Here is a 72,089-nt window from a genome sequence, read left to right on the forward strand (position 1 = left end):
GGGGGGGGGTTCTTTTTTTTATTTTTTAATATATTTTATTGATTTTTTTACAGAGAAGAAGAGAGAAGGATAGAGAGTTACAAACATCGATGAGCGAGAAACATCGATCAGCTGCCTCTTGCACACCCCCTACTGGGGATGTGCCCACAACCAAGGTACATGCCCTTGACCAGAATCGAACCTGGGACCCTTGAGTCCGAAGGCCGACGCTCTATCCACTGAGCCAAACTGGTTTTGGCCCGGGGGGGGGGGGGGGGTTCTTGATTAAAAATTTGGTCTATATTGTAATCGCTTTTGGTTTTTTTAATAAAAGGAAATTCACTTCTTAGATCATCGTTGAATTTGCATCCTCTTTTCTTACTCATTATGTTAAAAATCTAAAAAAAAATAATTTAAAATTATATTATAAATTATTATATACATATTGCTTAAAAACACAGTAAGTAGGTACATAATTACCTACTAGATTTTATTGAACATATTTTATTGTTAGTTTATAAATTAAATTAATTTGATTGTTATAAAGTAATTATATTTTAAAAATTATTTTAATCCTATATTTCTTTCTAAATAATAACAATACTAACTTGTATTATTTTTCCTCTGAATTTGCCATAACATAAGTTGTGTCACTTTCAAGGCCGGCGCTAGACTTTTTGCCGCCACTATAAAATATAAATAATATGAGTACTGTCTGCTAAATTCAAGAAAATTTATGTATTTATGAAATAAATAAATAAATTACTTACCTAAATTATCTGAATAGCTGATTTGTAATGACATCACTTGTTTAACTAGCTTACTAGCACGCAGTACGATGTGTATCATCTGAGAGACAGTTACAAAATGTTTTCGTCGTTGCCAATCCCAAAAAATGCCATTGTTCATTAAGTCCAAACAATGGTGGTCGAATTCTAACAACTGATCAACAATGTGAACTTTGATAAGCAGTTCTCGATAATCAGTTCTCAACAATTATTTGTTATTATTAAAGTTTAACATTATAAAATTAACAAAAATAATATAAAACTCATATCCTGGCTAAATAGCCACATGGCCGCCGAAAACAGTATATTCCCTTTCTGTTCTCCCGCCGTTCCCTAGCTTGTCGTGCCTTCTTTCCAAAAATCGGGACTTTTTTAAAACGCCACAGGACGCAGGACAAATTGTTAAAAATCGGGACTGTCCCGCCAAAAGCGGGACATCTGATCACCTTACCTTAGGGCTCCAGGACTGCGAGAGGGCGCAGGCCAGGCTGAGGGACCCCCCCACCCTGAGTGCATGAATTTCATGCACCAGGCCTCTAGTAATTCAATAAATAAAAAAAAAACATGGCTACTAAAGAATTTTCAAATATTGAGAAATAGTAAAAAAAAAAAAAAAAGGAAAATAAGCTAATGTACAATGTTACTATAGTGAGTTGAAAAAGGCACTCTAAATGCTAGTGTGAACATGAAATGACAAAGTTTCTGGAAAAAATGTAATTATTAGGTCAATAAAATTTCAAGTTCTAAATATCTAAAATATCCTAAGTCAGTCCTGCAGTCAGTGCTGGGTTGCCATGGTGACCCAGCACTGACTGCTGAGGGGGCTGCAAATCAGGCCCAGAGAGAGGCCTGATGAGAGAAGCAGGGTCTGATCCGTAGCCTGTGTGGCAGCTCTTGCTCAGCACTTGCCTCTCTCTTTCTCTCCTGGCCGGGCCAGCAGCCGCGCCTCCATTTCTCTACAGGCCTCCACTGGGACTGCTGATCAGCACTGCCTTTCTGATCAGGCCCCGTTGATAGGCCCAGAGACACTGACTGGCATAGAAAGCGACCAATAAGAACCAAATCTGGGTCAACTGTGAGGAGCCAATAGCTGCCTAGGAGGCAGAGCTTTTGACGCTGACTGGCATAGAAAGAAACCAATCAGAACCAAATTGGCTGGCAGAGGAGGGCAGTTGGGGGCAAGATCAGGCTGGCATGGGAGGACAGTTAGGGGTGATCAGGCAGGCAGAGGCAGTTAGGGGCGATCAGGCTGGCAGGAAAGGGCAGTTGGGGGCGAGATCAAGCCTGCAGGGGAGGGCAGTTGGGGGCGAGATCAGGCCGGCAGAGGAGGGCAGTTGGGGGCAATCAGGCAGGCAAGCAGATGCAGTTAGGGGTGATCAGGTAGGCAGGCAGGTGAGAAATTAGGAGCCAGCGGTCCAGGATTGTGAGAGGGATGTCCCCCAAGGGGTCCCCAATTTGAGAGGGTGAACGCTGGGCTGAGGGAACCCCCTGCTCCATGCACAAATTTTGTGCACTGGGCCCCTATTCTAATATATAGGGTAAACTGGTAGTTACATATGAATAATTTAAATGTTGAAATACAGATAATACTTGTATAACTTATGCTTCATTTACATGAGAAGATATTGTGGACATTCTTATAAAAATTATCATGCCACATTATTATGGTAAATGAGTATAATGATTCAACAATTTATATAGAAAGTGAACCTCAAAACACAAATGAATTTTTAATGTATTACAGAAAATAAAATTCTAACAAAACCTATCAGATAACAGTAGAAATATAATTTTTGTTTTTCCTCACAATTTTTTCAACATTTAAAAATTTTTCCATTATAAACATATATTATTTTTATAATAAAAATAAAATTGTATCTACATTATCCTAGAAATATTATTAGGAAAATTTATTAAAAGAAATTTTGACCAAAAAGAAGTAATTTTGACTATATGGTACAATTTATATAGTATTTAATATGATTCCACATTTTCAACTTCTCAATTAATGACAGGAAATAAATTTGTGTAATGACTAGGCATAACCTAGGATTGAAAATAAAATGTTTCAAAATTATTTACAGTATATATGATGAGGACATATACAATATGTACTAGGTGTAATATATACAGTATATATATTTTAGCATATATATAAAGTTGAATGTGATAAGAGCATAACAAGTTGGAGGTAAGAAATAATGAAACAACAGAGAAATGAAAAAATGGATGCCGAATGCTAATTGAGTTATTTGTTCAACTAAAATACATTAACATCAAATCTATCTATAGAGAATGCCTTCAGCACATGCTCTACTTTATAACCAAATAACATTCTCAGATGCTTGTACCAAATAGGGAATATCAAACTGGGAAAAATGACCTAACATAATTTAAGCCTTAACACTTGTTCCAGAATTGCCCTGGGTCCATCAACCACCTGTCCAATCATTTCAGCAACTGGTTGTGTCAGAATAGAGATGCAGCTGTTCCTTTTCATACTCCCTTAAGCATTAAAATCATGTGAAAGCCGTACAGCAAAATTTCAGTTTTATATTAGATCAGTCATGAAGTTTGCACTTAAACTCTCAGTATGTCCATAACCATTTGTTGAGCACCCACAAAGTCTATAACATATACTACATGCCATCAGAGAAAATAAACAACCAAAGAGGATGATTTAAATTCCTATACTTCAAGACAGAAAGCATGTGTTTGAAAATTTGAGGTCATTCATATACAGCATACATCAGTAGTGGAAAGTATGAACACATGAATTGGAGCTTTGCAGTTTTTAAACAGCAAAAATTCATGAATGGCACACCATTTTTTAAATAGCTTTCATTATTTCAGTATTTAAACTCTTCAAGAAAATAATTTTCATAAAATAACTAAGTATGCTACCTTTCCAGAAGTCAGATCTCAGCCCAACAAAATCCATTTCTTTGATAATTGGATAGATGAGCACCATCTAAGGAAGCATCGAGGAAGACATGGTTAAAGTGTTAATTGATAATTAATTCCACAGTTCATTTTAGAAAATGCAAACCACTGACACATCTCATCTTCTCTACAATTTTAATCCCTTATTTCCTTATATATTTGTCCCCCTTCTTTTAAACCATAAAATGTTTAACAAGTCTACTACTGACAGACATGAAAAACCACACTGAAACTAAAGTAGTTGTGGTTTTGAGTAAAAGCAGTTCCCTGAAGCAGACACTGCTTTAAAAGATAACACTGCTTTAAAATTCAAAATAGATCTGCATTTGGGATGAGAATTACCCCTTGGAGACCCTGAGGTCTTACGTCTCAGGGCTTTTCCTGTCTGGCTTCTGAAGTAATTAGCTCCTCTGGAGAGGGTTGATGCAGTGAACTCCAGTGGCCCTAAAGTGTTCTCTTGCCTGGTGTGCCTTAAATCTGAAAAAGTCCCTCCATTTTTTTCCCCAGCCGATTTTTGTTTGTTTGTTTTCTAGAAAACAATAGAGGTTGGGATGTGGACCTGCAGTACTGACATTACTTAGCAGCTTGTTAGAAATGCAAAATACCAGACCTACTAAATTAGAATCTCAATTTTCTTATGGTTCCTAGATGAGGCATATACATGGTAATGTTTAAAAAACACTGGACTATATGATTCCATGCTCTCTATTAGCTCATATTTTTACCTAATTCAATTGAGAGCAGTGGCTGCTTTCAATGACAGTACAATATGGTCCTTACCATAAATGTTCTTTTGTTCCTCAAATAACAAAGTAGATAGATTTATGTATATAAGATGTTAATATTTTGGTAGAGTTTGGAAATTTGTGAAATCCTGATATTAAACAAACATTTATTTTGAAAACTTGATGGTATTATACACATTTAGTTTCCTAATTCATCAAATTTATATATATGTAATGATTATATTCTTAACCCTCACCTGAAGATATGTTTTCCATTGATTTTTAGAGACAGTGGCACTTTAACTAATGAGCTACAAGGGCCAGGGCTAAAGACTTCCATATCTTAAGGATAGACTTTTTTGAAGAAGCAGAATTTCATTCAGAAGAATGAGTATTTTGGTGCATATTCTAAGTATATCTGATCTTTTTTCAGTTTACATATGCAAAGAAAAACAACTCATTTTTTGCAAAATACAAATAGCTTAAGAAACTGGAAAATAATCTGACACCTAACCTAGTCCATTTATTTTGTCTCTCCTCAAGCACTTCGTAATGGGCCAAGTTTTCTCAATCCTATTGACTCTATTTCATTCAGGAAGATATTCTATTGAATATAGTAAACATAGAAGGATATCTGCAAATAGACTTTTAAAGATGTATGCAATACTTCAATTACATGTTTAAAAATATATATTATAACTTTATTTTTAAAATTTCTTTTCAAGTCCCTTCCACTTGGTAATCACACAGCAGGCATCTCTCTTGCTGTTTTTCAGTTATTTATCTCATAGAGAAAGTAGGTCAGAAAACACCATGGATTTTTTTTTCCTTCTGCCAGCTAGCACTTTTAAAGTACTCATTTGGGGATCCAGGACTAAAAATATAGTTGAGATTATCAACACTAAGTATTGGTCTTAATGCATATATTATTTCCTTCAAAATATAATACTTCCACAGTGATGAGCACTATTATCTCAACTATAACTAGGTAACTGGTATTGCAGGTTTGTCTGGAATAATACAACATGATGGTAGCAGCAGTTTTGACCATGCCAAAAGCTTTTTTTATTCTCAGATTTTCCAGACACCAAAACATTTTCCATCAATTTAGAAGGCCAGCAGATTAAAATGGAATGTAATCAAGAGCAAATGGCAGAAGGAAGAACCTGGATATGACAGGTCCTGACTAAGCTCCTTTCCACTCCTGTCAACAAATAATCTTCACTTCAGTTAATAAATGTAGGTATTATTCAAGCATTTAAAATATAGCAAATATATTATCTACAATAACAGTTGCTTTTATAAAATATTTCCTTACTCTTATAAATTTAACAACTATGTACACATCTCCAACACTGTAATTAAATGTTGACTGTTTTTGCATTTTACATGTATGGGATTCTATTGTAGTTTTGGGGCCCCCAAAGTAGGGTGTGCCACAGCTTGCTGAACAGATTATAGCACAGCCTGTTGGTCTGGGCTCCAATCAACTGATGCTGATTTGTGGTTTCACTGATATAAAGGACGTTGGTAGAAAGTCCAAGTGAGGCACAGACTCAGGTATCCAACAATGTACTTTTTAGGTAATGGGATCTAAAGAAGCAGCCAAAGGGATTGGCAATGTGATCTACCATCATAGTTCCAATAAATTTACTTGGTGAGCAAGCCCCTGAATTTTGTCAAGTTTCTTCATCTATTTCTCCTGGTGGAAGTGACAGTGCAGTCAAAGCTATTGATATGGATGCTCTAACTTGTTAATCAATAGGCTATCATTTACTGTATTTTATTTTAATTCTCACCCAAGGATATGTTTGTTTGGTGTTTTTTTTGTTTGTTTGTTTGTTTGTGTGTGTGTGTGTGTGTGTGTGTGTGTGTGTGTGTGTGTGTGTGTTTATGGGGGAGGAGGTGAGAGAGAGAGAGAGAGAGAGAGAGAGAGAGAAACATCAATGTGAGAGAGAAACATTGACTGGCCTAATAGGTCATCATTTCTTTAGTGAAGTTTTGGACACCTGTGGTAAAAGGTGCTTGCCCTAAATCCTGACCTACAAATTGGAGACAAATGGCAGGGGAGTTTAAGATTCCTGGGAGAGTACTGCAAATTATGTTGGAGGCCTTGCCAAACAAATGTAAATTGAGCACCTTTTTAGGTACTAGCTAGGTAGGAAAAAAGGAGTTGGAAATATCAAATACAGCATATCATGTGCCATGAAATGTGCAGTGGATTCAGTTTTAGGAATGAATAGAAAGTATTAATATGCTTTATGTAATAATAATTATTAAATAATATCTGGAACAACCAGGACTAACAGATCAAAATTGAAGTTAGTTGGTAATAATCTATAATAATAAAAGGGTAATATGCTAATTAGACCAAACATTTTCCAGAAAACTTTCGGGACGTCCTTCCGGACAAAGCCATGGTGGCGGGGCCAAGGCAGAGGCAGTTAGGGCAATCAGGCTGGCAGGAGAGAGCAGTTAGGGGGGATAAGGCAGGCAGGCAGAGGCGGTTAGGGGCAATCAGACAGGTAGGCAGAGGTGGTTAGGGGCGATCAGGAAGGCAGGGGAGCAGTTAGGGGCATCAGGCAGGCAGAGTGGTTAGGCGCGATCAGGCAGGCAGGCAGGTAGATGAGCGGTTAGGAGCCAGCGGTCCCTGATTGCAAGAGGGATAGCTGACTGCCGGATATCTAAACCGGCAGTCGGACATCCCCCAAGGGGTCCCAGATTGGAGAGGGTGCAGGCCAGGCTGAGGGACACCTCTCCCCCATGCATGAATTTGGTGCACCAGGCCTCTAGTCCCTTATAAACCTCCACCTACATTTGTCTTTTTCATTGGCCATAAAGCACTTTACTATTGATATATCTGTAGAGTTCAAGGCTGTGATTGTCTTTTCCCATCCTGGGGTTCTACATTGTGTTTGTTGAACTGTCAGAAAGTGAATTAGCACAAGAATTGTGGAACTATAATGTATATCTGCACTTTTATGCATGACTTCTTTCTGTTCAAGAGAATTCTTTCTATATTTTAGTAATTTAGTAATTTCAGAGAGCAAACAAGTAAAATATTATTACCATTATCCATTCAGCAACTGAAGCAGATAAACCATAAATTGAATTGGCCAAAGGATACCACTCACAAAGTCATGTTAGCTTACCTTCATACTGTGAACCTTATCACACTTCTACAATGAAATCTGGACTCCCCTTCCTCTACAAAACTGACTAGGTTGGTGACTTGAACATCTACATTCAATCTACATATATATAAAAGCCTAAGCGACCAAATGACCAAAAAACCGGTTAACCGGTTGCTGTGACATGCACTGACCACCAGGGGGCAGACGCTCAATGCAGGAGATGCTCCCTGGTGGTCAATGCACTCCCACAGTGGGAGCGCCGCTCAGCTGACCAACAGCACCAGACACCGGGCTCACAGCTGGCGAGTGCAGCTGCAGCGGGGCAAGCTTCTCCCACCTCTGCAGTAGTGCTACTAAGCGGCGGCCATGGCAGGCGCAGTGGGGCCAGGATGAGCGGGAGCGGCGCCTGGCCCAGGCTGGGACTCCTCCCCGGCCACCTGCTGCTTCATGCACTACTACATCCCTTGGGGGATGACTGCCAGTTTTGGCCTGCTCCCTGCAGGCCGAAACTGGCAGTTCGACATCCCCTGAGGGGTCCCAGATTGCAAGAGGGCGCAGGCCAGGCTGAGGGATCCCACAGGTACATGAATCTGTACACTGGGCCTCTAATAGATTCATAAAAGTTTGAGTTCCTCTCCTTTCTGAAGTTTCCCCACATACTCAGATGAGTTAATGTAGTTTTTGATCCTTCTTGGAAACAGTAAAACCTCTGCCCCACCTCTCTCTCTCTCTCTCTCTCTCTCTCTCTCTCTCTCTCTCTCTCCCCCTCCCTCCCTCACCCCACCACCTCAAGCAGTTAAGGTCATTTGAAAGGATTGATAGATTAGGGGATATAGGAGAGATTGGCTCACTTCCAATAAACAAGATGAATTTAACTTTAATTTCCAATATTGCTGCAACTGTTTGTAATGCAACTAAATAATGTTTTGTTGTTTGTTTTTGCAACCCACAGCTCTGTATCATCTGGTAAGTTGTCACCATGACACTATTTATTCAGATTTGGGAATCCCTTTACTAAGCAGCCACAGCCATCATCTTTCAGGCCATGGCCACAGGATTTGCACCACTTGGCTAGCTTCTTGACTTACAGAGTGGCACTAATTTTTAAGGAATCTTTCTTAATATTGGAAAGGAAGGCCATCTGTTGCTCCATTCCCAAGATCATTTCTCCTCATCTCTCACCCATTTTCAATATAAGGGGCAATGGAGTTTTTCAAAGTAGTGGGTTGACCAAACGAATTTACTTAGATTTCTTTATATTACTTTTTCATTCTCCAGTGAGTCACCTATACTAGCATTGTGAACCCAATGTAAAGCAGTAAGATCCTGAATTCTCCTCAATCTGTCTTCATGTTTTCCTGTTTAAGTATATCTGTCCCAAGGAAAACTCCCTCCAAAGGCCAAATCTCCCTTATTCCAACTAGGATGAGACCTTGCATTGGCATTTTTAATTTGATCTAAGTTTGGCATGAAAAGTGCAGCATGAGTAGGGCCATAAGACAGCAAATAGTTACATGTCCTCCTCTCTTATCTCCTAAGTAGACCAGTTAAACTCTGTTTACCTCATGCATATCCATAATAGTTTTAAGTATCTCTCCTTTCCTGCTCCTGATATTCAGTAGTAAACATGTTGACTACTGAATAGCATGGACTTTCCACATATTCTGTTAATCTATTGTGAGGCTTTACCCTTCATTTATGGAAAGACATGTTTCTTTCTTAGCTTATCCTCATAATGAAAAGAGTAAAAAAACTGTGAAGGATATTAGATTTTAACTAACATGAAAGCTAAAAATTAGCCTATCACAGTATCATGGACGATGAGAAAAGACACAGAACTCCTGAGTCCAAGGACAGGTTTTTACTCTCAGTAATTGCAATAGCCACAGTATCATAATTTTGGCATCAAATTTTTGCTATATACTGAATGTTTGTGTTCCCTCAAAAAAAATATACTGAAACCGAATCCCCAGTGTGAGAGTATTTGGAGGTATGACTTTTGGGAGGTAGTTAGGTCATGACAGTAAAGGCCTCTTGCATGGGATTCATTCCCTTATAAAAGAGACCACAGAGAGTTTTCTCCCCCTTTTCACTATGTGAGGACCCAGTAGGCAAGAAGACTTATCTATGAACCAGGAAGTGGGGCCTCACCATTCACTGAATCTGCACCTTGATCTCATCTTGGACTTCATAGCCTTCACAACTGTGGGGAATAAATCTCTGTTATTTATAAGTATTCTGTTATGGCAGCCTGAACAATCTAGACAGTTCTCTTAGCTCCACTTACCAAAGTCAAATGGAATGAAGGTCCAGTGTCACCTGGCCACACAGTAAATTGTGTTATAAGAGCACCAATGAGCTTATGGAATCAAAATATTTATAGTGACCAATATGATTGTCAGAACATTGTTCCACAGAGAAACACTGTTTTATCTTCCAAGCTGTAAGCAAACTTTCCCTTTTCTCTGGAGAGAGTTACTATATTCTTCAAAGCTGTTTGCTTTACAGACATCTTGAAAAGATAGTCCAAAAAGCAAATAGTCCATTCCTTTGCTCAGAGATGCAAGCTATCAATGGAAAATGGTCTCCTAACAATACATTTTATTTGTCATTGTGTCCTCACATTTCCTAAGAGATGTGTGTGAAAAACCTCTCATTCTCATTTATTATTGGTCATTTGTATATTTTCTTCTTTAGTTCCAATAATTTATTATTGCTCTACCCTAGTGATGCTTCTACAGTTTTACATTGAATTAAACAGTTCTTCTAATACCTGTGGTACTAGCTTACTAGTACTTACACTGTTGACAGTGGCAAAAAGGGCACCTGGTTAGACTGCTGGAGTCAGACCTGACCTTGGTTCAGCAAACTTGGTACTTGAGTTCTGGATAAGAAAGAATTCAGAGCCGAGATTCAAACTATAAAAATTTAGAAAGTCACAGGAGTAGAAGAAGTGAGTTTATAAAAAAATAAAGAGTCAGAAAACAAGTTACAGAGGCAAAAGAAGGGACCTAGATGCTTAGTATCAGCCTCCTGTACACTGAAAGGTTGTGGATTTGATTGCCAGTCACATGATGTCACTCATATGTACAGCCTAATGAATAAAATAAACTAAAGAACAAAATGGATCCAGAGACATAGAAGCATGGAACAGACTATAGAATCTCAGAGAGTAGGTGGGGGAGGGTGGGTGGGAACTTGTATACATATATGCATAATCTATGGACATAGACAATAGGGTGGTGAAGGCCTGGGGTGGGGAGGGGGGCAAGCTAGAAGGAGTCAATGGGGAAAATGGGGGACATATATAATACTTTCAACAATCTATAATAATAAAAGTATAATATGCTAATTAGACCAGATGTCCTTCTGGATGACCTTATGGATGAAGCCAGGACTGCTAGGGAAGCCTGGGTCCCGTGTGCCAGAGGGAAGCTGGCGCCAGCAGCTGGGGGAAGGAAGGCCTACTCTTGCATGAATTTCATGCATCAGGCCTCTAGTAAAGATATTTTATTTTAAAGTGCTGTCTACAGCTGGTTAAATGAGAGATTTATTATGCAAACCACCAAGTAGCTTCAAGAAGATATATATGAGGCTTATAATGTGTTAAAAATGAGTGATATTAGCTTACCAGAATTTTGAATAAGCCTGTGTAGATCACATTAATTATAATGGCAGGAAAACACCTTGCCTTCCCAGGGTGGGGGTATAAGAACAAATGGTACCCTGAAATACATACTATGCAAACACTACCTTTATATAAAGACTTTCTGACCCCAAAAATCATGTTATCTATTATATTAACATAAGAACTTGAAGTTTTTTAAGTTATCAATTCATTTTAAAAATTATTAAATGAACTTGCTCCATCCCGGCCCTTTAGCACATAGGAAAAATATCAAAATTGACTAATATTGCTTTTATTTCCTTATTTATAATGTGCACTTCAAGTGTCCAGTTGAAAAAAACAACAACACAATAAAATGTTTTCTTCCAGGTAATTTTCATAAGTGCTTCTATTCTTTTCAATTTCTTTCTTGGGTGTGCTAGTAATGATGTGTTTTACATTTGTAACCAAATACAGAAATGAAGAGCAGGGCTCAATTAGGCAAGAATCTGTCTGCACATTACTCTAAACAGATTATCATTCATAAAGGGTTCATCTGCAGTATTATCTGAAATATTGCACATAAATGCCTATTTAAGTACATTTGTTTCCAAATTCTAGACAGCATAATATTACACATTCTATTTTTGGATCATATAAGTGAATATTTCTGCCAAGCAATTTCAACTAACTGTAACTTTTTTGCATTTTTTTTAGTGCCAGTTGAAAATACATATGCCTACCACATCTACTAAATTTTCATATCCATTAAAATATGAGATTGATGTAGAAGCCAAGAATTTTGTCATTATAATAATCATTTGCATGTTTTATATTTATGTTTAAAACACAATGCAAAGCTAAAACAATTTCACCTTCTATCTTATAGCAAGGGTTTAGTAAATTTAATAAATAGTCACCTAATCCTTGGAATGACGTAAAAGTGGAGTACCAATGAGAATTTTAAAGTAGAAAGAAATGAAACAGAAATAAAAGGTGATCATAATGGATTTGTGCTTAGCTCAAAATAATGAGTTATATTTGTGTGTGTGTATATATGTATGTGTGTATATATATACATATATACATATGTATATGTATGTATATATACATATATATATATATTTTTGTTCTGAAAACAGAACAAAAATGTGCAGTTTGAAATTAATCATTAGGAGCATTTTCAGTGATTTTTTTTCATATAATTTAATTTGTCTTGTATATTGAGTCTGAGAAACAAACAACTAAATTAAGACTGCTAAGCCACTATGCTTTTGCTATAACTTTTCTTTTTTAATTTAATATTTATTATTTATTTATGTAGATTTTTTAAAAATTCACCTGTAGACTACTCATGCTAAGGCATATGAAAATTAGAATTTTTATTCTTGTTGCCAAAGTATTCTAATTAGATAAAAAGTAATCAACAGAAAATTTACTAAACAGGATAAGAAATTACATTTCATATTTAATAGGGAGTATAAATGCATTTGGTTTACTTCAATCAAATAAAGAATCTTAAAGATAAACTATTTAAATCTTAGCTCATGACATTTTTAAAGGAAGTGGACATTTTTCTTCACTCTGTATGGCATGTAATATATAATCTGATGCCCGGTATGTTATAGAAGCTCACTGATGCTTACTGACTTATCATTGATGGACATTATAAACACAAAAATTAAAAATTGGTGCAATAATAAGTACAGTTAACTTATCTATTTACTCTATAAAATAAATTACATTAAATTGAATTTAAATGATTTTGGTTGATGTAATATTCTTGCAAAGCAATATCCATAATTGCTTGTTCTTACATTCAAATTGTTTTAAAAGGTGATTAAAATGCCTGGTTAGATAATATTTTTAATTTAAAGAAAGATGAATTGGAGCTCAGCGGCAATACATTGATAACCTGCACACCTTTGCATATGTAGTTTCTCTTTAATATTAACAATATTGTAAGTCCCTTTAGGACAGAAGCAATGTCACACTCCTCCCATTCCCCTGCTATGACTTATATAGTAATATATATATGAATAAAATAATATTTAGAGGTATGTCACATATGCAAATCATTTACATCCTTTAGTATGTTGCTTCTACAGAGAACTGTATGTCCTCACTTAAAGAAGTTAAAGAGCAACTCCAAGAGATAGTTAATGAAAATCAGGGCAGAGTGAATAGCTTAATTTCATTCAGCTTTTTAAAGCACAAAGATTAACAATTTAATTTATTAACTAGAGGCCCAATGCACGAAATTCATACACGGGGGTTGGGTGTGTTCCTCAGACAAACCTGCACCCTCTCCAATCTGGGACATTCCTCTCACAATCCAGGACTGCTGGCTCCCAACTGCTTGCCTACCTGCCTGCCTGATTGCCCCTAACTGCTTCTGCCTGCCAGCCTGATCACCCCCTAAACAATCTGCCAGCCTGATAGACGCCTAACTACTCCCCTGCCAGCCAGATTTCCCCTAAGTTCCCTCCCCTGCAGGCCAGGTCACCCCCAATTGCCCTCCCCTGCCAGCCTGGTTGCCCCCAACTGCCTTCCTCTGCTGGCCCAGTCACCCCTAACTTCCTGCCCTTTCCAGCCTGGTCGCCCGTAACTGCCCTCCCCTGCCAGACCAATTGCCCCTAATTGCACTCCCCTGCAGGCCTGGCCCCCACCAACTGCCCTCCTCTGCAGGCCTGGTCTCCCCCAACTGCCCTTACCCTGCAGGCCTGGCCCCCCCAACTGCCTCCCCTGCAGGCCTGGTCACCCCTAACTGCTCTCCCCTGCTGGCCTGGTCGCCCCTAACTGCCCTCCCCTGCAGGCCTGTCCCCCCACCAACTGCCCTCCCTTGCAGGCCTGGCTCCCCCAACTGCCCTCCCCTGCAATCCTGGTCACCCCTAACTGCTCTCCCCTGCTGGCCTGATCACCCTTTACTGCCCTCCCCTGCAGGCCTGGTCTCCCCCAACTTCCCTCCCCTGCAGGCTTGATCACCCCAACTGCCCTCCCCTGTCGGCCTGGTCACCCCCAACTGCCCTCCCCTGCAGGCCTGATCACCCCAACTGCCCTCCCTTGCAGGCCTGGTCCCTCCCAATTGCCATTCCCTGCTGACCTGATCTCCCAGAACTGCCCTCCTCTGCTGGCCATCTTGTGGTGGCCATCTTGTGTCCACATGGGGGTGGCCATCTTTGACCACATGAGGGCGGCCATCTTGTGAGTTGGAATGATGGTCAATTTGCATATTACCTCTTTATTATATAGGATTGATTGATTTATTATTTCTACGCCTTTTAGTTTACTTCCTACCCCCACAGTTCCACCTGCATCATTAACTTCCTTAATGATATCTCAGTAGACAGTTTTAAATTTTCAGTTGGTTTTGTTTTTAAATTCTCTTGTTCTGGCTTTCAAAATGTAATGTAATTCAATATAAAGCAAAAGTTTCACATTAGATTCAAAGCTCATTTCTCACTAGTGTTGGCTGGATATATGTCTCCTGTAGTCTTAGAGAAGTAAAGGTCAAGGGCATGTGAAGCTCTTTCACACTCACTTCTCTTGCCCACCAACTTATTTCCTTGGTGAAAAAAGCTAAGAAGAAGGGTAACGTATTAAATAAAAGATATTTCTTTGCATGAGTAATTGAGTGTGTCTCTGAAGACCATCATCTTTTTGGTTAGTTATGATACAAATTAAACAAAGTGAAGAGAGATTATGTTGCTGCTCATTCCATTCTTCATTTCAATAATGATAACTGATTGAAGTCACTGCTTTAGTCTTACAGGCCACAGTAGGCCTTGCTGATTCAGGCTCAAACACCTGCCTCCCACATCAATACATCAATGAACACTGAGAAGAGTCAACATCTTCAATTTGACATCTGGAAAGAAGGCCTATTGGCACATTCCTAATATGCCTGAAACTCTGACCAACACTTTGGCAGCCTCATAAGACATGTAATTGCCAGGTAAATGTGTTGTGTCCTCTAAAACAGATTTTGGGCCTGTCCTTTTAGGCAATGGTAACATCTATTTTCTGCGCCTCTTGGGAAACATTCACTGAAGGGTTTTCCTTACCTAATCATAGCCTGGCTGCAGCATTTATTTTCAATCCTGCTATTGCTCCCCTGAACCCATGCCAATTTGGTGTCACATGTGCAAGTTATTAAGACCAATGGTCAAGCAGATATCCTATGTGGGAAATAATTAATTAGTCCTTCCTTGCAGACAAGCAACTCTCCAATAACTACTACATGCCACAATGGTAGAGAACTAGTCAATATCTGTTCTTTAAGAATAACTTATCTCATGATCTGCCCTCTTTCAAAATACCACCTTTGTCCCTGTATTTCAACTATACCTTTCCTAAATAGAAGGGAGAGGATGGCTGTGACAGTTTTGCTGAAATTGTGCTTTGCATTAGGCCCTGGTCTCCCCACGTGCTGTTCTCTGAACTCCAAATGTAGGATACTATTTGTTTTTCTCAGGTGTAGGCTATACTAGTGACGTCTGCGAAAACTAGTCAATTTCTCCACTTGGAAATCTGATTTACCATTCTCCCAAAATGTAATACATTCTGACAGAATTCTAAGAGATTTTAAAGAAAACATTGCCTTGGCTTCATGTGTCAGAACTAGACTAAGAGAAAGACCTGAGAAAGAAATAAGACATTGTACTTGCCCTTTTTTTTCTGTTGCATACCCTTCAAATTTTATTAATAATCTTTCTCACCATATTTTAAACTTTGCTTTATATTTTCCAAAACGCACTCTTCCTTGTGAAGAATTAAATTATATAGAGGAATGCTGGGAAGGAATTTTCAGAATCTTCTTAGTGTTTAAAGACTCACTGTCACAACACTTGTTAAAAAGAGAGTCAAGAATGCTGTTCAAAGGAAACTGTTGCAGTGAGACTAGGGGAGAGAATAGGTGGGATCCCGTTCTACCTAAATGGCAGCTTAAATAGGTCTAATAGAGATTAATGGACTAAAATTTAAGAAACAAGCGTTTTCTGTGTTTCTAATAAATTTTAGCATATTTTAAAGGATACTGAAAATTTTCATCTCAGTAAATGTAATGATCTCTCTAGAATTACATTCATATTATCCCTACTATTTTAACTTATATAGACAACAGAACAGTGTAGGAAATAATTGAAAAGTGTTAGAAAAAAATGGTAAACTCATAAGGAGTTAACATAATTTAATGTAGGTAAAATAGCAAGTAAAAATATTTTCCCTAAAAATGACTAGCAAACTGTGGCATTGATAATAGTATATTCTGAGAAGTGGAAGAAATAAATTTTAAAACATAGAAAATATTTAATATGTTACACTGTATTGATGATATGAAATCTAAAAATTTTCCAGTGTCAAGGAAACTTTTTCTCATAAAATTATAACTATTATAATATTTTAACTAATTTGCCTGTGTATTGTAGCCTTTAGTGGAGGACACTTATTTCCCCCCTGGAAAATAGTTCCCTTCACAGAGTTTTGACATATTCATAGGTATGACAAGATAATTATCTATAAAATCTTTTCAAATAGTTTTAAACAACATTTTTCTTTTCAACTTTTGATTATATACAGTTGCATCTTTTATTTTATGTGACTTCTTTACTCATTTATTCTATGCTTCTGTAGAAAAACAGAACCAATTACAGGTTTGTTCTTTGTTTTTGTGTTCAAGTCTAGGATAGATAGATATATCTTGATAGATTAAAGAGAGAGGATGAAGAAGCATAAAGACTACTTTCTGGACCTGTTTTTGAAACCATAAAACATAATATTATGTAACAAATAAAAAATACTTGTCTAATTTTTCAGTTTATTAATCTACTTTACATATATTGTCAAATGTCATCCTCATAGCATTCCAGGAGAAATAAGAAGGCAGGTACAAACTGGCCTCATTTTCCTGAAGAGAATAATGAAACTGGAGAGATACACTGGTTTCTGTTACTTAGTTTACAATATGAGAGTGTTCTATCAATATTTTCTCTAATGCTTTTATCATTATGATTTCATACATTTATGTTGTTTATAGATCAGGAATCATGTATTTTCTTCATTCTTCTAAAGTACATTACTATGCACAACAAAACATTTATATGCTTACAAACTTTATTTAGGGAAGAATCAATATATTTCTCATGATAGTCCTTGATGAGAAGTTACCTGAAAACCACCTACACAGTACAAATATCATTATCATTCTGATTGTTTTCAGAATGAACAAAAGGATGTAGACTTCTAATTGAAAAACATGGCAGCTACTTCTTAATTTTCAGTGAGATTTAAATTGTGGAGCCAAGCTCCATGTGATAGGAACCCACAAAAGGTAAGATAATAGATTTCAGCAGCGTGTTTTTATCCTTAAAGGTGGATAATAATGTGGTTTATCTCTGCTGAGATTTATTACATGGCATTGAGCATAACTGAACAGAAAATAGGCCTCACTTTGCGCTTTAGTTCACAGAGAATAGCAGGAGGCAGAATAATCAAGATAGAGGCAAGATGTTCAATTAGGAAAATAGCATAATATTCTAACTGCCTCAAAATTGTGCTACCTATTTAATTCTCAAGACCTGATCTATACAAAGACTATTTTAAACATGTGAATGGTTTGTGATAGCTCATTTCAAGATTTCCTAAAAAAAAATAATAATCCCCTATAGTATTTTCTTTTGTCTTTTCAATTGGAAGGATGGATATTGTTATTTATCTATACCTAATGAGGCATTTGGTTTTACAAAAAGATTTTGATCTTGCCTTATTTCTCACCAAGAATTTGTTGGGTTAAGCCTGGCAAGTTCATCTGTGCCCCGTACAAGCTAAGAGTCAAGTGATTCTTATCTTACATCAATTAGCTTGCAGATAGTACAATTGGATAGGGCATTCCATGTACAAGTGAATACTTAAGAAAAAATTACCTGAGATAGTGAAAAACATTTTATTTTTCACTTTTTAGGAACTGACAAAAGAAATCTCCAACATATACCCTTAATGAACTCCATAGGTAGATAGAACAAAACTTTACTGGAACACTACTATTAGAATAATATGATAAATTCACAATATAGAGCTGTCACATCTTGGTGAAAGAAATATCCTCTAAATCACTGTTGTTCAAAATGTGGTTCACAGACCAGTAGTATTGGCATTACAGATTCTTTTTTTTTTTAATTGATTTTTTACAGAGAGGAAGGGAGAGGGATAGAGAGTTAGAAACATAGATGAGAGAGAAACATCGATCAGCTGCCTCCTGCACACCCCCTACTGGGGATGTGCCCACAACCAAGGTACATGCCCTTGACTGGACTCAAACCTGGGACCCTTCACTCCACAGGCCATCACTCTATCCACTGAGCCAAACTGGTTAGGGCAGCATTACAGATTCTTATGCCACAATTCAAACCTACAGAGTCAGAATTTGCATTTTATTAATGCACATTCACAGGAGATTCTATTGTTAAATCTTTTAGAGAGACACTGCTTTGGAAAAAACACACCAAACACATTCTAAGATACATAATTTGATAAACAGTTTAGCTGAAACTAACATAGCACAACTAGTTAGCAAGATATTTTTTCAGTAATTTTGAAATGAATCTGTTTTTGAATCTATAATCAAAGCCAAATCTGCATAACATCAATTTCTTTAACTGATGTTCTGATTATCAACTTTATGTTTAATTTTTTGTAAACTACATATTCAGTTTATAACACACATTTCAAGGATAAAAATGTGTCCTTCTAAGCAATGTGTTTTTTTCCCCCCAATTTTTTTTATTAAGGTATTATATGTGTACATATCTTACCATTGCCCCCCCACCCCACTCCCATATATGCCCTCACCCCCCAGAGTTTTGCATCCATTGGTTATGCTTATATGCATGCATACAAGTCCTTTGATTGATCTCTTATCTTCCCCACCTCTCCCTAACCTTCCTGCTGTAATTTGACAGACTGTTTGATGCTTTACTGCCTCTGTATCTATCTTTTTGTTCAAGTTTATAATGTTCTTTATTATCCATAAATGAGTGAGATCATGTGGTATTTTTCTTTCATTGACTGGCTTATTTCACTTAACATAATGTTCTCCAATTCCATCCAGGTTGCTGCAAATGGTAAGAATTCCTTCTTTTTTATGGAAGCATAATATTCCATTGTGTAGATGTACCATAGTTTTCTGATCCAGTCATCTGCTGATGGGCACCTAGGCTGTTTCCAAATCTTAGCTATTGTAAATTGTGCTGCTATGAACATAGGGCTGCATATATCCTTTCTTATTGGTGTTCCCAGTTTTTTAGGATATATTCCTAGGAGTGGGATTACTGGGTCAAATGGGAGTTCCATTTTCAGTTTTTTGAGGAAACTCCATACTGTTCTCCACAGTGGCTGCACCAGTCTGCATTCCCACCAGCAGTGCACGAGGGTTCCTTTTTCTCCGCATCCTCGCCAGCACTTGTCGTTTGTTGATTTGTTGATGATAGCCATTCTGACAGGTGTGAGATGGTACCGCATTGTTATTTTGATTTGCATCTCTCGGATAATTAGTGATGTTGAGCATGTTTTCATGTGTCTCTTGGCCTTCCTTCTGTCTTCTTTGGAAAAGATTCTATTTAGGTCCGTTAAGCAATGTGTTTTGACTGATAGAAAAAAATAATACACTGATGAAAGTCAAGCCAGTAGGTATATATGTATGTAGATAGATGATAGAAAGATAGATATAAACATAGACATAGATTAGATATAGATATAGATATAGATATAGATATAGATATAGATATAGATATAGATATAGATATAGATAGATATAGATGTAACCATTTTTCAAGGGCTAATAAATGGAATTAACAGTTTGGAGCAAAGGTACTAAAATGCTCCTAAAGATGTTCTGGAGGCCTTAGCATACTTTTCCCCTAAGGTGATCTGGGACCAATGCATCAGAATCACCTTAGTCACCTGCATTAAATGCTAAGATTTGTGCTTCACCAGAAGCCTAACGTAATTGAAGAGAAGCAAGGTTTGCCACCCCAAAATATGCATTTTTGTTGTTGTTAGGAAGTTAGACATGAGCAGCTGGGGTGGGGCCTGCCTTGGAGTTCGGAACAGGGGTTGGACCAACATTGCCAGCAGACCACCAGTGGGCAGGTGCCAGCAGGTCTTAGCACAAGCTCAGAATAAAACTACATCATCTCAAGGCAACCTAACTAGGGTCCTGAACTAGTTATAATAAAATTTGCATTTTGGTGAGGTTTTGACATTATCCTCCCCCCTACCCCCGTGGGTTTTTCTGTATGCATTATGGGTAAGGGCATGCACAGAAGAAGTATAGTTACACTAGAGGCCCAGTGCACGAATTTGTGCATGGGTGGGTTCCAGCCTGCCCGGCCCCAATCAGGGCCAATCAGGGCCAGGCTGGCTGGGGGGAGGGGCCACGGGAGGTTGGCTGGCCATCCCCAGCCCCAATTGGTGTGGGGGGGGGCGATCAGGGGGTAGGGGCTGATCGGGGGTGGGGAAAACTGTAGGGAGGGGCCTCTGGAGGTTGGCCAGCCTGCCCCACCCCCCGATGGGGCCAGTTTGCTGGCCACAGTGGCTGTCATAGTGAGCAGTCGTTCCGGTCTTTATGGCGTTCCAGTCTCTGGCTTTTTATATATATTCTAGAGGACCGGTGCATGAAATTCATGCACGCGGGGGGGAGGGGGTGTCCCTCAGCCCAGCCTGCACCCTCTACAATTAGGGCTCCCTCTCATAATCTAGGACTGCTGGCTCCCAACTGCTCGCCTGCCTGCCTTCCTGATTGCCCCTAACTGCTTCTGCCTGCCAGTCTGATCACCCCCTAACCACTCTCCTGCCAGCCTGATTGAAGCCTAACTGCTCCTCTGCCAGCATATTTGTCCCTAACTGCCCTCCCCTGCAGGCCTGGTCCCCCCCAACTGCCTTTCTCTGCAGGCCCGGTTGCCCCCAACTTCCCTCCTCAGCCAGCCTGGTCACCCCTAACTGCCCTCCCCTGCAGGCTTAATCACCCCCAACTGCCCTCCCCTGCAGGCCTGGTACCTCCCAACTGTCCTCCCCTGCTGGCCATCTTGTGGCGGCCATCTTGTGTCCACATGGGGGCAGCCATCTTGTGCGTTGGAGTGATGGTCAATTTGCATATTACTCTTTTATTAGATAAGATAGAGGCCTGGTGCATGGGTGGGGGCCAGCTGGTTTGCCCTGAAGGGTGTCCTGGATTAGGGTGGGGGTTCCCTTAGGGTGTGAGGATGCCTGGGCGAGGGGCCTGTGGTGGTTTGCAGGTCAGCCAGGCCCCCCGGCGACCCAAGTGGAGGCCCTGGTATCTGGGATTTATTTATCTTCTATAATTGAAACTTTGTAGCCTTGAGCTGAGCCAAGCCTCCTGCTTTCTCTGTGGCTGTAGCCATTTTTGTTGGGATTTATTTATCTTCTAAAATTGAAACTTTGTAGCCTTGAGTGCAGGCCTGAGCCGGCCAGGCTGTGTGGAAAGCTTGGCTTCCTCCATTGCCAGGGGAACACAAGCCTCCTGTTCGCTCTGTGGTCGCAGCCATCTTAGCTGTGTTAATTTGCATACTTGCTCCTGATTGGCTGGTGGGTGTGGCTTGTCGGTGTAGCGGAGTGATGGTTAATTTGCATATTACTATTTTATTAGATAGGATAGATAACCCTTTTCTGTCAATCACCCACACAGAAAGTCTCTCATTTAAAATATATAACCCAGAAGTTCAGGGCCATTGTCTCTCTGGACTGGCCTGCTCATCATTTGGAGTGTATCTTCAATAAATCCCACTTTGCTTTATTTTCATTTTTGTTGACCTTAAAATCTTTTCTGCATCGCCCTAACTGGTTTGGCTCAGTGGATAGAGCGTCGGCCTGCAGACTGAAGGGTCCCAGGTTTGATTCTGGTCAAGGGCATGTACCTTGGTTGCAGGCACATCCCCAGTAGGGGGTGTGCAGGAGGCAGCTGATCGATGCTTCTCTCTCATCGATGTTTCTAACTCTCTAGCCCTCTCCCTTCCTTTATGTAAAAAATCAATAAAATATATATATATTTTTTTAAATCTTTTCTTCATTGATGATTAGAACCAAGGTCCCAACTGGGAACCCCAATTGGTAACATTTTGGGATATTGATTTTAAGCTGATTGTTCTTAAGAAACAGTAAACTCAGGAAAAACTTTGACATTCCCCCTAACTGCCTATAGGAATTTACATAGACAACCTGATCTGGGAAGGGCGATATCACCATAGATATGTATAGTTGAATATAAGATAGGTGCTATAGGGAGGAACCAACAAGGCCGATGTGTTCAGAGTCCTTTCTGTGTCCCATTATTAAAGATGGTCCAGCAAATGCTTACTTACCAGTATTTGCTTTTCCGTATTCATGTGAATTGCTTTCCTGCCTTTTTAAGTCCCAATTACAAACCCCCGTCCCCTTCTCCTTAGTTCAAGATAGACCTTAATGGCCCAGTGCCTCCTTGGGTCTCATACACCCCACCATGAACATCCATAGTAAATTTTGGACAGTTTCTCATGTTAATGTTTCTCGTGTTAATTTGATTATATTAGTACTACTAGAAGAATTTAGAAGGTGGGAGGAAAGTCATTTCCACACTGTCTTTGGGTGTGGGATCCCTGAACTCTGTCTTTTAACTTTCTGGTGATTCCTAATAGTATTTCATTTGACAATCATTTACCTTAAAATATTTTATTGTTGTATTATGAAAAAATAATTCTATTGTCCCAGTTACAAATAGCTCATTGAAAAATAATTCATTTTTTTTTGTCCAAAAAATGATTCAAATATGTCTTTAAAATATCTGAGACTACCACTTTAACAGACAAGCCATTGTCTCTGCCCTCTACATGAATTCTGATCCTTTGTATTGTTTTCACTTTATGAACTTTATGGGAATACACTGTTCTGTGAATTCATACTGAGTCCTTTCGTTTTTATGGCAGCTACTCTTTTGCCACCCAACTAACAATTCTGGATAAATACTGCAGGATCACTCTCAGAGGGATATACTCTGCTTAGACTAAATATCTTTTAAAACTGCCACATTAACGAGGGAGCATAAACTATAGATACATGGTTTTAGTTTGAACTTTTGTGCAATTAATGTTACCTTGGGGAATATTATTTAATCCCTCTCAGCCCAATATGCAATGTGGAATAGACAGACTAGAATATCCCAAACGTCCTTCCGATTTTCTATAATTAAAAAAAAAAGTATTTGAATCTTGATCCTAAGCAATAATATTTTAAAATAAATTATATCTGTTAACTAAATCGAGATTATTTTATCTATATTTTTAAAATAATGCATGAAAGAAGATTTAGAACATTCCTTTAGTATGATTTATTTTAGAAACTTTTGGTACATACTTTTTTTGAGCAACATACTTACACCCAATTACTGCATGGGGATGGTTACTGCTGGAAATTTCCCTGGAACCAAAGGTGTTGAATTCCTCTAACAGCCACATCTTCTGCGGTCCATGTGGAGCACAATGTTGCAACCTCACAGCTATATACAACACAAGGCTTAGAGTATATTAAATGTGTTTACTTAAAAAAAAAATAATGCTGTATGCCTTCAAATTAGAAATCCCTCCAATAAGCCACGTACAGAGCTCTTCTAAGGACAAAATTTTAACAAACTCTTCCACACATCACCTAATTTTAGTTTTCTGAGTATTCTTTATACTCTGGTCCGTGGTCAGTCACACAAGTTTGAGTCACTACATCTATAATTGAAAGTTAAATCAGGCTTATGTATGCTGACTTTGGAATTGACATTGGTATGTTTCTAAACTCTGAAAAAGTTTATAATCAGAAATGTCTTTTCCTTAAATCCCTATATATATTGCAATCTCCTGAAATAGCCCTCTCTGGCCTCATCTCTCACCATAGGCCCCTGTACATCTGCCCACTCACCACTACCTCCTTGTTTTCTTTAGAAACACAGGCTTGCTATATGCTATACCTTAGTTCAGCGATTTTCAACCTTTTTCATCTCCAGTCACACATAAACTAATTAGTAAAATTCTGTGGCACACCAAAAGCTATAGTTTTTTAAATATACTTTTTTTGATTGGATGAAAAATAAGGTATAATTTTGATTGATTTATATAAAAATTAATAATAGTAATTACCTAACCTTTTTACTTCAAAGTAACTCTTTACAAAATCAGGTATCTATACTTTTATGTAAGGATTTCTGGTACCAAGAATTAAGCAATCAGATGCAACCTTATTATGCAACGTGATCAATAACATGAAACTCTATTATATGACCTGCATATTTATGTTTCAAGAAAGGTCATTCACACTAGCTGGCTATTGTTGTGTTGGCTGTTGTCATTTTTTTAAATTTGACAACCTAAGGGAAAAGATGTCAGTGCCCCTGATTAAATAGTCAGGTTTTGCATGTTTTAAAAATTCCTGTGGCACACTGTTGAAAATTGCTCCTTTAATGACATCCCAATTGCTTTCATTGCCTGTAACACTCTTCTTCCAGTTTACCTAATTTGCTGTTAAGGACACACAGTGATTTTCTTTTGGAACGTTTTAATTGAAATATAGCTGTTATGTATATATGTATTCTATTTCCTAACTCTGTCATTGAAAAGGGTTAGAAGCAAAAATGCCCTTCTAATAATAAGCATACTTAGAACCAATGTCTTGTTCTTAAAGGAACCAGGACAATTCTGAGTAATTTCTCATTTTGGGGCAGGGAAAATACAGGCACTAAATGAACAAGGAGTGCATATATATTAACATTTTATATATTTATATTGTTATACTCATAAGTCTAATCTCTTTATTTTTCTGGATTTGGCAATTATTGTAATAACTAGAGGCCCGGTGCACAGATTCATGCATGGCCTGGGTCCCTCAGCCTGGCCTGCGCCCTCTCGTAATCCAGGACCCCTCGGGGGGATATAGCAGTGCCGAAGTGTCAAGTGGTCGGGAAGGAGCCCCAGCTGGGGACAGGCACAGCTCCGCTGCCACTCATCCCGACCCTGCCGCGCCTGCTGCTGCGGCTGCTCAGTAGCACTGCCGAGGGGGCGGGAGAGGCTCCTGCTGCCACAGGTGCTCTCGTCAGCCATTAGCCCGGCTTCTGACTGAGCTGTGCTCCTGCTGTGGGAGCATACAGACCACCAGGGGGCAGCTCCTGTCTTGAGTGTCTGCCCCCTGGTGGTCAGTGTGCATCATAGTGACCAGTCAACTGGTCGTTCAGTGGTAACGGTTGCTTAAGTTATATATATATATATATATATATATATATATATATATATATATATATCCTATATAATAAAATCCTATATAATAAAAGGGTAATATGCAAATTGACCCTAACAGCAGAACAACCAGAATGACCTCTGGAACGGTCACTATGAGGTGCACTGACCACCTCTTGGTTCCTTTCCTCGGCCGGCAGGCTCTGATTGCTTGATGGATGGCAAACCGTGGTGGGGGCGGGGTTGGCAAGCAGGTGGAAACAACCAACCTCTCTGTCCCTTACTCTGGCCATCAGGCACTGATCACCCGATAGTGAATGGGGACCTGGGGGTGGGTGGTGGCCATGGGCAGGGCCAGCTGTAGCTAGCTGGCGAAGATGTCCCTGATCGCAGGCCAGGCCTGGGGACCATAGCCATGCACGAATTTCGGGCACCGGGCCTCTAGTATACACACACACACACACACACACACACACACACACACACACACACTGAGTGGCCAGATTATTATGACCACCTGATGTTTATAGGCAAATTAGCTATAATTTCTCGCTGAAGTTGCTGGAGGGCCAAACCATTATAAATAGGGAAGCAGGTTGTTTACCTCGACAGTAGAAGTGATTTTTTTCTGAAGATATGGGTAAACAATGCGATTTAATAGCCTTTGAATGTGGGATGATTGTTGGCACTCGGAGTCATGGAGCAAGTATCAACAAAACAGCTGAATTCGTTATTTGTTCAAGAGCAGCTGTTGTTAAAGTGTTTAAAGACTGGACTGTCAGCCAAAAATCTGGGTCTGAACTTGCGAATTGTGGCCGTCAGTGACTAGTCAATGTTAAGGCAGAATGGAGAGTGGCAAGACTGATAAAAGACAACAGAAGGGCAACAGTGCATCAAATTACTGCAGATCTCAATCAGGGACCCTCTCAAATGATCTCTGAACACTGTTCACCGCACACTGCATCGTATGGGATATGGAAGCCAAAGGCCTGTTTGAACACCTTTGCTGTCTGCAGTTACCAAGATAAAAAGTCTCCAATTCACACAGGAACACAAGGATTGGACAGTGGAGCATTGGAAAAAAGTCATGAGGACCAATGAATCACGTTTCCAGTTGCATCATGCAGATGGCAGAGTGAGAATTTCACAGAAACAGCATGAAAGCATGCACCCCACATGCATGATAACAACCCTTCAAGCTGGTGGGGGCAGTGTTATGGTTTGGGGCATGTTTTCCTGGCATGATTTGGTTCTGTTAATTCGTGTGGAACAACATCTGAATAGCACAACATACCTAAGTATCGCTGTTGATCAAGTTCATCCTATCATGTTGATGGAGATGGCTTCTTCCAACAAGACAATGTGCCACGTCATGGTGCTCGTATTGTGCAGGAGTGGTTTCAAGAACTTGAGGGAGACTTTACCTTGTTTAGGTGGCCCCCACAATCACCAGATCTCAATCCAATTGAGCATTTGTGGGACGAAGTTAAAAGAGCCATCAGGCAGCTGGTTCCACAACCATCAAATCTCACAGAACTGGATAGTGTTATTCATTAGGCATGGTGTCAGATCCCTCGCATCTCCTTTCAACATCTTGTGGAGTCAATGCCAAGAAGAATTGCCTCAACTGCCCCCCCACCAGCCTGCCATCCCCCAACTGTCCCCCCTCCAACCTGCTTGCTCCTAACCACCTCTGCCTCAGGCCTGCCACCATAGCTTTGTCCGGAAGGACATCTGGAAGGTCTCCCAGTCTAATTAGTATAGATACTAGAGGCCCAGTGCACGAAAAATTGAGCACTGGCAGGGGAGGGTCCCTCAGCCTAGCCTGCCCCCTCTTACAGTCTGGGAGCCGACAGCTTAGGCCCTTTCCCCACCACCCCCATCACCCCACTGCTGCTGCCACTGCCAGCCGCCACAGCTGCCGGCCCTCAGCCTTAGCAGCCACAAGGGAGTTTTCATCAACACCAACTCCAGTCCCTTCACCATGAAAAAATGACAACTTTCTTTAGGCATTTTCAAGATGTCTCTTTCATAGGATATGACATTTCTTTCTTTTTTTGTTTATCCTCACCTGAGGATATTTTTCGATTGATTTTTAGAGAGTGTGGAAGAGAAAGGGGAAGACAGAGAGAAACATCAGTGTGAGAGGAACACTTTGATTGGTTGCCTCCTGCATGAGCCCTGATCTGGGCCCTGGCCAGGGAGGAGCCTGCAACTTAGGTATGTGCCCTGGACCAGGACCCTGTGGTCTGTGGGCTGAGGCTCTATCCACTGAGCCAAACCGTCTAGGGCAGGATATGACATTTCTTAGCCCCTTCAGCAGCAGACCTCCATTTTTTACTTCAGGAGTGAGGGGGAAAAACCCTCTATCACCTTCTTGGATTCTTATTACCCAAAAGAGTGGCATACCGCAAGCTTAGCCAGTGTTTCCTGTGCAGCTCACACGCAGAGGCGGGGCCTCTGGCTCACTGCGGTTGCCAGGCCATCTCTCTCCAGGCCAGGCAGCGGCTGGCAGGCCATCTCTCTCCATCTCCGGGCCTCGCAGCCGCAGCAGCTTTGTCAGGAGGAATGTCCAGAAGGTCGTCCGGAAGACGTCTGGTCTAATTAGGATATCACCCCTTTATTACTATAGATAGATTATCAGTAGCAAGAAAGTATCAAAATATTATAAATATAACACATTTAGATTATTTATAAATGTATAAAGTTCAAATTTATTGGAAGTTTCTCACTTTATGAAATGGATGTTCTGTATTTTTCTCATCAGTATGTATTTGAATTATAATTTCTAAATTCTGCAATGAGTATCCATAGAGAAACATTTTCATAAAAATAATTAAAAATAGTTTTGCTATAGTAAATTCACTTAACACTTGAAAATTCTTCTGAAAAAAAACAACAACCAGGTGATTTATCATCAGAAATAATTTTTATGATCTCTCCACTAACAATTTGATTAAATTTTCTTCAATTTTATTGAAAATATGGACTAGAAACCACTTGACCTACACATCAATCTGGTACATAGGCTTTCAAGTAAAATTAGACACCAGTATTTTGATATGCTCTTTTTATTTTTTTAAATCTTTTAATAGTAAGATAGATAAATATGTGTATTTAAATTGAGAGAAAAGTGACAGTAAAAGAAGTCTTGAAAAGAAAATCAGTTTCATGTTTTTCTAAATCATGGCTATTCCCTCTTTTAATGATTCTAATTATGTGATTACATTTAATATTAAGAAAGGTTTGGTTTATTTTTGTTTTATAATGAATGTATATTTGTCTTCCATGTTTCAAATTATGTTTTGGAGCTTTTTGTGTATAAATTCTGCCCTTTCTACACACACACACACACACACACACACATCCATCAGAAATATAATTTATTTTTTTAAGTTTTATTTAAATTATAACATGCAACTTGACATCAATGACTTCATCATGAAAGCCAAATTTTGAATCATCAGTGCATATTTTCTTCACATCTGTCTATTTTTTTCGTGTTTTATTTTTAATTCAGTTTTTTTATTTCAAGAAAAACAATTTTAAATATGATAATGTTACATGCAATAAACACTAATTATTCAAGAAAAATGATCTTACATATAATAATATTACATGCAATAAATATTAATATTTCAAGAACAAAAGGATTTTAAGTATAACAGAATTACTCAAACTGTACTAACATAGTATGATATCACAAAACTTGTAGGAAATATTAAAAATCTGCAAATAACAAGATTACTTCTATTATATTCTACAATATTTTTCCCCTCTGGCTCTATTTTTGTTCATCAGTTTATGTTGTTCATTATATTCCACAAATGAATGAGATCATATGATATTTATTTTTCTCCGACTTGTTTATTTTGCTTAGCATGATGCTTTTAAAGTCTATTTTGTCAGATATGAGTATTGCTACTCCAGCTTTCTTTTTCTTTTCCATGTGCATGGAAAATTTTTTCCATCCCTTCACTTTATCCTGTGTGAGTCTTTTCTTTTGAGGTGGGTCTCTTGTAGACAGCATATTGTTGAGTCATGTTTTTATATCCATTCAGCTACCCTACAGCTGTTGATTGGGACATTTAATCCATTTACATTTAGGGTTATTATAGAGAGGTACTTATTTATAGCTGTTTTAATTCTATATGGCTAGGTTTCTCTCTCTGTTTCTTCTTCTCAGCAATACCTTACAGCAATCACTTTAGCATTTCTTATAGTGCTGGCTTGGTGGTGATGAACTCCTTTAGCCTTTTTTTTGTCTGGTAAGCTCTTTATTTGACCATCTATTTTGAATGATAGCCTTGCTGGATATAGTGATCATGGTCTCAGATCCTTGCTTTCCATTACCTTGAATGCTTCATGACATTCCCTTCTGGCCTGTAGAGTTTCTGGTGAGAAATTAGGTGTCAGCCTTATGGGAACTCCTTTGTAGGTAACAGTTTTCTTTTCTCTTGCTGCCTTTAAAATTCTCTCTTTGTCTTTAATTTTTGGCATTTTAATTATGATGTGTCTGGGCATGGGTCTGTTTGGGTTTTTCTTGTTTGGGGTTCTCTGTGCCTCCTGAACTTGTATGACTTTTTCCTTACCAGGATAGGAAAGTTTTCTACCATTATTTCTTCAAACACCTTCTCTACTCCTTTCTCCCTTTCCGACTCTTCTGGCACACCTACTATTCTAATACTAGAGGCCCGGTGCATGAAACTCGTGCATGGGGGGGTGTCCCTCAGCCTAGCCTGCAAACTCTTCAATCTGGGACCCCTTTGGGGATGTCCAACTGCCGGTTTAGGCCCACAGGGATTGGGCCTAAACCGGCAGTTGGAAATCCCTCTCACAATCCAGGGTGCTGGCTCCCAACTGCTTGTCTACTTGCCTGCCTGCCTGCCTGATCACACCCTAACCACTCCCCTGACAGCCTGATTGATGCCTAACTGCTCCCCTGCTGGCCTGATTGCCCCCAACAGCCCTCCCCTGCTGGCCTGGAAGCACCTAACTGCTCTTCCCTGCCGGCCTGGTCACCCCTTACAGCCCTCCACTGCAGGACTGGTCCCCCCCAACTGCCCTCCTCTGCCATCCTGGTCTCCCCTAATTGCCCTCCCCTGCAGACCTGGTCACCCCCAACTTTCCTCCCCTGCCAGCCTGGTCCCCCCCCCGCAACTGCCCTCCCTCCCCTGCAAGCCTAGTAGCCCCCAACTGTCCTCCCTCCCCTGCAGGCCCGGTTTCCCCCAACTTCTCTCCCCTGCTGGCCTGGTCTCCCTAACTGCCCTCCCCTGCTGGCCATCTTGTGGTGACCATGTTGTGACCACATGGGGGTGGCCATCTTTTGCGAGGGCATGATGGTCAATTTTCATATTACCTCTTTATTATATAGGATTGTTAAGTTTAACATTGTCCCACAGCTCCCTTAAGCTGTCCCCATGTTTTTTTCTTTGTTTTTTTCTTTTTGGTTCTCTAATTGAGTGATATTTTCAACTGTGTCTTCTAATTCACTGATTTGATCCTCAGCTTCTCCTAATCTTCTGTGTATTCCTTCCAATGTGTTCTCTATTTGTGTTATGTCATTCTTTATCTCAGACTGTTCCTTTTTCATAGTTACTATACTTTTTCCATGCTGTTGAGCATTTATACCATCATTACTCCGAACTCTGATTCAGATAAATTTCTTAACTCTGCTTTATTTATCTCTTCTTCTGGAGAATTCTATAGTTCTTTCATTTGGGGGTTGTTTCTTTGTTTCCTCATTTTGGTTGTCTGTTTGTGTTTATGACCATGTTTTAGGTAGATCCTCTATACCTCTCAATCTCCAGTGCAGGACAGTGTTAAAGGCTGTTTCTGACTAATTGGATCAAGCAAAGACTAAAAGCCTCCAGAGATTGCCTCTGTCTACAGACTAATAGGATTCTGAATTGAATTGCCCCCAGGCAATTGTCCTCAGGTATGGCAAGAATTTTTTTTTTCAGCAGGGTGTGGCAGTTGCTTCTGCCTGGTGGCTAATTGCTACATTTAATCTATTAAGTGGCCTCAGGGCAAGGTGTTTCCCAATAGGGTTTGTGAACTGTCTTTCTCCCAAACAAGGCAGATGTCTATGTGGGAAAGATGTCATCTGCTCTGTGAGGGAATTACTCAGCCCAGGAAATTTGGGGTGTCTGCCTTCTGAGCTCTATCCCCCCAAATCCCTGGCTTCTGATCTCACAGCTCCAGTCCACTTCACCCAACCTCTGCCAGAGCACAAGGTGGGTGGCTCCACAGGGAATTTTTGTGTTGGCCCTTTAAAGGATGCCTGAACTTTCAGCTGCCACTCCCTAGCATACAGCACCCCACTGCTTTTCACAGCTAGATGTTATGTGGGTACCCTCATCAGTTTGCTGTTTTCTGCTTGGGAGACCACCTTTGGGATTAGATTCCAGAGTTCTCAATGGCTCCCTCCCCCGCCACCACCACCACAGCTGAGATATCTCTCCAGGACTTCAGTTGCCATCTGTGGGTCCTAGCCAGCCCTTTCACACTTCAGCCCCTCCTATCAGTCTCTCTGCAGTCTCCATTTTTGGTCCTTGGGTATCAGGGTTCTCTCCTATGAGTTTTCCATTTATTATTCAGGAAGCCTTTCCGTATTTTAGTTGTAATTCCAGCTTGTTCCTGGGAGCATGTCCATGCAGCATTCTCCTACTCTGCCACCATTTTTTCCATCAGAAATATATTTTATACTGTAATTCAGAACACTTTTTCTTTGACATGTGGCAGGTTTGCCATTTATTTCTATGAGTTTTATAATCAGCTATTTCTATTCCAGGATGCACATTTTTATAAATATGGCATCTTTCCAGGAATTTATTGCTCATATCTGCTTTTCTTAATTCCTGGAAATGTCTTTAGATACAGTTACAGTTCAAATTTGTAAATAGATATATTAAAATTAAAATTCTGCTTGTGTTGAGAATGATTTTATTTTATACTTAGTAGCAAGATGAAACATGGGTGTTTTTTTTTAATCTAAATTTATATGCCTTCAAGAGACAATTTCAACTTTTTAGAATATAAATAAAATCCTAATCAACATTGTTGCTGCTGATCATCTTTTAAAAACCTAATAGAGAGAAATGGGTATTTTCTTGGGTATAGAAGAAGGTAGTGGAAGATGATAGTTAAAAGGGATTTTTTGTTGTTGTGGTTGAGAAGAATGGTATAATTTTACTTTATTTTATTGTTTCTTTTTTTCCTTATTTTTCTTATTGACACATTACAGATGTTGTCAACTTCCCCACTTTTGCTGGCCTCCACCCTGCCCCTGCCCTTCTGCCCTATTGCCATCACAGCACTGTAGTCTGTGTCTCTGGTTTATGCCTAATGTTTTTTGGCTAATCCCTTCTTCTTCTTTCACCCAGTGCCCCCATAACCTTCGCCTCTGACCGCTGTCAATATGTTCCATGTATCCATGCCTCTGTTTCAATTTTGTTTGTTTGTTTTATTTTGTTCATTCTAGTCCACAAATAAGTGAGATCACATCGTACTTGTCTTTCTTTGACTGGTTTATTTTACTTAGCATAATAAGCTCCAGGTCCATCCATACTGTTGCAATGGGTAAGATTTCCTTCTTTTTATATGACAGAGTAGTATTTCACTGTATAAATGTACCACAGCTTTTATATCTCCTCATCTACTGATGGGCATTTGGGTTGCTTCCAAATCTTGGCTCTTGTAAACAGCATTATGATGAATAATGAATTAATTTAATATACCGTATTTTCTGGCATATAAGACGACTTTTTAACCCAGGAAAATCTTCCATATGCCCAGTCATCTTATACGCCGGAAAATATGGTAATACTTAAGGTTTTTAATTGTATGGAAACTATTCAAAATCAAGAGAGAGAAAGGAAGAGAGAGAGAGAGAGAGAGAGAGAGAGAGAGAGAGAGAGACAGAGAGAGACAGAGAGAGAGAGACAAATTGATGCAGATGCCAAGATGGATTAACAATATATTGGGGAAGAACATTTTCTGAAAATATTTTATAGTAGTTAGAAAACAGAAAATTTATATTTTAAAATTGACAATTTATGAAAAATGTCATCAAAGATGAGCTTGTTAAATTATATCAAAAGTTTTACAAAAAAGTACAGTATTTTATGAGTGCCTTTAACATTGGGATTAATAACAAAGAAATATTAAAATCCCTGTAGTATTTCAATTAGAAAGTTTTCTGACATAATCCATATATTGTGTTCTTAAAAATATTGGAAAGAAATAGAAAACATTATTTTCCAATTATATGATTAAATATTTAAAAATGTTAGGGACAGAAAAAAATTAGAGTCAATAAACTACTGCAAACAGTACAAATTTCAATAAGGCAATCACATACAAATTATTATATACCAGAATGTGTAACATTTATATATACAATTACTATATATAAATATATTTTAAAATATATTGAAAATCTCATACTATTAGATGACATTAGACAGACCCTGTTCTAGGTGTTTTATATAATACAGAGGTCTTAAAATAGCTATTCTTATTATCCTTAAATTATAGGTGAGGAAGTTGAGGCTCAGGGAAATTAAGTGAGCCATCACCACATAGTTATTGATGGGGGAAACAAGATTCCTTTTTCAAGCAGATTGATTCTAAAATGTAGTCTCTGAACTTTTTATCCTGTCCCTTGATCTCAATCACAGAAGCAATACAAAATATGAAACACCAAGATTCATGAAGAAAAAACAGTAAATTGTTATAAAAGCCTAACTGGAAGCATACCACACAGAAACCTTATTATTTTTGTTATTTTTTTTTATCCTGACAATTTGCTCAGTGATGGGTACATTTATTAAGCATTTAATAAATCTTCATGAATATACAAGCTAATAACATTTAATATTGTAGAGACATAGGAAAACAGGCATTCTCATTTGGTGTTGATGGGGTGTAAATTTATATAACTATTTAAAGAAAAATTTGATACTAATGTTTATAATTAAATCTGTAGCCCTAGCCAGTGCAGCTCAGTGGTTTGAGTATAGGTTTGTCCACCTAAGGGTGGTGGGTTCTATTCCCAGTTAAGGGCATGTGCCTGGGTTGCAGGTCTGATCCTGGCCCTGCAGGGCACATGTGGGAGGCAACCAACCAATGTGTTCCTCTCACATCAATGTTTCTCTCTCTCTTTTTCCATCCTTCCCTTCCACTCTCTCTCTAAAAAAAAATCAATGGAATAAATATCATCAGGCAAGGATCCTATCTAATAAAAGAGTAATATGCAAATTGACCATCACTCCAACACACAAGATGGCTGCCCCCATGTGGACACAAGATGTCCACCACAAGATGGCCTGCAGGGGAGGGCAGGTGTGGATGATCAGACCTGCAGGGCAGGGCAGTTCGGGGCAAACAGGCCTGCAGGGGAGGGCAGTTGGGGGCGGGGACCAGGCCTGCAGGGAAAGGCAGTTGTGGGTGACCAGGCTGGCAGGGGAGGGCAGTTAGGAATTACTGGGCCAGCAGGGGAGGACAATTGGGGTGACCAGGACTGCAGGGGAGGACAGTTAGGGGTGACCAGGCCTGCAAGGGAGGGCAGTTGGGGGGGGGGCAGGCCTGCAGGGGAGGGAAGTTGGGGGGAACCAGGCCAGCAGGGGAGAGCAGTTAGGGGCGACCAGTCTGGCAGGGGAGGGCAGTTAGGGGTGACTGGGCCATCAGGAGAGAGTAGTTGGGGGGAACCAGGCCTATAGGGGAGGGCAGTTGGGGGGGACCAGGGCAGCAGGGGAGAGCAGTTAGGGGCGACCAGTCTGGCAGGGGAGGGCAGTTAGGGGTGACTGGGTCTTCAGGGGAGGGCAGTTGGGGGGGACCAGGCCTTCAGGGGAGGGAAGTTTGGGGGGACCATGCCTACAGGGCAGGGCAGTTGGGGGGGACCAGGTTGGCAAGGGAGGGCAGTTGGGGGGGGACCAGGCCTGCAGGGGAGGGCAGTTAGGGGCGACCAGGATGGCAGGGGAGGGCAGTTAGGGGTGACCAGGCCATCAGGGGAGGGCAGTTGTGGGGGACCAGGCCTGTAGGGGAGGGCAGTTGGGGAGGGGGGGAACCAGGCCAGCAGGGGAGAGCAGTTAGGGGCGACCAGTCTGGCAGGGGAGGGCAGTTAGGGGTGACTGGGTCATCAGGGGAGGGCAGTTGGGGGGGACCAGGCCTTCAGGGAAGGGAAGTTTGGGGGGACCAGGCCTGCAGGGCAGGGCAGTTGTGGGGGACCAGGTTGGCAAGGGAGGGCAGTTGCAGGGGACCAGGACTGCAGGGGAGGGCAGTTAGAGGTGACCAGGCTTACAGGGGAGGGCAGTTAGGAGCAATCGGGCCAGCAGGGGAGCTGTTAGGTGTCAATCAGGTTGGCAGGGGAGTGGGTAGGTGGTGATCAGGCTGGCAGGCAGAAGTTGTTAGGGGCAATCACACAGGCGTATGGTTGGGAGCCAGCAGTCCTGGATTGTGAGAGAGATGTCCCAGATTGGAGAGGGTGCAGGCTGGGCTGAGGAACACGCCCCCCCATGCATGAATTTTGTGCACCAGGCCTCTAGTTAATAATAACAAAAAAATGTGTATACTCTAACCAGGAAATTCTCTTTTAACACATTTTATTTTATATAAATACTAGAGGCCCAGTGCACAAATTTGTTGGCCGGCTGGCCCTGCCCTCTGGTCGAACTCCCAGTGGAAGGGACAATTTGCATATTAGCCTTTTATTATATAGGATTCTACTCTATGTAAGATCGCTTTTGACAACAAAGAAATGAAAACTTGATAAATCAGGCCTTAAATAAATAGAGGCTTATGTTTTCCACATATAATTGGACATAGAAAAGATTTGATGCTAGTAAAGTAGTTTGACAAAGTAACTAGTTCTCAGACTCTATCATTCTTTCCTGATGTCCTAAAAATCTCTTGCTTTTCTCCCTATACTTGTATCATTATGGCTTCAATATGTCAAATTCATCTCCAGGTATCAAGTCTACATTCCAGAAAGTAAGAAGGAGAAAGGGACAGCTACAATGCACTGTCTTTTCACACCTGTCACTTCTATCAGAGAGTAAGATATCTTTCTGAGAAGCTACTCACAGAATTTATGTTAATTCTATATGTTTACAAATAAATCATTCTAAATATAAGAGATGATAGAAAATAATATATCTGGCTTTCTGCATTCCCTTGATAGTGCCTTCCATACTCTCAAAATCAATGCTGAAATGCATTTGTAAGATAGTTAGCTGTGTACCATTTATTGAGTTTTAAAAAGTTACAAAAACATCTGAATAACTATCTATAGGAAATTAACTAATCATATGGCCATGTGTGGAAAAGTGAGAAGAAAGAAGTAGGAGATGCCTTTCATTATACACCTTAGCTTTTGGGTGAAGTGTTGAAATAGCTGATCATACCTCTAATTATTCTGGTGATAGAAAAGGTCTAAACTCAGGAGACTATTGTAAACTATTAAAATGTCTAAAGGTATTCTAATATTAGTTATGTTTTAAAAATCACTTCTTTCCACTAAACTGAAGACATCCACAGTTTAGCTCTCAAGGTTGCACACAACAATGATCTCACAATCTAAGAGCCAGCTAGCCTTCAGATCTAACATCAGTTGCACACATCAATGATCTAACAATCTAAGAGCTGGTCTAGCCTTCAGAATATGACCCAAAGACACAGTGTCACAAGCCACTGCAAATAGGGACTGTTATTATTATTAAAACATTGATATGCAATTTTTAAATTTTCTTTCCTCATCTTTTTCATCCCTAAAATTGATTTTTTTTGTTTAGTCAGGTTTTCTAGATTACCACGCTTGCCTATGTGTATATTTTATTTCCTATTTATAATCATAGTATTTATTACTTTAATATTTATGAACCACATAGAACAAAAAGACATATAATCTCCCATTGCTACTATCTTAAAAAAATTAAAGCTTTTTTCCACATATATAAATATTTTAATGCAAACTAAACTAGTCATAGAAAAATAGAGTCCTAAGTCCATATCTTAGCATCATAAATTGATAGTAATCTGAATCATGGTCCATTAGGTGTGATTTATGCTTCTCATTAAATATAGCTATAGCAATTTTTCCTGCAAAAGACAGTTAATAGAAAACAAGTTTACTCTGAAGAAATTTAGATTCTTTATAAATAACACTTCAATGGGACTTCAGCACTTCTGATTCTGTAATGCTAATTAGTACACCAAATCACGGTATGTGTTGAAATCTCTAACAACTTGTTTAATATTCTTTGACACAAACTAAAGCAATGGAAAGAAGTTATAAAGATCTGTCTAAAATCTCATTAAAATTCTGAAATCAAAAGAGCTTAAGTTTAGGAAAAAATATAAACAAATGTTTCTGAAATACAAAAATTCCTTAATTTTTAATGAATATCATGATCCTTACACCTGTCATGTCTGAACATTGCAGACATTTATCACAAGAAAAATTTAGCCAAATATAGAGCTATACTTAATAATACAGTGTATTGTGTTATGATTGAGAAAATATTAATCCTCCTTAGTCCCTTCTATAAGGGAGTATTTTATTTCCCCATCCTGTGGGTATATAGCAGTTGGCTACATGACTCACTTTGACCTAAAAAATGTTAAGGGATATGACACAAGAACATATCCAAACAGAGGCTTTGTCTGTACTTGCTTGCATTGGTTTATTTTATTCTCTCTTGTGTCCCTGTCTACAGATATGAACATTTTATAGCTCAGATAGGATATGCTCTTTTAGCTTGGATCTAGACATTATTATAACCAAATCACATAGTGGAGGTAAAACTTATCGAACCCAGTAGGGCCAGAAGAGTCAAGTAGAGAAGCAACTGATCGTTATACTCAGGAGCACAAAATTGGTTGTGTCTAAGCCATTAATTTCCCATGTTGCTTGCTATGCACATTGCTACAGCAAAAAGATAACTTATACAAATGGCTAGCAGGTGGATGCAGAGGAGGAGGAAGAGGAAAAGGCAGAGGAAGAAGAAGAAAAGGAGGAGGAGAAGGGAAAGAAAGGGGCTAAATAAAACAGTTGGCTAAAGTGTTAATTCTACGCATGTGTGGTGATAGAGCCTGTAAGACAAGGTAAAAATGGAGTGTTTTTGGAAACTACATTATTTATTATGTATATTAGAGTTTAATTTTATAAACATAATAATTTATCGCTGATGGTGTTTAAGTGTATTTATTTATCATCTGCAGTTTTGTAAAGGAGACAATTAGTTACAGAGATAGACTCTGTGTATTATTATATAGCTTGTCCATTTAATGTAACTTTGTAAAATGAAGTCAGTGATTCAGATTGCCGATTTATTTACCAGCATAAAAGCTCTTTCCCTTGGTAGTACTAATAACAACACAACAACTCTCCTAGGGAGACACACAGATTGTGCAAACATAAAGGGGGCTACAACAACTATTATCTCCTATCTGAAATATTCTAAAGAAAAAGTTATCTGATGATAAATATTTTAATTTTTAAGTCTAAAGGAACATTGTATTCTATTTCATCCACATTCAGTTATTGTTTACTCTCTCAAAAGCTTCTTTATTTGATTTAATGGAACAATCACTAAAATTTATGAATTTAGAGATAAACTTTAATTCATTTACTGGCCACCAACATGCCTACATGAAAAGTTCATCACATTTAAAGAACAATCAGAAGGCTTTGATATGAGCAAGTAGAAAGTCACTTCCATTCACTACAGTGTTTCACTCAGAGTAACTAAAATGTCAGCTTTATAGCATTTGTAATTAGAAATTTTGTTTTATATGCTGCTAAGAGATATTATTTTACAAAGATTTAAAAATTAAAAAGAAAGAGTAATAATATATACTATTTAAATTAAATATATATGTACAATAAAATGAAACGGTTCTTTGGGGACATTTTGTGCATGTAAAATATAAGATAATTTATATACACAAATCTTTGGAAACAAACAAACAAAAAAACATTTCTGAACAATTCCTGGGACAAAAAGAATATCAAGGAAACTTCAGAATTAGTAAGCTGCTCATAAAAGGGATAAAGTGGGAGATTCCAACCTGCAGCCAGCAGGCAGCAATGAGGGAGAGCATGTGAGTGAGAAAAGGAGTGAAAGGGGCATGTTTTGATGTGTGTGGTGTGTGTGGAGGTGAGTAAGAGACAGTTAAGTCTCGCAGGAGTCTCAGGGACTGGTGGATCAGACTCTCCTGGACAGGGAGCCCCTGCTACCTCCACAGGCACTCCCAGGCCAGGCCAGTAGCTCTGGTGCAGAGACCATGCCAACCCGAAGTGGGGAGGCAGTGGCAGCTTGGACTGCAGCGACACCTGCACTTAGACAGGCCTGAGACACCACCCTGAACCTGCACAGTGAGCCGTTCCCTGCCACAACTCGTGAGGCACCTCACATGCCACTCTGCCCTCCTGTAGTGAGTGCATGCCAGAAGAACCTAGCATGCAACCCCACCAAGCCCCCAGACAATGCACAATGAGTGCACAGCAGACGGACCTCATGTGCCACCCTGCTGTGGGTACTGGGACCTTCCAGTGAATTGCATGCCAGAGGGTTCTGGGAACTTGCAGGGAGTCACACACCAGAGGAACTGTGCATGTGCCTCCACTGAACCCAAGAATTATGCAGTGGACACCTGAGGGACCAGACCTATGGGGGAAGTGAGTACAACAAAGAGCAGAGAAAATAAAGGAGTAAGAATTCAAGCAAACACAGCCTCTGGGCTCAGAAATACCTGACCACTGGACCACTAGGGGCTTGAACCTCTCAGACCTCAATTAGGTTGTCCAGGGCCACAAAGAGACAGCAACACACATTACATAGAAACAAATACAAAAGGACAGCAAATATGGGGAGAAAAAGAAACAATCCCCAAAGAAAATAAGAAGAGGAGTCACCAGAAAAGGAACTAAATGAAATGGAGGCAAGCAACTTATCAGAGAAAGAAATCAGAATAATGGTTATAAGGTTACTCAAATGTCTGGATAACAAATAAAAATGAAAACACAACAATCTAAAATCTATGGGACACAGTGAAAGCAATCCTGATAGGGAAGTTCATAGCACTACAGGCCTACCTCAAAAAATAAGAAAAATGTGTAATAAAATATCTAACCCCACAACACAAAGAACCAGAAAATGAATAACAAGAAAATCCCAGGGTAAGTAGAAGGAAGGAAATAATAAAGATCAGAGCAGAAATAAATGACATAGAGACTAAAAAACACACACAATACAAATGATCAATACAACCAAGAGCTGGTTCTTTGAAAGGATAGACAAGATTGATGAACCTCAAGCCACGTTCACCAAGAAGCAAAGAGGGAGGACTCAAATAAACAAAATCAGAAATTAAAGAGGTGAAGTATGCTAAGTGAAATAGGCCAGTCAGTGAAAGATAAATACCACATGATCTCACTCATTTATGGATAATAAAGAACATTATAAACTATTGAACAAAAATAGACAGAGGCAAAGAAGCATCAAACAGATGGTCAAACTACAACGGGAAGATAGGGGAGGGTTGTGGGGAGGTAAGAGAGCAACTGAAGGACTTGTATGCATGCATATAAGCACAACCAACAGACACAAGACACTGCGGGGGAAGGGCAGAAGGCAAGTGCTAGGGGGTAGAAGAGGCCAAGGGAAGGTCCATGGGGGGGGGGAGAGACATATGTACTACTACTTGTAATACCTTAAACAATAAAAGAAATCAATCTATCATAAAAAAAGAGGCAAAGTAACAACGGACCCCACAGAAATAGAAAGGATCATTAAAAAATACTATGAACAGGATTCCAAGATGGCAGCGGATTAAGTGGAAGCTACACTGACACTCTCCCAGGACCAAACTGGAATTACAACTAAAATACAGAAAAACTTCCTGAAAAATCAATTGAAGACTAGTTGGAGAGAACTCTGATAACCAAGGACATAAGTGGAGACCACATAGAGACAGCATTGACAGGGGCTGGGTTCCCTCCCGGAGCTGTGGGCTCACCGGGCGCCTCGCCATCTTGCAAGGAAAGGAGGATTTTATTGGAAACCTGACTTTCCGCGACAACTGCAAACACTGAACAGCTGCGAGCACCAAAACACCGGTCCCCTATCGGCGCAAACATTCGGATTCAAAGGAACCCTTCACTGTACCACGGAAAGGTCAGATTTCGCCTGAAATAAGGTGTGGTTTCTAATCCCCGCGGTGGGAGGGAAGCGCGCGAGCCGCGGGACCGGCGGGAACCGGGAGGTCTGTGCCTAGAAAAACCAGCGGCAGTTGGAGCTGCCGTGATCCGTGAATGTGGAAGGGGGTACTCTGAGTTGCTAACTGAAGTGTCCTCTTAAAATCAACTCATTTTAATCTGACGAGGAGGATCAGACTAAGAATTTTCAAAGGAGAGCGGGCTCCTTAGTCTGGCGCACAGACCCACTGTCCGCACACTTGGGCTCTTTCCGACTCTGCTTACTAAGCCCAACGCATAGGAAAGCCCAGGTGGAAAAACCCTGAAAGACTGCAGGGGAAGTTGTTTTTTTCGGAACCTGGGAACAGAGCTGGGTGTGACCATCGGAGAGGCAGCTGTGAGGCACACACCTCCACAAACCGGTAGTGAGTGCCATAGAGGGAAAAAAAAAAAAAGCTAGAGAGGCCTAGAAGTCAAGTCAGAAACACTGCCACCCAGGGGCTGAAACGCTAATTGTCTCTGGTGTAATCAAAAATAAATACGAGAAATTAAGACACGGCCGGCTTAAAAAGCAGGATTGGCTTACAACACGGAGGAGCTGAGGAACGAAGCTGAACTGAAATACCGCCCAGACTGGGAAACAGGCATACCAAACAGAATAAAAGAGGAAGTGAATGACAGCCGCTACTGCACATTTTAGTCTTCCTATTTTTTAATTTTTAATTCTTTTTTCAATTTTTTTTTTCAATTTTTTTATTCTAATTTTTTTATTTTCATTTTTTGCATCTTTACTTAAGAAAAAAAATTTTTTTTTCCTTTTTCCTCGATTTTCACCTTTTTAATTATTACATTTTTATTTTCAATCAGCAGTATTATTGCTATTATTTTACTTTTTTTTTTTTTTTTTTAAATGTCATTAGATTTTCTCTTTCTTTTATTTTGGGATTAGTGTCCTACATTCTATTTGCATCTTTCCCTTACCCTATCTCAACGCTAACATTTTGCCATCACTCTCCTCCTAACCTTTCCCCTTAAAAAAATTATTTTTCTCTCTGGCCTTTTGTTGTTGTTTGCTTGAATGTTGATTAGATTGAATTTTTATGCTTTTTTTATGAGATTGTTTTGATTATACTTTTTGTTTGTTTGGTTGGTTCTATTGTTTGCTTTGTTTTTGTTTTTTTTTATTACTTTTGTTTTCTCTTGCCTCACTTGATAAGAGTTGCTGTTGCAGTTGGTATTAATCTCCAGGCTCGTGTTGCTGGAATTTGCTGGGTTTAGTGGTTGTTCTAGTGGAGTCTACTCCCCATATATATAGTTAGTTCCCCTTTTCTCTCTTAGTATTGTTCTTGCCTCTCTTACTCATTTTTCTTTTCTTTTTTCTTACTGCTCTTCTCCCAAGTTCAGATTCACACTCTTTTTTTTTTTTTTTTTTTTTTGTTCTTTCTTTTTACTCTCCCTCTTCCACTCCTATTCCCTAATTTGGCTTTCTCTGGTGGTTACCTTCATTGGAGGTTATTAATATCGTGAATACAATTCTGTTTAGTGCCTTGTGTGTTGTGCCTGGTTGTGTTGTATTTTGTACCTTTAAATCAACGCCGGAGAGAGAGAACTATATAACCAGACATCCGGAGAAGAGAGACCATGGGGAAACAAAGAATTAGCCCCCCCAGGGAAGAGAAGCAGGCATCACCAGAAAAGGAAGTAAACGAACTAGAGGCAAACAACCTATCAGAGAAAGAATTCAGAGAAATGGTCATAAGGTGGCTGAAAAGGATGGAAGACAAATTCGACAATATGAGTAAGAACCAAGAGGAAATGAAGAAGAACCAAGAAGAAATGAAAAATGACATCGCTGCTGTAAAGAACTCAATAGAAAGCATCAAGAGTAGACTAGAAGAAGCAGAGGACCGCATAAGTGAGCTAGAAGACAAGATGGAAAAAAATACCCAATTACAACAGCTTCTAGAAACAAAAATTAGAAAGCATGAGGAGAGCCTAAGGGAACTTCGGGATAACACAAAACAAAACAACATAAGGATAATAGGGGTACCAGAAGGAAAGGAAACGGAGCAAGGAATAGAAAACCTGTTAGAAGAAATAATAACAGAAAACTCCCTTGATATAGGGAAGAAAAAACTCACACAAATCCAAGAAGCTCACAGAGTTCCAAGCAAAATGAACCCCAAAAGACCGACGCCAAGGCACATTATAATTAAGTTGGCAAACACCAACGACAAAGTAAGAATCTTAAAAGCTGCCAGAGAGAGACAGACAGTTACATACAAAGGAACCCCCATCAGACTAGCAACTGATTTCTCAACAGAAACTCATCAAGCCAGAAGGGAATGGAATGAAATATACAAAGTCATGCAAAGGAAGGGTCTCAATCCAAGAATACTGTACCCAGCAAGGCTATCAATCAAAATTGAAGGTGAAATCAGGAGCTTCACAGACAAAAAAGGGCTAAGGGAGTTTATCACCACCAAACCAGCAATGAAAGAAATGCTAAAGGGTCTGCTGTAAAAAAAAAAAAAAAAAGAAAGAAATAGGAAGCAAAGAAGGAACACAGGGCTATAGAATAAAAATGGTGACAAATAAGTGCCTATCAATAATAACTTTAAATGTAAATGGATTGAATGCCCCAATCAAAAGACACAGGGTAACAGATTGGATAAGAAAACAAAACCCATATATCTGCTGTCTACAGGAAACCCACCTCAAAAAAAAGGACGCATACAGACTGAGAGTAAAGGGATGGAAAAAGGTTTTCCAGGCGAATGGAAATGAAAAAAAAGCTGGGGTAGCAATACTTATATCTGACAAATTAGATCTCAAAGTGAAGGACATAACAAGAGATAATGAAGGCCACTTCATAATACTAAAAGGAGAAATCCAACAAGAAGAAATAACTCTGGTAAACATATATGCACCCAACACAGGAGCACCAAGATACATTAAAAAACTCCTGGAAGATATCAAAGGAGAGATTGACAGCAATACAATTATAGTAGGAGACTTCAATACCCCACTATCACCATTGGACAAATCCTCTAAACAAAAAATCAGCAAAGAAACATCAATCCTAAATGACTCACTAGACCAGATGGAATTAATCGACATCTTCAGAACATTTCATCCCAAAGCCACAGAATATACATTCTTCTCAAGTGCACATGGGACATTTTCAAAGATAGACCATATGTTAGGACATAGGCAAAGTCTCTCCAAATTCAAGAAGATAGAAATCATATCAAGCTTCTTCTCAGATCACAGTGGCATAAAACTGGAAATCAACTACAATAAAAACAACCCAAAGAAATCAAACACATGGAGACTAAACAGCATGCTATTAAACCATGACTGGGTTACCAAAGACATCAAGGAAGAAATAAAAAACATCATGGCAACAAATGACAATGAAAACACAACAATCCAAAATCTATGGGACACAGCGAAAGCAGTCCTGAGAGGGAAGTTCATAGCTCTACAAGCATACTGCAAAAAACAAGAAGCAATGGTAATAAATTACCTAACCAAACAACTCAAAGAGTTAGAGAGAGAGCAACAAGAAAAGCCCAGTGTAAGCAGAAGGAAAGAAATAATAAAGATCAGAGCGGAGATAAACGACATAGAGACCAAAGAAACAATACAAAAGATCAACAAAACCAAGAGCTGGTTCTTTGAAAGGATAAACAAGATTGATGGACCTCTAGCCAGGCTCACCAAGAAGCAAAGAGAGAGGACCCAAATAAACAAAATCAGAAATGAAAGAGGTGAAATAACAACAGACCCTGACGAAATACAAAGGATTGTTACAAAATACTACGAACAACTCTATTCCAACAAACTGGACAACCTGGAGGAAATGGACATATTCCTAGACAAATACAACCTTCCAAAACTCAATCAGGAAGAATCTAAACAGCTCAATAGCCCAATAACTATGGACGAAATTGAAGCAGTCATCAAAAAGCTTCCGGCAAACAAAAGCCCGGGGCCAGACGGCTTCACAGGAGAGTTTTACCAAACTTTCAAGGAAGAACTAAAACCTATCCTCCTCAGACTATTCCAAAAAATTCAAGAGGAAGGAACACTTCCAGGCTCCTTCTATGAAGCCAGCATCACCCTAATACCAAAACCAGATAAAGACAACACAACGAAAGAGAATTACAGACCAATATCCCTCATGAACATAGATGCCAAAATCCTCAACAAAATCCTAGCAAATCGGCTCCAGCAATACATCAGAAAGATCATACATCATGACCAAGTAGGATTTATCCCAGGAATGCAAGGATGGTACAATATCCGCAAATCAATAAATGTGATACATCACATAAACAAATTGAGAGATAAAAATCACATAGTCATATCAATTGATGCAGAAAAAGCATTTGACAAAATCCAACACCCTTTCTTGATAAAAACTCTCAACAAGGTGGGAATAGAAGGATCATACCTCAACATAATAAAAGCTATATATGATAAACCAACAGCAAACATCATACTCAATGGGCAAAAACTAAAACCATTTCCCCTAAGAACAGGAACAAGACAGGGATGCCCACTCTCACCACTCCTGTTTGACATAGTACTGGAAGTATTAGCTACCGCAATTAGGCAAGAAGAAGAAATAAGAGGCATCCAAATTGGAAAAGAAGAAGTGAAGCTGTCCTTATTTGCAGATGACATGATATTGTACGTAAAAAACCCAAAAGATTCCATCAAAAAACTAATAGACTTAATAAATGAATTCGGCAATGTAGCGGGATACAAAATTAACGCCAAGAAATCTATGGCATTTCTATACACCAATAGTGAACTTAAAGAAAAAGAGACTAAAAAAGAAATCCCATTTACCATCGCACCAAAAAAATTAAGATACCTAGGAATAAACTTAACTAAGGAGGTAAAAGACCTATACGCGGAAAACTACAGGACACTGAAAAAAGAGATAGAGGAAGACGTAAACAGATGGAAGAACATACCATGTTCATGGATTGGTAGAATCAACATCATTAAAATGTCCATACTACCCAAAGCAATCTACAGATTCAATGCACTCCCCATCAAAATACCAACAGCATATTTCACAGACCTAGAAAGAACTCTCCAAAAATTCATCTGGAATAAAAAAAGACCCCGAATAGCCGCAGCAATCCTTAGAAAGAAGAATAAAGTAGGAGGGATCTCAATACCAGATTTCAAGCTGTATTACAAAGCCACTGTTCTCAAAACTGCCTGGTACTGGCACAAGAACAGACATATAGATCAATGGAACAGAATAGAGAATCCAGATATTGACCCAAACCACTATGCTCAATTAATATTTGACAAAGGAGGCATGAACATACAATGGAATCAAGACAGTCTCTTCAATAAATGGTGTTGGGAAAATTGGACACACACATGCAAAAAAATGAAACTAGATCACCAACTTACACCATACACAAAAATAAACTCAAAATGGATACAGGACTTAAACATAAGACGGGAAACCATAAAAATACTAGAGGAATCCACAGGCAACAAAATCTCAGACATATGCCAAAAGAACTTTTTCACTGACACTGCCCCTAGGGCAATGGAAGCTAAAGAGAAAATTAACAAATGGGACTACATCAAAATAAAAAGCTTTTTTACAGCAAAAGAAACCATCAACAAAACAACAAGAAAGCCCACTGCATGGGAGAACATATTTGCAAATGCTAGCACTGATAAAGGTTTAATCTCCAACATCTACAGGCAGCTTATGCAACTTAATAAAAGGAAGATAAATGATCCAATAAAAAAATGGGCAACGGACCTAAACAGAATATTTTCAAAAGAAGACAGAAGGAAGGCCAAGAGACACATGAAAACATGCTCAAAGTCACTTATTATCCGAGAGATGCAAATCAAAACAACAATGAGGTACCATCTCACACCTGTCAGAATGGCTATCATCAACAAATCAACAAACGACAAGTGTTGGCGAGGATGCGGAGAAAAAGGAACCCTCGTGCACTGTTGGTGGGAATGCAGACTGGTGCAGCCACTGTGGAGAACAGTATGGAGTTTCCTCAAAAAACTGAAAATGGAACTCCCATTTGACCCAGTAATCCCACTCCTGGGAATATATCCAAAGAAACTAGAAACACAAATCAGAAAAGATATATGCACCCCCATGTTCATAGCAGCACAATTTACAATAGCTAAGATTTGGAAACAGCCTAGGTGCCCGTCAGCAGATGACTGGATCAGAAAACTGTGGTACATCTACACAATGGAATACTATGCTGCCATAAAAAAGAAGGAATTCTCATCATTTGCAGCAACCTGGATGGAATTGGAGAATATTATACTAAGTGAAATAAGCCAGTCAATGAAAGAAAAATACCACATGATCTCACTCATTTATGGATAATAAAGAACATTATAAACTGATGAACAAAAAGATAGTTACAGAGACATTAAAGCAACAAATAGACTTTCAAATTACAGGGGGAAAGTTAGGGAGGGGGGGGTAGATAAGAAATCAAACGAAGGACTTGTATGCATGCATATAAGCATAAACAATGGACGCAAAACTCTGGGGGGTGAGGGCATGTGTGGGTGTGGGGTGGGGGGGGTAATGGTAAGATATGTACACATATAATACCTCAATAAAAAAAAAAGAAATGTGAAAAAAAAAATACTATGAACAACTCTATTCCAACAAACTGGACAAAATGGACATATTCCTAGAAAAATAAAATCTTTCCAAAATTAATCAGAAAGAATCAGAAAACTTGACTAGGCTGATAACGACTGACGAAACTGAAGCAGGAATAAAAAATAAAACTTCCAGCAAACAAAAGTCCTGGTCTGGACAGCTTGAGAGGGGAATTAAAAAAAAAAAAACATTCAAGAAAGAACTAACACCTATCCTCCTCAGACTATTGCAAAAAATTCAATGAGAAGGAACACTTTCCAGCTCTTTCTATGAAGCTAGCATTACCCAAATTTCAAACCCAGATAAAAACTCTACAAAGGAAGAGAATTACAGGCTACTATCCCTGATTAACATAGATGCTAAAATCCTCAACAAAATATTAGCAAATTGTATTCAGCAATATATTATAAAGATCATACATGATGACGAGGGATTTATTCCGGGGATGAAAGGCTGGTACAATATCCATCAATAAATAAATGTGATAGTGCACATTAACAAATTGTAAGACAAAAATCACGTTGTCATATCAACTGATTCAGAAAAATATTTGACAAAATCCAAGATATTTTTTGATAAACACTCCCAGCAAAGTGGGAATAGAGTGATCAAAGCTCAACAAATAAAAGTCTTACATGACAAACCTATAGCCAACATAAAACCCAATTGGCAAAACTAAAACCATTTCTCCTAAGAACAGAAAAAAGACAGGGATGCCCACATTCACCACTCCTGTTCGACATAATACTGCAAGTTCTAGCCACAGCAATCAGAAAGAAGAAGAAATAAAAGGCATCAAAACTGGAAAAGTAACACTGTCGTTATTTACAGATGTCATGATATTGTACATAGAAAACCCTAAAGACTCCATCGAAAAACCACTAGATTTAATAAATGTATTTGGCAACATAGCAGGATACAAAATTAACACCCAGAAATCAATAACATTTTTATACACCAATAATGAACTCCAGAAAGAAACTAAAAAATAAATAAATAAAATTTCATTTACCACTGCAAAAAAAAATTAAGAAACCTAGGAATAAACTTAACTAAAGAGGTAAAAGACCTGTACTCAGAAAACTACAGGATGTTGAAAAAAGGTATAGAGAAAGATATAAAAAGTGGAATAATATACCTTGTTCATCAATCAACATCATTAAAATGTCCTTACTACCCAAAGCATTCTATGAATTCAATGCAATTCCAATTTAAATACCAACAGCATACTTCACAGACCTAGAACAAACTCTCCAAAAGTTTACATAGAATTAAAAAAAGACCCTGAATAGCCACAGCAATCCTGAAAAAGAAGCACAAAGATTGAGCAAAAAATAGCAGAGTAAATATAACTGAATGTAAGTAGATGATAAAAATAATATAAGGGCAGAAATCAGTAAAATAAGAAATAGTTAATCATAAATATTCCATAAAGTAAACATTTTATTTTTAACTATAATAAATCTCTTGAACAACTGCTCAATTTCAAAAAAAGATAGTCAAAACATTTCCAATATCATAAATAAATAAAGTCTGTACAGATTCTATGTAATAAAAATAATATCAAAGCATATTATAATAAAATGTATACCAATAAGTTTATTAAATTATATAAAACTAGAGGCCCAATGCATAAAATTTGTGCATGGAGGGGGGGTTCCCTAAGCCAAGCCTGCACCCTCTACAATTGGGGACCCCTTGGGGGATGTCCGACTGCCAGTTTAGGCCCGATCTCAGGGATCGGGCCTAAACTGGCAGTCGGACATCCCTCTCACAATCTGGGACCACCGACTCCTAACTTCTCATCTACCTGCCTGCCTGATCACCCCTAACTGCCTCTGCCTGCCAGCCTGATCACCCCTAACTTCCCTGCCCTGCCAGCCTGGTTGCCCCTAACTGCCTCTGCCTGCCTGCCTGATCACCCTTAACTGCCCTCCCCTGCCGGCCTGAACTCGCCCCTAACTGCCCTCCCCTGCAGGCCTGATCTTGTCCTCAACTGCCCTCCTCTGCTGGCCAATTTGGTTCTTATTGGTCAGTTTATATGCCAGTCAGCATCAAAAACTCTGCCTCCTAGGCAGCCATTGGCTCCCCACAACACCCAGACTTGGTTCTAATTGGTCGGTGTCTATGCCAGTCAGCATCAGAACTTCCGTCTCTTATGCAGCCATTGATTCTTCACAGCACCCACATTTGGTTCTGATTAGTCGGTTCCTATGCCACTCAATGTCAAAAGCTCCACCTCCTAGGCAGCCATTGGTTCTTCACAGCACCCACATTTGGTTCTGATTGGTTGGTTCCTATGCCAGTCAGCATCTCTGGGCCTATCAATGGGGCCTAATCAGAAAGGCGGGGCTGATCAGCATCCCCAGGTGGAGGCCTGGAGAGAAATAGAGGCCTGGCTGCTGGCCAGACTGGGAGAGAAAGAGAGAGGCAAGTGCAGATCAAAAGCTGCCACAGAGGCAACGGATCAGTCCCTTCTTCTCTCTTCAGGCCTCTCTCTGGCTCTAATTCGCAGCCCCTTCAGCAGGGGGGGGGGCTGCGAATGTATTGATTTACTAATTTAATACATTCTCTGTATAAAAATCCATCTGATTTTTTTAAATATATTTTATTGATTTTTACAGAGAGAAAGGGAGAGGGATAGAGAGCTAGAAACATCAATGAGAGAGAAACATCGATCAGCTGCCTCCTGCACACCTCCTACTGGGGATGTGCCCGCAACCAAGGTACATGCCCTTGACCAGAATCGAACTTGGGATCCTTGAGTCCGCAGGCCCACACTCTATCCACTGAACCAAACCGGTTAGGGCAAGATCCATCTGACTTTTTATAGAAATTTAAGAACTGTTTCCAAAATTTAAATGGCAATGAAAATGCGCAATCATCAAAACAGTCATGAAAACAAAGAACAAACTTGGAAGGCTGTGAATTTCAAAACTTACTATAAAGCTATAATAATAAAAACAGTATAATGCTGTGGCTGGTTTGGCTCAATGGATAGAGCATCAGCCCTATGGACTGAAGGATCTTGGGTTCGATGTGGTCAAATGCAAATACCCTGTTTGCAGGCTCGTCCTCAGCCCAGGTTTGGGCGCACGTGTGGGAGGCAACCAATTGATGTGTCTCACATAGGTGTTTCTCTCTCTGTCTCTCCCCCTTCCTTCCTAAAAAGCAATAGAAAATTATCCTCTGGTGAGGATTAAGAAAAACAAACAAACAAATGAAATAGAATTGATAGTAGAGACATTAACTCTTACACTTACGATCAATCAGTTTTCAAGAAAAGTGTCAAGATAATTTCATTCAGCAGAAAACAGTCTATTTATCAAATGTATGAATTTGGATCCCTACCTCACACCATCTATCTATATAAAAGCCTAAGTGACTGTCACAACTGAACAGACAACCGAACAGGCTGCATGGGGCGACCAGGCTGGCAGGGGTGGGCAGTTGGGGGCAACCAGGCCGATGGGGGTGGGGGAGCAGTTGGGGGTGATCTGGCTGGCAGGCAGAGGCAGTTAGGGGCGATCAGGCAGGCAGGCAGGTGAGCAGTTAGGAGCCAGCGGTGCAGGATTAGAGGGATGTCTGGTTTAGGCCCAGGATCAGGCCTAAACTGGCAGTTGGACATCCCCTGAGGGGTTCTGTATTGGAAAGGGTGCAGGCTGGGCTGAGGGGACCCTCCCCCCACCGTGCACAAATTTTGTGCACTGGGCCTCTAGTATTAAAAATATCTCAAAATGAATCTATGGATCTAATAATAACAGCTAAAACTATTAATGTTTTAGAAGATAATGTAGTAATAAATATTTATTACCTTGGCTTAGGAAATTATTTTTCATATATAAAAAAAAACATATAAGTGACAAAAGACAAAATATGTAAATTTTACTACATTGAAATTTAAAATGTGCTGCAAAGCTATAATAAAAGAGTAATATGCTAATTAGACTGGTCATTCTTCCATACAACCTTCCGGACAAAGCCAGGGCCGTGAGGGAAGCCCAGGTTCCGGGTGCCAGAGGGAAGCTGGTGCTGGCAGCTGGGGGAAGGAAGGCCTACTCTTGCATGAATTTCTTGCATCGGGCTTCTAGTTAACTATAAGAAAGCAAAAAGTCAATCCATAAAATAAGAGGAAATATTTGCAAATATCGATCCGACAATGGGCTTATATCCAGGATATATGAAGTAATCTTACAACTCAACAATAAAAAAACAAATAATTCAATTTATAAAAAGTGTATAGAAAATAGGAAGGAGTGATATCATCTATATGGTGTAAAAAGAAGTCTCATCTCTTGTTCCCTCATTGTGACACCAATTTGACAACAATATAAGGGTTAAAATACCTCAATAACTCAATGAGATCATTATACTCATTTAAGAAAGTCTAGTACCCATAAGAGTACTAAGAACAGCTGCACTGTGAAGAGTAAGAAGAGCAATTTCACTTTTTCCAAATCAGTCCCATCCCAAAGTAATATAGCTCAGTGCCTGTAGAGATCTTGTCAGCCTGCACCTTCCCCTTGGGGAGAGAGAAATTAGATAAATGCCAAAAGTCCCTGGCCTTTCAGTGCATTTCCAAAGATAACCGCTTCTGTCTTGCCTCACACTGGGCACTGAAGAACCAGCATAGCCTGGCACCTGGTTTGCTAGAAACAAAGAAAATGGGCTATCAGCTCCTTGTGGCTGGCATGACTGCGAGACTCCTCGAAGGTGCAGAGCTGAGGGAGGGATGAGTGGAACATGTCTCTGTCACACAGGTCTTGCAGTGCATTGCCTGATTAGCTTGTTTCTGTTTTACCTCACACTGATAGAAGTCATAAACACCAGAGGAAGTAAGAGGTTATGAGATCCTGAAAAAAGAAAAAAAGACCTCCCCCTGTTTCTGCTCCCCGCCCCCCAAAAGAAAAGAGACTGGACAACTAGGAACAATTAGTTTCCCCATTTAAGCCAGTCCATAAATATTAGGAGAGAAGGGGAGATGACTGTTTCTTCAAATGTGCAGACACCAACACAAAGCTACAAAGAACATGAAAATTCAAGAAATATGACATGATCAAAAGAACAAAATAAACATCTACATATCTACCTTAAGAAATGGATATTTATGAATTACTGACAAAGAATTCAAAATAATTATATTTAAAAAGCTTGGAGATTTACAAGAGAATACAGCTAGAAAGCTAAATAAAATCAGGAAAATGACACCTGAGCAAAATAAGAATATCAATGAAGAAAGAGAAACAATTAAAAAGAACAAAACAGAAATTCTTTTTTTTTCTTTCTTTATACATTTTATTGATTTTTTACAGAGAGGAAGAGAGAGGGATAGAGAGCTAGAAACATCGATAAGAGAAAAACATCGATCAGCTGCCTCTTCCACACCCCCCACTGGGGATGTGCCCACAACCAAGGTACACGCCCTTGACCGGAATCTAACCTGGGACCCTTCAGTCCGCAGGCCGATGCTCTATCCACTGAGCCAAACCGGTTTCGGCACAAAACAGAAATTCTAGTTAATATTTCATGAAATGGCAATCAAAAGAGAGCAGGGGTGACTATACTTATATTAAACAAAATAAACTTTAATCCAAAATTGCTACAAAAGATAAAGAAGATCATTTAAAGGGCCACTTCATCAGGAATGTAACAAATCATAAATATATACAAGTCCAACATCCAAGAACCTAAATATATAAAACAAGCATTTACAGATCTGAAGGAAGAAATAGACAATAATAACAAAATAGTAGGAGCCTATAACTCTACTTTCAACAGTAGACAGTACATCTGGATAGAAAATTAATAAGGAAACAGTGGACTTGAACAACACTGTAATACAGATGCAACTAAGAGACATAGGCACAACACTATACTCAGTAACCACATTCTTATCAAGTGCATATGGATCATCCTGTGATAGATTGATCACATGTTAGGTTACAAAACAAGTCTTAACAAATTTAAGAGTGTTGGAGACCAGGTGTAAACTGACACTGTCCTTGCACCTGAAGGGGCTAGCAAGCCCGGTTCAACCCGTCAGGCTGGACCTGACATAAGAGGATTGAAATAATACCAAATTTCTTTTCTGAATGTAACTAGACATCAATAACAGAAGGAAAACTGGAAAATTCACATATATGTGGAAATTAACACACTCTTCCACAATTTTGTCAATGCGGCTCTGCCAACACCTTGATTGTAGTCACATCTCAGCTTTTTTATTTCTAAACTGTAAGGTAATACAATTGTTCATTTTAGCCACAAAATCTGTGGCAATTTGTTACAGCAGTAATAAGAGGCTGATATAGAGCTATGAGCGTTTATTGTCACATTCCCATGTTAGGGGAAATTTGGCCAGTAAACCTGGCATACTTTGGCATGCAGTCAGAAGTCTCTGTCATATGAAAACAGAGGAAGCTCCCATCATGCACTAGGTCCCCTAATGGAAGGATGAGATTTTCTATTCATCCAGGCATATATGCATAACCATGGACACAGACAATAGTGTGGTGAAGGCCTTGGGCAGGTGGCAGGGGCAGGCTAGAAGGGGTCAATGCAGGGGAAAAGGAGACATATGTAATACTTTCAATAATAAAGATTCAAAAATTAATTAACTAATTAACTAACTAATTAATTAATTAATTTAAAAAGAATTTGAATGGAAAAATCTCCTATGTATTAGGAAAGAAAAACAACATTAAGATTCTTTATTCTAAAATACAATGTACCAGAGAGTGGAGAGCATAATTCTATGTTGCTAAATCCTGTAGCTATAGTACATTGGGCCATCCCACTAACTAATGAAAGAGGTCAGGGTGGACATTTTGGTATGCATATAGTCCCTGAATATACTGAGAACCTCAGAAGCAGCTTTTGAAACCATCCAAATAAAAACCGATGGTCATATATTTCATATTTAAGGCTCATTCCCAAGAACTTCACTCATATTTTCACCATTCACTGTTTGGCTTTGCAACTCGTGAAAAAGAAAAATGGAACTTTGTTTTGAGGATTTATAATTGCCCAGAGTTTTGAATGACAATTTCCTTTATAAGCCCATGCCCAAACACAGGATTGCTGTAAAATAATGCATGGCATCACATGCTTTAGAAAATCATGAAACATGAGATAGCTAGAAGACCAGTGCAAGGTTCCTGCTGTATGTGAGATTTCCATTGCCAGGCTCCTGAGATTTGGACCACTGCCTGACTCCCAGCAGCATCCACCACATATTAGCTTCCACCAGCAACCCTCTCAGAGTGCCTCTGTGCCTCCGGTAGGATAGATTCCCCTTGAGCTGCTTTCTGTAGCAACCTAGAATGTGAACTTGCATGAATTTCCACGGGCGTGGCACCACCGTGGCTTCCTGCCTGTCAGTGAGTCATGTTCGTGTCTTCACCATCACTGTCTAGATCGCATCTGGAATGGGGGCTGTTCCTTGGGCACTTCTAAGCCCTAGTGTAGTGAATGCTCGTTACATGTGCTGTTCCTGTAGTCTTCAGATTTCTCTTTCCTTCTGACTAGTCAATTCATTATTTCTCCAATCCCCTGTTAATGTTAACAATTCTTTATGTTAAACTTTCTTTGTCAAATTACTGTGTAATGACCGTTTCAATTGGAATACAACGATTATGTTGCCCCAGTGCTTCACAACCCATAGGAGCTCAACTAATATTAGTTGAGTGAGTAAATTGATGAGTGAAGAATGTTCACTAATTTTAAAAACCACCAGTGGAAGGCGGTGGCCAAAAACAACAAAAATCTCTTGGGAATAATTAGGAATGGCTCATGATCAGTTTGTCCAATGTGGTATGTTGCACAAATTTAGTAGCTATTTCTAAACAGAACCAGGCAAAGCAGAGACTGAAAACATCATTGCTATATAATGATTCTTTTCAGCCAGTGTTGGCAATAATTTCTGTCAATTGAAAACCTGGCATGAAAAGATATACCTAGGGAAAGGTCATTTTTAGTTCTGGAATAAAACTATTACAATGCAATCACTGAAACTGAGTTGGGAGAAAAATTATTTAACTACACCCAACAAATTATGTTTGTATAAGTTTTTATTGATTTCCTTTTGTTCCTTTCTGGGCTATTTGAAGTGCAATCTCAATTGCAGTTCAGAATTTTTGAAACATCCAGCCAGTTGCCTTTAACCACAAAACGATTATCTGGGCATCTCGATTCCTCTGGATATTTCCAAACGAATTGAGCACATTTGCACACTTATCCTCAGGCACTTTCACAGAGTTAATGCTTTGCTCTTCAGTGTCATTTTGCAGCATAACACATTTTGAAACTCTGTTGCTAGATGTATTGAACAGTGGTTGATCAAAGTATTTACACCAGTTTTTTATAAATATTTAAGTGGAAATTTTTAAAAATAAAGTCAAGCAAGGAAATAGAAGATAAAAGAGTTAAGTAACTAGTGTACTGTGTATGAGAAATGAAGTCTTTTTAGCATATTAAAAGTTGATAGTTAATCCTATATAATAAAAGGCTAATATGCAAATAGACTGAACTACGGAACAACCGAACAACCAGTCGCTATGATGTGCGCTGACCTCCAGGGGGTGTGTGCATAACATGGCGGGCATCGGACGCAGTGGAATGGTGGAGCAGGTGAGAGGGGGTACCAGACCAAGGCGGGGTGCCGGTCGCTGTCATCAGGGCGAGCCTCTAGTGGTTACTGAAAATTCTTTGCTCCCACTCTGTGGTCCTGCCTGGCGTTCCACCCACTGCTGGCTTGCACCCACTGCTCATACCCATTCGTGCCAGCCCCGATCGCTTGGTGGGTATGAGCAGCGGTTGCTGGCCCCGATCACCCCTCAGGGCTTCTTCACCTCCCCGTGCTCCTGAGAGGTGATCGGGGCAGCAGCCACCACTCTCTGCTCACACCTGCTGCTGACACCGGTCCCAATCATCTTGTGCCATCAGCAGGTGCGAGCAGGGCAGGCGCCATCAGAATGTGGGAGTGGCGGTGGCGGGTTGAGGGTTGCCGGCAGACAGGGGACCAGGGACCGTGGTGGGAGGGGCCAGGCGGGGGTGTGGAGGATGGGCCAAGACCCGCCTCTGTGCCCACCACAGCCTCACAGCCCACGATTCCTTTCAAGGTGCATGAATTCATGCCCTGGGCCTCTAGCATTGATTATAAAATCATGTTTTTATTATAGAACAAATCAAGCAGTAATAAAAGAATGACTAAACTAGGCAAGGCCTTGTTTAATCATTGAAATTGTTGTTTTTATTTTACATCTTCCCCTTTACATTTTCAGATTTCTGTTAGCTTACAGTATAAAGATTGCTGTTTTCCATCATCTTAGGTCATTACTAATAGTTCAGTATGAAATATGGCATCTAATGATTAAAGGTTTCTGAAGAGAATTCTAAGAAGAACAAATGAAAGATGTAAGGATGTAGAAAAAAAGAGAGATGAGAAAAAAGAGGAAAAACAATTGGGATTATAAAAGGTAGGAAAATAATTGTATCTAACTGAGAGTTAATATTAAGCTGACACCATGGGGTATGCTTCAACAAAGACAAATTATCTAAAATCTATGCATACTTTCTTTCTTAAATTACATATTATAGATGTATGGAGAATCACCTGACATAATTTTAACAACTCTGAAGTAAACTGTTTTTCTTTATGTATAGATTCTTCATTCCCATTTAAGTGGAATATCTGAAATATTTTCTTTCAACCAAAAATGAACTATTTTCCCCAAGTTAACCAGAATTTGTATAAATTCAGAGTGGAGGGCATTTTCACTACTAGCAAATGTAAATATTACATTAATATTTTAGAGAAGCACTCAATATGTCACTCCAACAGTTATACTTTGAAAGGCTAAGGGCCATGACTTGATATTTATTCTTACAACATCAAAGAAAGAGGAAAATTACAAAGAAAAAAATGTTATTATTCAAGTTGGCTGATGTCAGACCTAAGTAAGGTGTTAAATCCCTAGTATCATTTTTTCCCAATCATTACTTACAACTGTGATCATTAAGTTCTTGATGACTCTCATATTCAATATTAAAAACAGTTCTGTTTACAAACCAATCTTATAGCTGATTTAATGCAACCCACTACCGTAGGCATACCCAGGCTAGTTTTTATAGCATCTGGAGTGGAGAGAGGGCATTGACCACTCTTTCATTTCTCCCCTCCCACCCTACCATCTTATAGGAAGAAGGAGGATATCAGGGTTCAATTATTTTCTTTATTGAAGCATATTTATTAAATTTATATGGGGTGACCAGTGCAGCCACAGTGGAAAGTAGTATGAAGTTACCTCAAAAAAATGTAATTGCCTTATGACCAGTGATTCAACTTCTAGAAATATATCCCAAGAAACCAGAAACACTAATTTGAAAGGATATGTGCACCCCCATGTTCCTTGCAGCATCATTTTCAATAGCCAAACTCCTGATGGGGAGTTGGAAGCTGTCTAACTCCCCATCCGGAGGTGAATAGATACCATAGTCTGATTCTGGGATTGAGGCTGAGAAGAGCAATAGAAGAGGCAGGTAACTTCATTTATAATCTGTTCCTGTTGCTTTGGTGAGAAAGAATCTTTAGGTCTTCACTTTGGTTTGCTCTTTTATGTCTCCTACCAGTGGCCTCAGATCACAATGTTCATGAGTTTCTGGGAAACATGTCTAGCTTTACTTCAGCTCCTTTCTGTGAGGTGCTCTTCACAAGAGAGCAGCTCCGTCTCAGTGTGGCTCCGGCAGTGTTCTATTACGAACCACCTCTGGGCGAGGCATCACTACAACTAGTGCAGCAGACCTTTGAGCCATCCCAAGAGACTTCCCTAACCTTCATGTTTAAACAGGGAGCCAAATGAACCGCCGAGTGCTCCTTAGCATCTTCTTCCCAGGCATAGATGGCGCAGAGTCGTCTTGCTGCACTGGAAGCCAGACCCAGGAAAATGTGTCAAGTTGTCCAAAAATATCAGAGGAATTCTGGAATTCAGTGGCTCAGCAGGCTGCCAGTAGGAAAATGAAATACCAGCCTCCTACCTTGCAGAAACCCCAGTCTCTAGGGGTGGCTCTCTACCTATAAGTTCTTACTCTGCTTGGTGAAAAAAAACATCATGCTTCTTTCCCAAACAGGCAGGGGAAGTAAAACAGTTTTATAACTATCACTGATTTCCCCCTCCCTAGTTTTTATTTTTTATTATATAACCTAGTGGGGAGTGGAATGGAATAGGAGAGGGAGGGGGAAGGGAGCTCACTGTGAAAGGGAGGCTGGGTCCAATTTGTAAGCCCCAGAAGGTAGTGTGTGGCTCTATTTAGTATTCAACTTTTAAAAAATAGAAAGTTCCAGTCTTGATTGTTTATGACTGTGGACTGTAGTGCTATTTTGAAAGTTATCAGGAAAATTCTCCACTCAATATTCTTTCATGTATTTATCCCTTCAACGCATGCTTGGTTAAATGTTCTTAGTGTGACTTCTATTGTAACTGCTCCCTACACTGTCTTTTTTATCTTGGTAAGAGGGAACTTCACTTTACAGTTTTTTACTGGCCAACTTGAAATTATCACAGATCCTTGAATATTATAATAATTAACTAGAGGCATGATGCATGAAATTCCTGCAAGAGTAGGTCTTCCTTCCCCCTGCTGCAGGCACCAGTTTCCCTCTGGCACCCTGGACCAGGGCTTCCCTTCGGCCACTGGCAGGCATCCCAGGACCCAGGCTTCCCTCGTAGCCCCGGTTTCGTCCAGAAGATCTCCGGAAGGACATCCGGCCTAATTAGCATATTACACTTTTATCATTATAGATATTCTACGATCAAAATTAGTCAGCAAATATTTTCAAATGTTTCTTCAAAAATGCCCCAAACTGAAGATTTTTGACTTGGAACACCACTACTGCACTGGTTTAATCTCTTCTTTTTTTAACAAAAATGGGGGTGCCAAAACTGGTTTGGTTCAGTGGATAGAGTGTCTGCCTGCGGACTGTAAGTTCCCAGGTTCGATTCTGGTCAAGGGCATGTACCTTGGTTGTGGGCACATCCCCAGTAGGAGGTGTGCAGGAGGCAGCTGATCGATGTTTCTCTCTCATTGATGTTTCTGACTCTCTATCCCTTTCTCTTCCTCTCTGTAAAAAATCAATAAAATATATTTTTAAAAAAATGCTGGTGACATTGGTTAATATGTTCATATAGGTTTCAGGTGTGGGTTTCTATGTTACAAGATCTGTATATTGCACTGTGTGCCCACCACCCAAAGTCAAATATTCTCCCATCACCGTATATTAGGACTCCCTTCACCCAACCACCTCATTCCCTCTGGCAAACAGCACCCTGCTGTTTATGTCCATGAGTTTCAGTTTTATAGCCCACATCTGAGTGAAATCATATAATTTTTTAGCTTTTTCTGACTGATTTATTTCACTTAGCATAATATTTATATATTCTTAACTGTCTTCTGAATTATTTAAATAGTCTGATTACTCTAGCTTTCCATCCTTCAGTCAATTTTCAACAAATCAGAATGCCATTTCAAAAATAAATTTCATATTTCATTTCTTGAATACATTTTTAAAATCCTCCATTGATTTCCAATGTAATTGATAGAGAATCTAGAATGTTTAGAGTCTGTCTTCCTACCCTACTTACCTCTTTGCTATTCTTTAGCTATGGTTAGCACATTCTAGATGCAGGACTGCTGTACTTACTAATCTTCTAGCTAGGAATTAAGTCTCCACAGATATGTACTTGGCTCATTTCCCCAGCAACATCCAATATTCCCATCTTTATGAAGTCCTTACTGATTTTCTTCTTAAAATTTTAATTCTACCTTACCATCCTCATTGCAATCTCTTATCACTAGTTTATTTTTCTCTATAGAATTCATTATATCAAGGCTCTTTATTTACTTAGCAAATGGGCTGCAATCTATTAATGATTGCTTAATAAACAGTCACCAAATTTCAGTGACATCTAACAACTACATTTTTAAAAATGTATCTGTGTGTCAGCTCCAAGTTGGCTCTGGCCTATTTTTTGTTTGCAGCTTGTGTTCTGATCTACTCTAAGTTTAAATTCTGAGAGGCAATAAGAGAGGCAATAACATCAGAGAGGCAATAACTACATAGAGTAAACTGTTCTTTACAATGGCAGGACCTAAGAGGGAGTATTGACTTCAGAAACAGATTTCGAGCATCTATTTGCATCATACCTACTAACATCCCATTGTCCAAATTAACTCATATGGTTAAGCCCAAATTTAAGGGGTGTCGGTATGTATGGAGATGTGTATATTCTGTCCATGGAGATAAAAGAGTGTAAATAAAACTTTAATAATTATTGAATGTATCACATATATACAAATAAAATTTAATCAACTGTAATAGGTGATAATATTTAGATTCCACAATTACAGAAGTATTGTAACTTCTAATATACTTGCCAAATTGTATATAATTAAATAAGACAAATATAAAGAATTTCAAGTAGAAAATAGGACTCCCTCAGACCCTGCCATTGGTGTTTGGTGTTAAAGAATGCTATGGGATTTAGGATAATGAAAGAGAAGATAGAGGAGAGTCTCTGTAAGAAAGCTAGTGAAGGGAAGTTCCAGAGTAAGGAAAATACCAAAGTTTTTCCAATAGTGTCTTAAGTTCTCCTTACTCTTTCTCAAACAATCCAGTCAAAAACCATTAGATAAGACTGGGTGGCATAGACCTTGCAGAAATCTCAATGAGGGGGAGAAGAATGTCTATACAGGAGAGAAAGGTCATATCTAACCTAATAATAGGCAAACATGCAAATTGACCGCACCTTCGCTATGCCCACAGCCAATCAGAGCAAACAAGATGGCGGTTAATTTGCATATGTGGGCGCTGAGCAGCCTGGGTCCCGTAAACATCCTCCGGACCCAGGCCGATCAGAGCCTGTAGGCCTGAGCTTAAGTCCTGAGCGGCAGGGGCCCCAGAACGCCCCCTGGCCAATGGGAGCCTTGGTGGGGCAGGAACATTCCCGCGTCACCATAGCGACGCGGGAATGTTCCCGCCCCTAAACACTTGCAGAGGTCTGGGGTCTGGGAAACATCCTTCAGACCCAAGCCTCTCAGATCCTGTAGGCCTGCGCTTAGGTCCTGAGCGGCCTGGGTCCCATAAACATCCTCTGGACCCAGGCGGATCACTTAGGTCCTGAGCGGCAGGGGCCCCAGAACGCCCCCTGGCCACTGGGAGCCTTGGCGGGCGGGAACATTCCTGCGTCGCTGTTCCCACCCCCAAACACTTGCAGCAGTCTGGGGTCTGGGACCTAAGCCGCTCAGAGCCTGTAGGCCCGAGCTTAGGTCCTGAGCGGCAAGGGCCCCAGAACGCCCCCTGGCCAATGGGAGCCTTGGCGGGGCAGGAACATTCCTGTGTCGCCATAGCGACGCGGGAATGTTCCCGCCCCCAAACACTTGCAGAGGTCTGGGGTCTGGGAAACATCCTCCAGACCCAAGCCGCTCAGATCCTGTAGGCCTGCGCTTAGGTCCTGAGCAGCCTGGGTCCCATAAACATCCTCTGGACCCAGGCCGATCAGAGCCTGTAGGCCCGCACTTAGGTCCTGAGTGGCAGGGTCCCAGAATGCCCCCTGGCCACTTGGAGCCTAAGGGTGCAGGCGCCAAGGGGCTGGGTCCCGCAAACATCCTCAGGACCCAGGCCAGTCTGAGCCTGTAGGCCCCTTGCTTAGGTCCTGAGTGGCAGGGGTCCCAGAACACCCCCTGGCCACTTTGAGCCTATAGGTGCAGGAGCCAAGGGGCTGGGGGCGGGGCGGAAACATCCCCTGTCACCATAGTGCCCCCAGCCGCTTGGGAATGCTCCAGCACCAAGAGGCAGTTTGGGTCCACGCCCCCAGCCTGGCGCACATGATGGGGGGCTGGCTGCTGGCCTCTGGGGTGTGTGGAGACCCTTGGCGGCCACCGCTGCGTGCGGCCCAGGGGTCCCTGCATGCCCCCCAGCCTGGCGCCCATGGTCAGGGCTCATACAGGAGGCAACCAATCAAAGTGTCCCTCTCACATTGATGTTTCTCTCTGTCTCTCCCTCTTTCATCCACACTCTAAAAATCAATGGGAACATACCCTCAGGTGAGGATTAAAAAAAAAAATGCATATCCTATGAAAGACACATCTTGAAAATGCCTAAAGAAAGTTGTCATTTTTTCTTGGTGAAGGGACTGGAGTCCGTGTTGATGAAAACACCTTGGTGGCTGTGGTGACTGGTAGTGGCTGCAGCAGCAGGGTGATGGGGCTGCTGCCTTCCCCTGATCAGCCCGGTTGCCTCCCACAAAGGAGCGTGGGGAGCGGGCTAAGCCATCAGTAGGACATCCCCTGAGGGCACCCAGTATGTGAGAGGGGGCAGGTTGGGCTGAGGGGCCCCCAACCCCAGTGCACGAATATCGTGCACCGGGCCCCTAGTGTTAAGATAATTTTTGAGACTACTCCATCCTGTCTTCTTAATTCTAGCTTCTTACTATTTCTTCTTTCTCACCCACGTGTTTTGACTCATTTCAGTACGTTTACTGATAAATTCTGCTGTTGCATTTCACTATTTCATATATTTTCCAATTCATGGTTTCCTTTTAAGCTCCTTTGGAATATAAGAAAAGTTATCATTTTTTGTTGTTGTTGTTTGTTTGTTTTTAATATGAGACCCTAGGTGAACCCTTGACATTCTGAACATTCACCAAGAGCTCAGGGTTCTGATTGTGAACAGCCACCCTCATTATGTGAGGATTTCAGAATGTGAGACTATATAATGTAAGACATGCTTGGTGCTAAGGAAGAGTGAGTAAATCTTCCATCTTTAAGCCTGTCTGCATCTGCTCCTTCTTCTGACTTCATAATGATTTAATTAACTCTTTCTCCACTATTCACATTTAAATTCTCTAACCAAAACATTCCATTAACTAAGCCGGTACCATCTATGAGGCCACTCAATTGCAAAACTATTGTGTAAGCTGCTGGTCAGAGTAGAGGTGATTGTTTCAAGATCCAAGGACTTTTTCCTCGTCTAATCATTATGCTGTGTTAAAATAATTTGGTACAGACTGCATTATCCATTCATTTAAAAATCCTCAACCGAAAGTTGCAGGCAGAACAGACAGTCTGAGGCTTCTAAAGAAGGTAGGATAAGTGAAAGGTACATTTCCACCTTAGAACCTCAGCAAACAGACTCTCCATTGCCACATTCTACAATTCTTCTCTAACTCTGAAATATTACCTGCTTCTCTTCCCCCCCCCCGCCCCCCCCCAGGACTCCTTCCACACTCATTTTGTTTTTGTTGTTTAAATCATGGGTGCATCTCTTCTGAATGTATGAATTTAAACTTGTCCTTTGTGTTTTAGTTTATTTTTAGTTTGTATCCTAAACATCACTCACTAAAAATTAAGATTCATTAATTCATATGTGAACATAGAAAAATAATTACCTTTTCCCAGAAATCCTACAAAGAGATCAAAAGTATATTATTTAGAGTTGTTTGACACTGATAATGAAACTTGGTTATATTTTACTTTTATAGGGACTTAATGAAATGTACTGAAGGGGACTCAAGGAATGTTAATTTCAATTTTATCTCTGTCTCCAAAGAATCGATGTTTTAGGAATTGGAGAGCATTTTAAACTTTCTCATCTAATTTTTAAGTTTTATTTTATAATAAGGATCAGAGAGGATAAGTTACTTTCCCTAGAGTAACAAGGTAATTTTCTTGACTCAGACTTTCTACTAGGCCACTTATGTCATTTAATAGCTGTGTTTTCTTTTGGAAGTCATACTCCTGATATTTAGCTTATAAGACAAATGTAATTTGATTTTTATTGTCTCTTCTTAAAATATGTCATTCTATAAAGTTATTTTATTTAGCCCCTTCCCTAGGCCTCCACTGGACACATCTTTATTTGGATATTCAGTCCCTTTCCTCTCACATGAAGAAAAAGTGCACTGAAAAACCCCTAGAATCCATCTCAGCAAAGCTGCTATCACTGCACTGCCGGTTTCCTTGGTAACACTGGAGATTTGCTATACTTGACATCTTCCAAAAGCACATAAAGTACACCACTTCCTATAATTTGGTATAAATGAATCCTTATTGATTTTTCTGTGTGATGTGGTATCCCATTTGTGTCAGCTTTCTTAGGTGGCTTTATTTATTTCCTCTTCTCTTTGTCAATTTTCCCATGTAGAGGGAAAAGCGTTTCTGATCTCAGTTGGGAAACCTCTCCAGTAACATGTCTAACCCTGCCACTTTTCTTTAGATCTATTCCAATATTCTTATGTTTGTCATACCAAACATCATTCATAGCATCCTGGCTGTAGGAGCTTCCAAAGTAGCTATTGAATAAATACATAATTTAAAGATATGTTTTATCTTAATAGAAGTGAAGCAAGTAGCAGTATCAACTCACCTACATGTTCACAAACATTTTAATACTAAGCAAATGAAAGCAGTTATTTTAAATTATAATAAAGTTTTATACACAACCAAGTAAAACACTGTCACCTAAACTAAATGTTATTTCCTGACTAAGTGCTCATCAATGGGGTTTCATAAATTAAATTTCATCCTGGTAAAAGTATTCATAAAACTATAGGTTGTAAAATGCTCTCCTTGCAATGCATAAGAGTATTTAGCAATAGGACAAAGAAAAGACCCAGAGAAAAGACCCAGAGGTTTCTATCTCACTGTCCCTCAACAGAATTTCAAGACACACAAAAATTGGAGATTAATTGTAAATGTAAAATAATTGATATATTTTTCCAGTCTCTGTGCATTGTTTGAAGCATTTTATGATGAATATAGATAACATATATCCTATTAAAAAAAACATGATTTACTATAGAATGATTTGCAAACACAAAATCAAAATGCCTAAATCTTCTTTCTAACAAATTTAGTGGAAGAAAACAAGTCCAACTCTTCCCTTTGAGCTTACAGAAAATCTGTCCTACACTCACATTTCTGAATAACATCATAATGTCTGTGACTCACCAAAAAAAAATTCTATTAAACACACACATGCGCACACACACACACACACACACACACACACACACACACACACAACTTTTTCCCTGATAGGGTGGCTCAGTTGGTTGGAGCATCATTCTGTGCACCAAAAGGGTTGTGGAGTCAATTCCCCTTCAGGGTGCAGGCCTGGTTAAGACTTCAATCCCCTGGTCAGGAGGCAACCAATGGTGTTTCTCTCTCACATTGATGTTTCTCTCTTCCCTTTCCCTTCCTCTCCTTCTAAAATAAAATCAATAAGCATAGCTTTGGGTGAGGATTAAAAAACAAAACCTTTTCAAGATATTCATGAATTGCTTCATAAACTTCAAACTTTATACCAATAATATTTTAATTACCTATGGAATAATTTGACAACTGGGGGTGTGCAATACAGATACTTTTGTCTCAAGCCAATTAATTATACTAATTGACTCATCAAGAAGCAAACTACATGTTAAAACCCATAGTTAAATTTAATGTAGGGTTCTGTTATGTGTTAGGAAGAAGATAGCAAATACACATATAAAACATTTTTTTAAAATTCAAAGCAGAGTTTTTAGATTTCATTTATTTCCATTGAACTTATTAAAAGCATAGAACCTATTATTTTTGTTTGTATATCTAAAAGATAAATATAAAAGATAAAATAACATGAAATATGATATTTTTGGATGATAAATGTCATTGAAATAATTTATACATCTATTCATTCATGATTGTTTATTGAAATCTTCTATAAACACTAGAGTCTGATATTCATAGTGTGTGTGCACTATGGAATAGAAATGGGAGAAATTGAGTATATGTGGAGCGTAAATACGTGAGATATAGTCTAAAACCTAAAATAGCTTATGTTAAAGAGGGTAGGTTAAATAACTATGCAGATAATTAGAAGTCAAAGAGTAATACCTGAAATATGAGCTATAGTACAGTACACACTTTTTTCAAAAATATAGAGAATAAAGAAGTCTTCTTCACACCAGTAGCAGTTCCAGAATTTCTATATAATAAGAACTTAGTGGTAAGACTATGCTTAGGAAAAATGAGGAGGCAAAGGAGCGTTGGAGGCTTATCTTAAAGCTATATTTGCTTCAGCAACAGTGGCAGGTATCTGAGGAAATGGTAGACAACTGAAGGAATGACAGAAGAATATGGTGATAGAAAACAAAAAGGTAATATCTTTGGAGAAATAAATAATTTAATAGAGGGATAGATACAAGAAATGTTCTTCTAACAAAATAAATGAAGTTTCTTCTCTTCTGGAAAAATATAAGAGACAGGCTTAGCCCTAACCTTTGCAGGGCCTTGGGCAAGACTACAAAAATAGATTCACATGTTATATGTCCAGATACATAAATCCAGAAAACTGTTAAGTAAAATAGATCCTGTTCCTATACATTGATAAATGTACCTGATACTTCATTAAAGTTTATTAGCTACATTTATTTATCTATTGGATTGACCCTTTTCATGGAAGCAGTGAACAAAGAGCCAATTCCTAACCCCAGCCCAGACTGTGTCAATGCCTTGTCCCATAGGGATCTCACATACATGTGTGTAGTCATCCTGGCCCACATGGGTAAATTCCACCTATACGCTTAATGCTTAAGCTTAGGGGTACCCATACCAGCAGCAATAATGGCTTTGGGGGAGGTGTATTTGTGGAAGAGAACTAAGCACAAGATGGAAATGACATCAGGCTGTTTGTAAAGTTCAGTTTTGTGGGATCTATTTAGGGTAGGCATGACCTCTTAGACCGTAGGTGTCATAGAATTCATATCTATAATTGGACATATTCTAGCTATGTGATATTGGAGAAGTGACACAAACTATGCACTGAAGACTATAACTATTCTTCACAATTAATTCTCTTGTTCTCTAGCAATAGTTGTGTAATAAAGGACATGGCTAGACTATTTTTAATATTCTTCCTTGGAGTAATTATATATGGTCATGCAACTAATTCTTGCCAAACAACTGTAAAAAGGAAGAAATGCTGCTATTTATTGTTCCCAGACTTTTAAAAAAGCAATATTCTCTTCTACAACTTTACTTTGCCAACACATTGCAGGCAAAAATAAGGCCCTTGGGTGACACAACAAGGTAGAAGATACTTCATCTGAATAACCCAGATGAGTTGACCTTCTGAGATGAATAATTATCTAAGACTCTTATGTGAATAATATGTAAGTTGTTAACTTAATAAGTCATTATAATTGGGATTTATTTATTATAGTAATGGGTTTAAATGATATACAGTATATATTTTTCAAATTCCTTATCTCAGAAACCAGATTATGGTATTTATTAAATAGAATTACTGTCAAGCTTAAAATAAGCTGTGATACATTAGCAAAATGTTCAATGATATTTATCATTCAGTAAATAATAATATTATTATTATTTTATAATAAAAATGTTACCAATATTATTTCCTCAAGACAGGGAACAAAACTTTGGATATAATTATTTTTAGTATTGAGATAGTAATACATTAGTTTTTATTTCGTTTTCTAAAAGTACTTGAATAACACCTAAAAAAGAAGAAAAAGAAGAATGACAATCTAATAAAATAAAATACCTGCCATGCATTGGAAGATTATCTTTTTGTCCTTGTTTACACATCAGGTAAGAGTATGTATCCAAGAGAACATTTTATCTATTTTATTTAAAATTATCCTTATTCAAATAAGGCATAACGTTATATATTTAAAAATCTACAGAAATTTACATGAAAGCTATTAAGTTTAACTAGTAAGTTTAACAACTTTAAATTTACATGGTCAATATGTAAAATATTAATTGAATTCATATGTACACAGCAATAATCAATGAAAGCTAATTTTTAAAGTGTCACTTAGTGTAACATTGAAAAACATTAAATGCCTAGAAATGAACCTAATAAAAAAAGATGAATACTTAAACAAATTTAAAATTACTATTGAAAGAAATAAGTAAAAACCTACCTGGACAAATGGACATAAAATGTGGATGTATTGAAAAGTCCAATGTTCTAAAAATATCATTTCTCACATATTGAACAACAGAGTCTAAGCAATCACAATCAAAACCCAAAATCCCATCTTGCTTTGGTTTTTGTACGGTGCATCTGTGTGTGTCATGCATGTGTGTAAATTTACACATATATATCAAATTCATTTTCAAATGCTCAGAAAAAAAGGCAGTCAAGATATGCTTATTTTATTTTTAATGGAATTTATTGGGCTGACATTGGTTAGCAAAACCATACAGGTTTCAGGTGTACAACTCAATAAAACACCATCTGCACACAGCATAATGTACCCATCACAAGATAAGTCTCTTTCCACCCCCCGTTTTCTTCACATTTGCCCACCTCCACCTATCCCACCCCCTTTCCCTCTGACTATCACACACTGTTGTCTGTATCTGTGTTATGTATATATGTTTTTTTTGGCTAATCCCTTCACATTCTTTCACCAGTTACCCCTCCCCTCCCCTCTGACCAGCTGTCAGTCTGCTCCATGTATCCATTCCTCCATTTCTATTTTGTTTGTTAGTTCATTGGATTCCACATATAAGTGATATCATATGGTATTTGCCTTTCTATGACAGGCTTATTTTACTTAGCGTAATAATCTCTAGGTCCATCGATGCTGTCTCAACAGGTAAGAGTTCTTTATTATGCCATGTTGTGTTCCATTGTGTAAATGTACCACGGCTTTATTATCCACTTATTTACTGATGGGCACTTGTACTGTTACCAGATTTTGGCTATTGTAAATAACACTGCAATGAATATAGGGGTGCATATATTCTTTTGAATTAGTGTTTCAGGATTCTTAAGATATATATTCCCAAAAGTGGGAACACAGAGTCTAAAGGCAGATCCATTTTTAATTTTTTTGAGGAAACTCAATACTTTTTCCACAGTGGCAGCACCAGTCTGCATTCCTCCCAACAGTGCAATAGAGTTCTCTTTTCTTCACATCCTCACCAGCACTTGCTGTTTGTTGATTTATTGATTGTAACCATTTCCACAGGTGTGAGGTGACATCTCATTGTGGTTTTAATTTGCATTTCTCTGATGATTAGTGACCTTATAGTAATGGATCTAAATTATATACAGTATATATTTTTTCAAATTCCTTATCTCAAAATATAAATTATGGCATTTATTAAATAGAATTACTGTCAAGCTTAAAATAAACTATGATGCACTTAGCACAATTAATTTTTCACATGTCTATTTGACCATCTGTATGTCCTCTTTGGAGAAGGGTCTATTCAGGTCCTTTATCCATTTTTTAATTGGGTTGTTTGTTTTCCTGGTGTTGAGCTGTATAAGTTCTTCATATATTTTGGAAATTAAGCCATTTTTGGATATACCATTGGCAAATATGTTTGTCCACTTAGTGGGTTTTCTTTTCATTTTGTTGATGGTGTCTTTTGTTGTTGAAACGTTTTTTAGTTTGATAATAGTCACATTTGTTTATTTTTTTCTTTTCTTCTCTTTGCCCGAGAAGATATATGGGCAAAAATGTGATTATGAGAGATGTCTGAGATTTTACTGCTTATCTTTTCTTCTAGGAATTTTATGGTTTGGTGACTTGCATTTAAGTCTTTTGCCTATTTTGAGTTTATTCTTGTGAATGGTGTAAGTTGGTGATCTACTTTCAGTTTTTTGCATATACCTGTCCAAATTTCCCCACATTTGAAGAGACTGTCTTTACTCCACTGTATGCCCTTGGCCCTTTGTCAAATATTATTTGACCATATAAGCATGGGTTTATTTCTGGGCTCTCTCTTCTATTCTATTGATTTATATGCCAGTTCTTATGCCAATACCAGGTTGTTTCTATTACAATGGCCTTGTAGTAAAGTTTGACATCAGGTATTATTCTACCTTCAACTTTGTTCTTCTTACTCAAGTTTGCTGAGTCTATCTATGGTCCGTTTTGGTTCCATAACTTTTAGAAATATTTGTTCTACATCTGTGAAATACATCATTGGCTTTTTAATAGGAATGAAATTGGGTAGTATGGATATTTTAATGATTCTTCTAATCCACAAACACAGTCTATGCTTCCACTTAACTGTATTTTCCTCTGTTTCTTTCTTCAATGTCCTATAGTTTGCTGAGTTCAGGTCTTTTACTTCTTTGGTTAAATTCCTTCCTCGGTACATTATTTTCTTGTTGTTAAAATAGTAAATGGGATTGTTTTCTTAGTTTCTCTTTCTGATAGTTCATTATTGGTGTATAAAAATGCCACTGATTTCTAAATATTAATTTTGTATACTGCTACTTTGCCAAATTTATTTATTAGATTTAGTAGCTTTTTGATGAAGTCTTTAGTGTTTTCAAGGTACAATATCATGTTATCTGCGAATAATGACAGTTTTACTTCCTCCTTTCTAAATTGGGTGCTTTTTATTTCTTCTTGTCTGATTGCTGTAGCTAGGACTTTCAGTACTATGGTGAATAAGCGTGGTGAATTGGACATCCCTGTCTTGTTCCTGTTCTTAAGGGAAATAATTTTAGTTTTTGCCCATTGAGGATGATGTTGGCTATATGCTAGCCACATATGGCCTTTATTATGTTGACATATGATTCCTTTATTCCCACTTAGCTGAGAGTTTTTATCATAAATGGGTGTTGGAATTTATCAAGTGCTTTTTCTGCATCTATTAATATGATCATGTGATTTGAAAGGAAAGTTCATAGCACTACAGGTCTACCTCAAGAAGCAAGAAAATCTTAAG

This window comes from Cnephaeus nilssonii (genome assembly GCF_951640355.1).
Source record: "Cnephaeus nilssonii genome assembly, chromosome: 1".
In the NCBI taxonomy this organism is placed as follows: Eukaryota; Metazoa; Chordata; class Mammalia; order Chiroptera; family Vespertilionidae; genus Cnephaeus; species Cnephaeus nilssonii.